Source organism: Rhea americana, unplaced genomic scaffold (genome assembly GCF_003343005.1).
Source record: "Rhea americana isolate MKP2758 unplaced genomic scaffold, rheAme1 scaffold_205, whole genome shotgun sequence".
Taxonomy (NCBI): Eukaryota; Metazoa; Chordata; class Aves; order Rheiformes; family Rheidae; genus Rhea; species Rhea americana.
This window is the reverse complement of record NW_028186206.1, coordinates 1,216,977-1,289,065: the sequence shown is the minus strand read 5'-3', so window position 1 is coordinate 1,289,065 and position 72,089 is coordinate 1,216,977. Positions and strand designations below refer to the sequence as shown.

General features: G+C 36.0%; 1 protein-coding gene across 5 annotated transcripts; it reads left to right on the top strand.

Annotated features, from left to right (window-relative positions):
* The first annotated feature begins 15,806 nt into the window (after positions 1–15,806).
* On the top strand, positions 15,807–62,323 carry TAPT1 (transmembrane anterior posterior transformation 1). 5 transcript variants are annotated; one of them, XM_085304256.1, is made up of 15 exons: positions 15,807–16,134; positions 20,617–20,747; positions 23,808–23,926; positions 28,742–28,765; positions 35,639–35,801; positions 39,098–39,233; positions 41,500–41,597; positions 41,873–41,942; positions 48,931–49,011; positions 50,040–50,149; positions 51,759–51,818; positions 53,257–53,325; positions 54,815–54,891; positions 58,593–58,753; positions 61,512–62,323. In XM_085304256.1, the coding sequence occupies exons 1-15, from the start codon at positions 15,807–15,809 to the stop codon at positions 61,739–61,741; spliced, it is 1,857 nt and encodes a 618-aa protein (XP_085160382.1). In that variant the 3' UTR covers positions 61,742–62,323. The 5 variants fall into 5 exon arrangements, with proteins under 5 accessions (XP_085160382.1, XP_085160383.1, XP_085160384.1 ...); XM_085304258.1 differs by lacking the exon at positions 15,807–16,134 and adding an exon at positions 16,163–16,210; XM_085304259.1 differs by lacking the exon at positions 15,807–16,134 and adding an exon at positions 18,347–18,428.
* The last annotated feature ends 9,766 nt before the right edge of the window (positions 62,324–72,089 follow it).

Here is a 72,089-nt window from a genome sequence, read left to right as displayed (position 1 = left end):
CCTCAGCTATTGATATTTAGCTAGCTATTAAGCTGTATCATCAATATCAAAGGTCTTTTAAAAACTGGTACAAGCTTCAGCACTCCAAACTAACAACAGAATGAAGGAGAAGTGCAGAGCTCCTTGGGGAACAGTACGGAGTGACTGGGAGACTTCAGGGCTGTGAGGGTATTTAAAGGCATTGACTCGGCTTTCTTACTTCATGGTTGGGCTTCTACTTGTAAAGTAGGTTTAGAAAGGAGATTTAGGATGTAGATGCTGTATGGATGTAGATGCTGCGTGTTTCACCTCTAACTCTCCCCTGTGTTTAGAGAGTGCAGGTTATATGGGCAGCATTTGTCAAAGTAAACCCTAAGAAAGCAAGAGCATTACATGGTTTACGGGAGCAAGAGAATTATTTCCTGTCTCTGCCAGCCTTCTTCAATGGCTGCTAGGCTGTTTTCTTTCTGAGCACCTGTAAATGGCAATGTATTTACTTCCACTTTTCCATTTGTTATGTCCAGTGCAATAATCAACAAATCTGCTAAATACCATACCTCTCCTATGCTGATCTCATACACTCCTGTGCTCAATAATTTCAAAATGTTTATTACTGCAGCCATTGTTATTGGCTTCTTTTAAGGCTCTCCTCACTGGACACTCTCCAATGTAGGCTCCATCTTCTCTGCCACTCACATGTCTTGTTGTCACCAGCTTCTGAAAACACCTTTTAATACCTTCCAGATTGCACCGATCCCATCTCTCCACCTGAAGAACTCCAAAAACCCAGATTCTTCTAACTTTTCTCCCAGATATCTATTCCCCAAATCTGATTGCCATACATAGCTTTTCCTAGCAAACTCCTTCTCACCTTCTTCACCATTAATGTTTAGGTCCACAGTCTGAAAAGGTCGTAAAGGCTCATCAGGCAGTATTACAGTTGCGAAATATCTTACACAGAATTAGTTATCTCATACAACATAATCATCTGTAGATCACACATAGATAGCTGTTTGAGCTGTTTTACCTCAGTGGCAACTAGCTTTTTTTTCCAGAAACATACTAGTTCATCTTGCTGAGTGTACAAGAAAACTGCCATTTTGCAAATATACCGTGTGTGCACAGTGGATCTGTTTTCAGACCCATCATGAAATGCATCATTGCATGCATTGAAATGTATCAGATGTATGCATCAGGATGTATGGGTAACACATGCATCATCCATGTACATACACCATGCACTTTATTCTGTACAAATGGAGAGTGCAACGTATCAAATCTACTGCATGTGCCCTGATTGACTATATGCCACAAACAAATTGAGTCCAACCAATCTGAGATGAATCAGTGTATTGACCTTTGGCTGCTCAGTCAGAAATCTCTTCTGCAGCAGCCATTCACCAAAATTTACGTTTTCAACTGGCTTTCACATATTCTGGTTTCCTCCTGTCCGGAGGAAAATTCCTACTCCATTTGTCTTTGGCTGCTCAGAACTCACCAATTCTGAAGGCTCTGGGGGCTTTTTTCAACTTCTTTTACCTTATCAGTACCTGCATGATGGATGTACTGACCATAAACTGAGGTGTATGACCTCATGTCATTATGCATATTGTTAGTAGGTATTAATATTATTTAATGGGTTGTATGAAAAACCTGGCACCTCTGAACCTAGAGTTCCCAAACCTTCCCTATGGTAGTATTATTCAAGGCAGCAAAAGTTGTAGCTATTGTAGCATTCATATAGACTTTGAAGTAGTTTCTGTAAAAGGGCCAGAAAAGCATGGAAGCAGAAATTCAAAGGAAAAGATTTTCCTTGTTTGCTAGAAATACTCACATACATACAGCTGTAACACTGGAAAACAAAATCCCCAATCCTCCTCATACTTAGTCTCTTCCTCCTTAAAATATAACTGAAATGATGCAGTTTACATAGAAAAAATGGCTCCAACCTAGTTTCTCTATGTCATTTCTTAACTCATAGTAATGGTGTACTACTTGAATAATGCTGAAAGTTAACAAAGAATTAAAATAGAAAATACTTAAAGCAATTTGGCAATGTGGGGTTGTTTCAAGTGGACTTTTCAAGCCTCTTTATGCATACTTTATAACTGGAGCTACACCCTCCAAATTCTTTTAAGCACAAATTCCTCCTCTTTACTACAGGTGCACTTCCCTGAGAAAGCATGAATTTGCCAGGCTTCATCACAGTTAAAGACAAATTTAGGCAGATTTAGATCCAATAGTCTTGAATGAACCTTTGAATCTTCCAGAGTTCTTCATTTTTCACTCAGGTCTTCCTGATATTTGTCTTCCACTTCCTTTCCTGATAATAAGTGGATCCCTCTTTGCGCACAGGTGCAAACCTCTATGTCCTTTATATTTAGGCTATAGGTAAATCTCACATTTTTTTTCTGCATAGTTTTGTTAAGATTCAGCACTTTCCATCTGTTCATATAGCTGAAGCTCTTACTGAGCTTTCAGGATTTGGTGTCTCAGAAACTGCAGCAAACACAGGACTGGAAGCAATCATCTCCTGCATTTTAGATTGCAGGTCCCTGCTCTTGCCAGCAACCCATCATAAAAGCACTTTCAACAACTTTAACAAGATTTATCCTATTACTAGCTAGGTTACCTTTGCTCTCTTAGATGGCTCACTGATCTGGTGGTTAGAAACTTTTCTCTATATTCATTCTTGGATCACTTATACCTTTTACTCTATTGGATGATATTTACATAACCAATTAGTTCTTCCACCCTCAGATCTTTTTGAACTATTGATCATCAAGGGGTCCTCCAGCTTTGAAAGCATGGTGTATTAGAAGTGAACACCTGCTCTGTCATCTACCTATTACTGTACAGCAAGCATGCCTTGATGTGCAAAACTTTGGCCAGAGGAGCATCACCAAAAACGGAGGCCTTCTGGGCTGGGCATACTTTATGCTAGTGATGCAATGCACAGTACTGCCTACCATCCTGTGTGTTTAGCAGCCACCATCTCTACTGTCTTTCATTCATTTTCAACAGACTCCTCAAAGCCAAGCTGCAGGGAGAGCTGTACAGGATATAATGCTCTACAAAACCTGCTTATTCCGCCTTGAATTTCACCCTTTCACTCAAAACTGAATGTCTAGCCCTTCATCTTACACGCAGGTCAGGCCTTTACTTCCCATGTTGAAAGAAATGTTGACTTGGTAATTTTCTATGGTGTTATGAAGAAGTCTTGGGAGATCTGCTTACCTAAAGGTAGGAATTGATGTAATGGACCCTGACAGAAGTTTCCTGCTCAGAAATATTCAGGGACAATGTCTTTTTAACCCTGTAATCATCCTATCCACCACTGCCAAACATAGGACTTCTTATGGATGACTGCATTAACAGATACATTGCGAAAATATTTTCTTTGTTCTTTCCCTGCCATTAATTCAGTATGTAGTGACTATGTAAGAATAGAGAGAATATTTCAATATAATGTCCTCAACAAATTCTACTGATCATATCCAAACAGCTTTTTAATCTCCTGGCTATAACAAGATTGTAGGTCATGTTTAGAGTCACAAGATGGCAGCATAGAATAAAAATTACTCAGAAGTTCTATTTGTTCCTAATGTGCATTCTAGTTGAATTTCAGCTTGATTCTATACTATAAATATTGAATTCAGCAATGCCCCAAAAGATTTAGTTTTGCTTTTAAATATGAAGTATTTTCTAGAAGCATGGTCCCCTTTTTATTTCAGTTTCCCACAGAATTCCAGGTCTTTCTTACAAAAAAATCTGTCACCTTTGGATTTGCTTCATAGTGAGTCTTTCAAAGAGAAATTGTACTTTTAAGCAGACAAGCATGAATAATTTATATTCTCATCAGAATGCATCAGCACACTGTATGATAATTCATCTGCTGGCAAGAGCTCTTAACTGACAGCTATATAGATCTGACAGAAGTCCACATTAAAAATACTAATTACAGTGAAGTGAAAGATGCATTTTTTTAAAGCAAAGACTTACACATAAATACAGGCCTGCACTCACCATAGTGTGGTGAACACAGGCCTGATCTGAAGGTCCTTGAGGTAAACAGAGAGCTAAGAATTGCCATAATTAAAAGGGAAATATGCCATAAATATTCTGAGGCTACCAGTGGCCCGCTCAGCCCCTGGTATATACTGGCCTTGTCTAAAGCTCTCCCATCACTTGTCCTGTCTGCTCACGGTTCCTCCACAATTTGCATTAGATATGTAGTAGACAGGATGACAGACTGCCCAGACAATGTTTTTCTCCTAATCCTAATATTCATCCAAGAATGCTTAGACATGACTTGTGGGAACCTCTGCAAGTGCTGTGCAGACTCAGTACCACTAGCTGCATCCAGGGGTGTTTGGGAGCCTTTAGATTTGTTTTACAATTGTTCTTTGTTAACCTAGCTGGGGGGAAACTTTCTAGAATACAAAAATATTTAATTGCTGAGTGTTTCAACTTTCATAATGCTTTATATTATTACTAAGGATGCCAACCTCTTAATGCCTTCCTAAATAACCATTTTGTTTTCATTACTACAGGTATACATTCAACAAGCTGTATTTCAAGTGTTTCTGTAATGCATACATACAGAATGTATACTCAAACTTAATGGAATTTCTTCATCACAAAAATGTCAATTTCCACACTTTTTTCTCTTTCAAAAAAGAATAAATTTAGAGCTTACAACCTAGGAGGCGAGTGAGAGACCCACAAGCAACTTCCACTTTCTGGCTGCTGATGCAAAGCAAGCAACCAAGGCCACATGGAAGGAGAACCAGAGTGAAGTTAGACACCCTCGTACTGTTTACTCCTGGCTACGACGGCAGTGCAGGGCCGAGACCAGTGTTTACTGACGAACAAGACACAGATGATTTCTTTCAGGCTGAAATCCTTAGGTGCCACTTTTGTCAAAGCTGCAACAGGGGGCAAAAGGCAGAGTGGGACTGAGGACTGTCAGCACTAGTCCTGCAACTGGCCTAGCTTATACACAGGAGCGCAAACGCGAAGAGGCAGCACCCCGGCCCCGCTCGTGTTTCGGTGGAGACCTCTTCTGGCATCTTCCCGCTAACCGCTCGTTGTGTGTTCATTAAAACTCCTGCAATACTGCAATGTGTAAGATCTATCCCTGGTTTAAGAGAGGTGAAACCGCTGCTTGATATATGGCGGCATTCTGCCCCCCAATTCTGCCCCCATCCTAATCGCCAGTAGATTTCTCAGGAGGAAAGAGTGAGAATTCCTGAAGCAGACCGGGCTGTGTGCTTATGCGCAGATTTTTCTAGCTTTCATCAGTTAAAGTTTGGTTTATGTCCTAAAGCATGAAAATTAATATTGTTACCACAGAACTGGATCTTTACAAATGCAATTCTGAGCATTATACTTTCACTTTCCATTTGAAGCTGTTGTGTAGTAGTTTCATGTCGTTAAAAGAGCTCTTCTTTATCCCTATATTGACTGAATTTGAGCTGTGGAGATAGTCCCTATACTCATCTTTTTTTTTTTTTTTTTTTTTTTTTTAATGTACCATAGATAAGCTAGATCTGGCATGCATGCTTACACGATCTCTTGCGGATAAAGTGGACTTCTGCTAGTTTATTTCTGATCATTTATGTAGAATTTATATAGATGAAGTTATATATCACCATTCTTTCATTAGAATAGCAATTAATTATTTTAAAATAAATATTAATTGAATATGATGCTAGGACAAACACAAAAATAAATTTTTAATTTGTGACCTATAGATTTTAAACTCAAACTTTTGCTGGTAAAAAGACTAATAATTGTGCTATAATTTTCAAGACTAGCTGAAAGGCATTGTGATTTGACAATTTAAATAATTCTACATTTACCTTTTACATCAGCAAACTTCATATTCATCTTTCAACGAGAAAGAAACCTTCCTTGTTTGTAAAAAGCACTTTGTCCTTTCCCTTTGTTCCTTGGATGAGCTAATAAAATATATATATATAAAAATAATATATATATATAATTTTATATATATATATGTAATAGTAATTGTTCTGTTACATCTCTCAGCTATATTCTTCATTCACTTGTTGCTCACTCAGTTTTTCATCATTATCACTTGACTTTTTTATTACTATAATCTCCAATTCAGATGGAGGAAATTCCTTGACCAAAATCTTGAGCTTTATTTGTGCGTAAGATACTATATATTTATGGAACATGTAAACGATCAAGCAAAGGAAATCAAGGCATAAATCAAAGCAATGGTATTTACATTCCTATTGCATTTCCTATTTGAAGATTTGAGATATTGCTGAATCAATCATCCCAATTCATTTTATACACAAGAAAAATGTGCTACTGAAATACTGACTCTACTTCCGGAAAAAAAAGAAACATGTTGATTCTCCATGCTTTAATCATAAGCCATCTTTTCTCCTAATATTGTAAATAATCATGTGTAGATCTTCTAATGCAGAGATGTCCCCTACCTTCCTCCTTTGGCAAAGACATTCTTTTCATTTGTTCCAAACTGATGAAATGGCTTTTTACTAAAATAGTCTACTTCTTGCTCTGTGCATTTAATTTCTAGTTGCATTCAATTGTCAACAAATTGATCTCTGGCAAACTAAGCTTTCCACTATGTAATGTAATTTCCTCATTGAATTAATTACTCCGCTGTATCAGTTAATATATTGCTTTTAAAGTAATTGGAAACTTACATATCTATGTTCTTTATGCAAATTAAAGTGAATAGCTTAATAAGTGGGAAAATTGCCTAAGTGCTAGAGCTGTTCCCAATCTGGAAATCCATTTCCTATGAGATAAATTCAGTAATTAATCCATTCCTGAATTTAAGTTATAATTTTCAAACCTGTGCCTCTAAAATGAGGCTCCTCAACCAAGATCTAAAATTCTAGATAGAAGTGGCTTCATTGCAGAACTGCTTGTTACTTGCAATTGCCTCTAACACAGTAGGATTTGCCAGTGCTCTCACTTTCTCAGTGCTGAATTATCTGCTCAGTTCACTTCCTTGACAGTCCACAGAAACCAGGCTTTGTTGCACAGAAAGAGCTGGCTCAGGATCAGTCCATCCACTCCTTAACTTCCTGAAACAGGAGGCTTCTAGAATCAAAAGGGTGGAACAGTCATTACAAACATGCCAGTCTGTTATTCTCTCTCCCTGGATGTTAGCTATTTTCCAGAGTCAAATACTCACCTGCTGGCTGTCCCTTCCAGGGCATTATGGGGCTGATCGTGTGGCTGATTCAGCAAGGCATTACGGCAGCTCGCACAAGATGGGCTAGAGGTCTAAAGCATCAACGTGCAAAGTTTTTAAAACTCAGCTACTGAGGACATGCACCAAACATGGCTAAGAAGAGGAGAACAAGATCTGCCCTGGAGGTGCGCTGTAGCAAGGAATAGTGAATTGACATCCTTCTCAATCATGACATTATTATTATCTCTTAAAAAAAAAAGTATTATTTTATTAGTCTTGCTTCTCCATATCATAGATTCCAATTTAAATGTGTTCTGCAGACACATCTGAATATATAATTTAACCATCCCACTGGAAGCGTGAAATATCACTATTAAATAAAGTCTGGATAGAGAACATAAAGTAAACTATGCTATATACAATTAAGATGACAGTTCTGCATTCATCCAAAGGGCAATACTCAATCATTCAGCTGTGTTTTTATTTTAATTGATAATTCCCCTGGTTTCACTTCAGTCTCACTTAAGGAAGTTTCACTTCAGTCTCACTTAAGGAAAGGAGATTGTTAGGGATTATGAAATATAGGAGTACTAAGAGGGAACTGAATGTGCCAGCTGGGAATATACAAAGGAGAGAATGAGTCATATAACTTCTGGGTAATGCCAGTCATTTGGAAAGGGGTCATCCTGACTGGGCAGGACTGCAGTTATTAAAATCATCAAAATTATCAAGCATTTATTCTTGGGTTGAATGAATAAATGATCTGCTAGCAGATCATAATTATCAAAAGGATCTGCTAGCAATGCTTTGTTAAATGTTCTATCAGCAATTATATTACAAGGATTTATAATAGAGACCTAAATAGTGCATCCTGGTTATACAAATAACTCCAGAGTCAGACACTGGATCAAGTTTTCATAACTAAGCATCTGACTAATACCCACAAAAATATCCGCATGCATGGGAGTTGTCTTTGTGCGTGGCAGTAGGGTCATCATTTATGTAGGGTTTTTTTTTTGTTTACAAGCAATTTCTATAGAATGCATGGGTACTTTTGTATGTGAGCACGCATTCCTATATATGGTTGTTCTCAATATACACATATACACCAGGGCATATCTGTGTGTATTTTGAAGGCCAAAATAAGCCACTAAATTTGAAAGCAATATATACTCTTATGGTTGAGTTAGAAATTAATCTAGTACTTTACAGTAAATCCCTGTGACAGAAATGCTGACAGTAATTTAAACGTAACAGTGTTAAGAGAGATTATTTACAGGTCTTTTTCTTAGTCAGCTGCCAGTGTTTGGAAATGTGCTTTCATAAGATTTTCCGGAAAGGAATATATTTTATACTGTTTCAGTTAAAATTGTTGGATTTTTTAACCAGTTGGTGGCTTCCCCAAAACTTACGTTCTGGATTCCAAATGCAAAGTGAGTGGATTGAAGACAGAATCTCAGCTTTTACGCATAGTTTTACTTTCTCCAAGAGTTTTGTCAGCTCTTAACATGGCTTTGGTGTGTATAATTTGTTGTAAATTACAGCAGCTCACAATAGGAATTTGAAAATGGAAATGAAAAACACGCTTAGGTAATGTTCTACTAGTTGATACAAAGGTAGGGCAGGTAGGGTTACTTTGTAAGAATATCAAACATTTTCAGGCTAAGTGCCCTTTTTCATGATCTGCCAGGGTTGAAAGAGCAACTGCAAACATATCGCAGTGCGTCTTGTTTCTCCTCAGCGTGCAGCAATCTGGCTGGAGGTCCAAATGGTGATTGGAATCGCACAGAGCATGCCAAATTGAAATTGGCTACTTTAAAATAAAAAGTTGAGCAAAAAAGGGACAGGAAATTTTGAGTTCAAGTTGACAATGTACTCTTACCACATCGCACTGCTATAGAGGGTCTTGGAGAGAAAAAAAGCATGACTTATGAAATCACTACATTGATGCTGTAACCGTGCTAGAGCAGATAAGACAATTTGTGAATACATCCAAAAACAAAGTCTGCACACTAACATATAAAAAGATTATGTTGACTGTGTTGGCCTTACTGGAATTAAAATCAGAGTTGCATTTAATCCAACACTGTTATCATATTTGACAATTGGATTGTAAGAGTTAGTAACGAGATCAGTAACTAAAGGACATACCAATCTCAAGGGAAGATAATTATTCAAAAGCATAACCTGAAAATGTCTGGCTGAGTTTAGTACATTTCTAATGTTAAAACCATACTTAGTACCTACAGTTGATTCTGATTTCAGTATTCTTTTATACATATATATACACACACACACACACACACACATATATACATTTACAAATGGATATTTATGTGTATGTGCATGTGTAAACAACAAACATCTGTGTGCACGGAGAGCAGTTCTGAATAAGGTTTGTCACCTTTACTGTACTATGCACAATGGTTTCGGCCATGTGTAGCCATTATAGCATCATTTAAATAGTAAATAATTATTCAATTAAGCAATAAAACATCTTTTTTCAAACTTAGAATGATTTAAAACTAGTCACAATCTTATGAAAACTGCATGAGGCCACTGAAGCTAATGACTTTGTTTTAACTTACAATCACAAATGATTTGGCCCAGAGCTATACAACTTTCAAGCAATTCCTTTTTTTCATGTAATATTTTCTCTATGTGTAATTTTTCATGTGCAACTATAATTGCAAGTTGGGCCATGGTTTTCAAATGAAAATCTAACACTGAGTCTTAAAACTTCTAAGTGATTTAGTAGCTCCTGCCAGTGGCTCAACATTTTTGAAGAACACATTGTTACTGCCCCAAACTGGGAAAGTACTTACCCTTACATTTAAATTAAAAACATCTCAGGTCTCTCCTGAGCAGAGATGCTTTCCAGAAGTGAGAGACTTAAGATCCTGTCTAAAAATATCAGAATCTAATTTTAGGCAAAAGCTTTGAAGCTCTTGATATATATATCTGCCTACTTTATCGTAATAGTGATGTTCTGGTTGGGTGGGCTGAGATTTTCAGTTTACTAAAATCAGTAGGACGGTTTCCAGCAACTTTCATTGCTAATGATTCTTGTAACAGATTCCTGTAACATCTCTATTTGGGCCTAGCATGATTGAAAACTCATACTGTAAATTCCCTAAATCTGTAGAATAGGGGAAAATGGTAGATTTAACCTTATCTGTGAGGTAACCTGCTCTTAAAGGTAAATTATCTTTCGACACTTAAAGAAAAAAAAGCCCACTTTTTGTCCAATACTGGGAATTTCATTCTTAGCTACAGGAAATATATGCTTACCTGCCAAGATTCATGCTCTTCTCTTTCCATCTCATGATTTTTGGAGCCCTCATGACCGCTCTTTCCATATGCATTTTCTCTGCAGATTTACTCCCACTTATTCCCCTTACACCTGACTTGTGGTTTACCTCTGCTGAGACAGTAGCTAAGGGTAGAATCAAAGACAGCTTCACCCTTATTTTTAACACTTAAAACCAACTTGTGTAGTCGCATGCAAAGAACCATCTTCAAATGTTATACAGTGCAGCTACACATATGTAACAAGCGATGAGGAAAAAAATATTATAAAGCCTTTCTCTCAACACTTTAGGATGCTGTGACAAAGTAATTGGGAATCTAAGAGACAGGCATTTCCCTGCTAATTTACTCTGAAATAAATCCTGAAGGGAAATGTCCCACTTATCATTGAGTTTAGTTATGTAGGGGTTGCAAAGATTATTTGCTGCTTCTCTCGTGTAATAGATGTCAGAGTTTCAAATATCTGCTCCAATATAGGCAGGAATTTGAGTCACGAGGTTTTGCTTGAGATACAAACCCCAAGGAAATCTTTGCACAAAGAAATGGAGAACTATCAGATCATGTGCAGGAAAAAATTGGCACTGAGAATTAGAAAGAAAGTACTGCCTTGAAAAAACTCTCAGGATATCTGATAATTACAAAAAATATTAAATCAGGTAACTCCTAGAAGCCTGAACACAAACTGCAAAGGATATTAAGAACTTTATTTTTAAGATACTGAGGACATGTTTCTAAAAGCCTGTAATACTAAACTAGTGTTCCATGCCTCTGCCTTTTGTTCCTCCTCAAACTTCTGAACTATGGTCCTGGGATAAGATGCCACATATAAATATCTCTAAAGAATGACTTCTTCCAAATTTGTCGAAGACGATAGATGTGGAAAATTATGCTATTATTGGACAGAACCATTGATTTTATCTATGGAGCAGCTGCTGTGCCGTATAGTACAGTATCCAAAGTAAGCAAATAATGGAAATATACCAGTGAAAAATCAAATCTGATTTCCAGGTATTGTAGTATAGCATAATGCTATTTGTATTTGGATTATTCAAGGACATGCTGATGTTGAGTAATGCCCATTAGTTTACCTAAGAATCAATATAATCTTTACTGAGCCTGCAACTCAGAAAAAAAATGCAGTATACTCTAAGGGAATCTATCTTTAATTTTATAACATAGATAAGAAAACAAAATTAACAAATGAAACACACAGACTGCTGGATATTCTCTATACACACAATTTCTAAAACAGAGTATTTTTCATATGTAAAGATTATCCCATACAAAAATTCACGTACTGATTAGATGTGAGACATAAAATGGAGGAAAGAACCTTTACATGATTTTTTCTTCTGTGGGCGTAAACAGATATTTTTAACTTCAACTACCAAACAGAACTGACTGAGACAGAATTAGACTATACTTCCAACCAATCCTTTTGTACCTTGCAAATATATGACAGCTGCGATTTGGAAAGATTTAGAACTAAGTTTCTTAATATCAGTTGTTGCTAAGAGATGCATTGCCTCTAGCAGGAGAACAAATATGCACCCACATATTAAGTGGATCGATGAGCTAAACATCACAAACCTAACATAAAATAATTTGTTTGTATTATAAAAGGGTCTGAAAAGATTTTATTGTGGAAAAAACAGTATTATTGCACTTTGAATTCGACATGAGTTTTGTTGACCTGCTTCTTCATGGAAGGTGCATGTGGTGATGACATTTTTAATAATGAAGAAAGACTGAAAATCACATTGAAAACTATAATAACTCAATATAAATTATTGTAAGAGACTCAAGAAATTAAACCATTAAACTACTGATATTTTTAGTATGTAGGCTTTTTTGAACAATATCGTGAAGTCTATAGAAGTTTAAGTGTCAGTGACAAAAAGCTTACAGTGAAAGATAGGTACCAGATGTTTTTGTACATAGTTATGAGTATCACATTGCTATTATCATCATTTTAACATCTGCCTATTCTTTCTGGCTAAATTAATGTAGTTTCAGATTTCATTTACCTTCGTTTTATGTAATACACTGAATTTCCATACTTTTCCCAAGACTTCTCTCATACTTCTTAATCTTTACATCTATCTCCATAATTTATTTTTCCTATTAGTTATCGTTTTGTTGATAAAGTTTGTTTCCATGTTTGTATTACTCTCTTAAAAAAGAGTTTTTGTTAGCACACTTCACTAATAGACCACCTGTTTTTATATTTTTTATGTGCATGTGAGTGTGTGTAAATTTTTTTAATAACAATGATAGATCTTAAGATATCTTTCTCTAAGATGTCTGAGTTGGTAGGGCTAAATGATGTAGATGCCAAGATCTGCAAAGAGAACAAAGATTGCCAGCAAAAAGAGCACTGCAGAGAATAATTATCCATTTTCTGAGTCTTCTTAATAGCCCTTAGCCCTTTAGATTTTTCTTTTCCACTACCAAAAAAAAAGGAAAAGTTTTAGGCCACATAAGAACAGATGTTAGAAACAGACTATCCTCACTAGGAGACAGAGTAGTTGCAGCAATGAATATAACCATGCTGTATATAATATAGAAGTTTTAATACTTGAAAGTGTCAGAAAAAAAATTTCCTGACATCAAATTAGCAAAAGTACCTCCATGATGATTATGTGTAAGACACATTATAAACATCAATGAATGAAAATGTGGAGATAGGTAGGTAATCACTAATATATGTATGGGCAATCTAAGGCAAAAAATGAAGCAACTTGCACAAATCTTCCCAAATTGGCAATGCTTTTATTTCCAAAAAAATGCAAGTAACTATTAATTTTTAGTCCTGCAGTCACTCCATTACTATCCTAATGCTCCTTGCTGTTGTATGAATGAAACTGCTTTTTCTCCTTGGAGGGAGTCATTTATTTTGATACAGTTCCCCTTTTCTTCCCTCACTTGCTAATTCTCTCCTGGAAAAGAAGAGAAACTCACTTGCAGAAATGTATACAGGACAGTGTCTTGCTCTATGAAAATCGCCTCAGGAAAAAGATTAGTGAATGGGTATGAAACTGCAAACTGGATTCTGTCTCTTTGCAGAGTCATTCAGTAGCATGCCTCTTAACAGATAAGCTATGGAAAGCAACAAAATGCAGCTTCTTATGCCCAAGCAGCACATGACCCTAGATAACTCCCAACAGCAGATATCATAATGAAACACTACTTCCTACATAAACACTGGTAGAATTTTTCACTAAACAACTTTTCTCTTCAGAGTGTCTTAGCTTTTTCTTCAACAATTCAAATATCTTGAAAATGAATTTTGCTGCACTTAACCCTTTTGAAATGTCCAACTAGCCAAAATATCACATGTAATAGTTGAAATACACACATCTTTCCACATGAAAAAGAACACATTAAAACTCTAGCTAGTAAATTGTTACATACTTGATATAAAGCACAGGGAAAACATACACCAGGCAGCTGTGGGTAGTAACATGACATTAGCTGCTCGGTGGGCTTTGCCACGCCAAAAACATGAGTGAACTGCCAGCAAAACCACATTGCAGTCATCCTGTTATCATGCCTTCAGCTGAGCTTCTTCAAGCAGAAAACTGGAAGAACTTGTACACTAAGCAAGGTTGTCTGGGGTCAGCCCCTGAATAGTAAATATGGGTGCTGTCACAACTGGTACAGGCATTTAATTAGATAGCTTCTCCATAGGCCTGAAGGAAAAAAAAATGCTTTTTACATGATTTTGATGCTGCAAATGTCTTCATCTGTGTAAGACTGATAGCAAATTTGTGACAATTGCTTGTCCTTAAAGATCATGCAGTGCATTTTATGGATGTATTATGGATGTCTATTATATACAGTTGGGAGCAGGGAAGCAGAATGTTTCTCAGGGTGACATGTAACTTTGCATGGACTGCAACAGCATTTTCATTGAGGGATTCTTCAGCTCTTTCTTGGGATTCTTTGTCCAGCATCCTATTTTTCACCAGCTCTTTGCACTTGATGTTAGGAGAACATCATTACCAATACTGGTAACAGGTACTGCAGTAGCTATCACTGTTAGCTTCCTGTGTGATATTCCTATTACACACTGTGAATGCCTGTAAAAAGCATTCCACTGCCAGAAAAAGCTATGGATTAATCCTACCTGTTTTTAGGCATTTAGAACCATTAATGGCAGTGGAAATGGGCACCTTAAATCTATCCAAGGTCTGAAAAGCTCTTTGAGGTGTGTCTATTTTCCACTAACTCAGAGGTTGATCTACTGAGGAAGACTATATGCACCAGTCTTACAAAGGAGGACTCTTGATTTCTTTTAGGTGAGTGCCTAAATGTTAAGCTGAACGAATGTGGCCTCTGAACGTGTGATAAGGATATGAGAAGTGAATGTGAAGGAGCTCTTTCCTTGAAATTCAGGATGGCATTTTGTTCTAACGCCCATGTGAATTCCCTCTGTCAACAACCACTTCACTGTTACCTTGAGCTCTGATTCTCATGTTCATCTGTTTTGTCTTCTAAAAAATCATAAGCACTTTGAGGCTGGAAATTTTTTTTCATTAACATGATCTCCGATTAGCCTTACTACTGCTAATAGCCTGCTGTAATTAATGATATTGCCAGCCTCAGCCCTCCACTAATTACCAGATTTTGGCTGGGTCAGATCATGCTCTCTGGGCTGCTGGGGGCTGGTGATGACTGTGGGTTCCCTGAACAGGCCCACATGCAGTCCCGCACCGGTGCGGCACCGCGAGCCTCGTGCTTCCAGGGGCTCAGGGAACACGGCTCCTCCTTGCACAAAGCCCTGCAGCAGGTTACTTCTGGAGTCCGCACATGCCAAGCGCTACATGAACTTGGGAGAGCAAATCTCTGGCCTCAGGAGCACACTTTGGCCCAACACACATTAGGCTTTAGTGAAATCCTGTTGGCTTTATAGTTAATAATTCATCTCTCTCCTCTCCAAATCACTTTTCTATTTGCATGGCATTGTGTAAATCAATCACGTTATTTGCAATGGGTTTGAACGATTGTCCCGCAGTGACCTGTGACAGTTATGCAGGGCTTTCTTCATGAAAAGGGCACAGGACCCACTAGATCTGCTTTATAATACAGGTATCTTTACGTGCACCTCCGCACGCACCGACGCCGAGAGGACTAGAGAGGCCGAGCCCTGCAGCCCAAGCGCCTCGCAGACGACCGCGGCGCTTCACCGCGCTAGCGGCAGCTCAGCACGCCCTGAGGGCGCCCGCGCCACGGCAAGATGGCGACGCGCGGGCTCTCCCCGCCCCCCGCGCGCGGCACTCGAGCGGCGGCCGCGGCGCGTCAGTGTCGCGCGGTGATGACTCAGCGCGAGGGGCGCGGCGCGGGGGCGGCGGGCGCGGAGCGGGCCGCGCGGCTGGCCGCGAACATGGCCGGCGTTCCCGACGCCGCCGCCGCCGCGCCGGGCAGCGGCGGGGACGGGCGGCGCGGCGGCTCCCAGGAGCAGCAGCAGCAGCAGCAGCAGGAGGGCGGCGGTAGCAGGGGCGAGCCGAAGACTCTGTGGGCGAGCAGCGAGTCCCGGCCGCCTCCGGCCGGCGCGGGGCAGCAGCCGTCGCCGCAGCAGCGAACCGAGACGCTGGGCTTCTACGAGAGCGACCGGGGCAGGAGGAAGAAGCGGAGCCTCTCGGGTGAGGGCGGCTCGCCGCTCGTACGGGCGCGTTTACAGAGGGGAATGACGGCAGTTAAGTTCCTGCGTGCTGCCAGGTGGCGTGTTAACTGTCAGGGTGTTTTTAAATAACAAGGCTCTCTGCAAGCGAGATTGAAAATCAGGTTTTTAGCCTTTTTTTTGGGGGGGGGGGGGGGGGGGGGCAAAGAATGCCGGTTTTCCGGGCGAAAAGCATAGGGGTTCGGACCTAAGCAGGTTGTGCGCTTCCGTAACTCCACTGCTGAGGGCGGATGCAGGCTCTTAACTTTCGCTGTTGCTGAAGTACGGGAAACACTTGTGGGTTAATATCGTTTGTTAAATAGCATAGTTACAAATACTATGGTTCTTGCCTCTGCTGCAGGAAGTGATAATACTGTTAGAGTCTCGCAGTGACATGCAGGCTCGYAGAAGTCTTCTTACCTAAGTATAATTCGCTAACTAAGGATTTTAGAGGAGCGGGAAAAAACAAGAGGAGAAGATGTAGTGGCCCTTTCTGTCAATTTGCAATTTTCTGTGGACTTACGCTTGAACTGATTATTCCTTGTGTCTACAGTGTATTTTTCTGAAAAAAAAAAAAAAAAAACTAGCCCTGCTTTATCATAAAAACAAAAACTGTAATTTAGTGTGGTCGTGGTGATTTAACTACGTTTGTAAGTAACTTTATTACTGTTCTTAGTGGAATGGTTTGCTGAAAATGTGAAAAGTGCCTGAAGAGATCTTCAGATTTCTAGGCTTTATTTCTGCCTCAGTGTTGGCTTGAATGTAGCACCACAGGTTGTATCAAAAAGGGAAAATAAGATTTAGCTTAATCTGGCACAACTGAAAGCTTTCCCTTTAAGCTTGACAGGTGCTATGTCAGTCTCAGGTTCTGATGGATGTGTTGTGTCACAGGACTTAGAGCATCATTGATTGAGCTTATTGATGAAACTGCTGTAATTCCCATGATTGTAATAAATCAGCTTGATTACAGTGTTATGAAGTGCTTTGTAGTTTTTTGTGTTTTTTTTTTTTAAGAAGTGCTCAGGATGCATGCTGATATCCTTGAGAGGTAGCTCAATAAATAATTTTCTTTAGAGAAAATTTGATAGGTGGAAAATGTTCCTGACTAACTTTCCAGCAGTTGATTTTTAATTTTAAGGAATAGTTTAAAATTATTGGCTATTTCTGWTTCCTTAGAAGAAGAAAACATAAAMCCCCCCACACTCTTAAAATAGCAACCCAAAATTTCTCATCTTTAACTGTAACAGTATGTGTTATACTACATTAAAGTGGTGGTGGATTTCGTTCCTTTTTTTCAAGATGGTATCAGCAAAACCTATACTGTTTAGGCAAATTGCCTGGAGGAGGAGATAACCATTGTGTATGTATCTGTGTGTTAATTAGAGTTGTACTATTGTTGTATTAACTTATTCGGTTGTTCGTGGAAGTGTGTGTTTAGAATTGGTCGAAGCAAAATGAATGCCTGGAATTGTAGCATTTAGGATCAGCATAATGATAAGGTAACAACAGAAAATTGAGGCACAGTGGATTTTACATTTGAGCAAGTGTTGCACTCCGTTTCTGGTTAATGGTTATCTGTATGTTGAAGTTTAACTTTAGGTAAATCATTATTGAGAGATAATTGAAGAAATTACTCTGGCCCCTTATATTTTGAAAAAAGTTGTGCTTTTTTTTTTTCTTTTTTTTTGTGCTGAGGTGAGGAGGTGGATGAGAATACTTTTGAGTGTGCTKTCTGAACAGTTTAATCTTAGGCTAAGGTCTAAGAATTTTCTAACTGCAAAGCAGAGGAAATTGAATTGAAATTACACTGTTTTATTAAATAATGCTTTGATAGCTGAATTAAGCAGCACTTTTCAGACAACTTATGTCTCTGTTCTCCCTTGGCCTCTCATCCTGTTCCTTTGCTTACAGTGGTGTGGAGTGTTTTTTTTTTTTTTTTTTTTTTTTTTTTTTTTTTTTTTTTTTTTTTTTTTTCGTGTGGTTTTTTTTTTTTTTTTTTTTTTTTCCCCTCACAAGATCATTACTTGATTTACTTCACAGACAGCTTTGCTGGCACGGCTCTAGGGTTGATGCTGAGTGGGAATAAGGACTCAAGCGGAAGGTGACTGAGAGACTATATATGCCGGCACTTCCCCTGTGCTGAAGAAATTATTTGCAGTTGCAGTCTGGCGCTCATGTRTTGACCAACCTCAGTCGTAAGAACTGACTATTTCAAGCTCTTAAGTCTGGAGTGTAAAAGAAAAGGTGGAGACCAGGTGAAAAAAGGCTGAAAGCCAGGTGAAGGAAACTTAAAGATCATTTATTTTTTGTCGAGAGTAGTCACTTTAATGAGTTTGTGTSAGGTAGGGTGGAGTGGGAACAAACAGCCCATTAGTTACTCCTTGGTGGTTGGCTGTGTGCACATATTTATCCTGCAGGAAACATGAGTTTTTCAATGAGGTACATTCTCTTTAAGTTAGAGAAGGTGGTTTACCAGCAGTGTAAGAATATACCCCTAGGCAGTTAGAGTAGCYGGTTTGTTGTTCCACACCTAAGTTTATCTCATGGTAGTGTGTTTTGATTTGTTTTGCTTTCTGTTAACAAGAAAGGATACAGGAAAAACAAATTCCATGTGAAAATGTTRGAAAGGAAGACTTCAGAAAATAAATTTGCAGGAGGTTTGAATAATAGTTTAGTGGTATGAGCTTCTGTCTTTATTTCACTGGAATGAACTTTGATTGAAACTTTAAATGTCAACATTGGTTACTTTTTTACTACTCAATAAACTACATGTCTCTTTTTAAGTACCTTTAAGACTTACTGTTCAGTGGTATGRAGTTCTGTCTTTAGTTCACTGGGATGAACTTAGATTGAAACTTTAAATGTCAATATTGCTACTTTTTTACTACTGATTGAACTACATGTCTCTCTGTTTTTTTAAAAGTACCTTTAAGTCTTGCAGTAGCCTTAGTCTAATAGAAGTGGATCAGTGATAATAAATTACAGTGATCACTACACAAGAAAAYTATTTTGGGAAAACTACCTAGTTCACAGTTTAAACTGAATCATGGTGGAACTTACTAATGATGCATAATTAACTAGTGATTAGTGAATTGTATGTGTGGTCAATATCAGCAGAAGAAGAGATAGGCCACGCTACTGGACACTCACAGAACRATAATGAACAATTACAAATTTCTAAACACCCTTCTGTAATCCCCCAAAATTTTAATCACACCCACACAGGTCTGTGTGCCTCTCACCGTAGGCAGTGTAGGTTATAAGCATACCCTTCCTCTTCTGCTTCTGTTTTTACTTCTTTTGAAGTTGGCTCCTTCATTGCTTCAAAACTCTTAGCAATTTCCTGGTTACTGTTTCATCCAGTTGATGGTCATTTTCCTTTCTAGTGTGATCAGGATCTGGGCCAGTAGTTTCAAAATGGCTTAGCTGGTTTGAGAGCACCCTTAATCACTGATAGAGGTACCAGTGTGGGCAAAAAGGAATTGAGCAACAGTCAACTGAAAGYTTGAGTTGACTTCAGCAAGAGTGAACATGTAGTAACTACGCTAACGAACTTATTGGCCACAATAAGCTACTTCTAGTTTTCTGAAGTGAGTCTACTTGGGATGTTAAAACTCAAAAAAGAGCTGARTATAACCTTTAGGTGGCAGTAGAGCAATGAAAGCTTCTGAAGAGCATTCATCTTACTTCTGGAAGGAATTTATATAACAAATTCCTTGAGCAGCAAGGTCAGATATGTTGAATAACTTACTAGCTTGGGGCTTGTTTTAAGTGTTCAGCAAATGCTAATCATTGTTTCAGTATGTGTGTAGATATCATAAGGAATACTCCTAATTGGAAATGGAGTGCTTTRAAAGTGTCAAATATTTCTGTAAGCTATGTAAATTGAAGATATTTTAAGTTTCTGCAATGCTTTATGAGGAAAATGCAGTTCTATACATGCTTGATAGTTTTTCAAGACTTGAAAGGCCTTGTTTTCATCAGTCAGAATGTTTCTACTRTTTATGTGTTGAGTGACTTAAAATTGTGTTTCCATGAACGTTATAATCTTGCAGAAAGCTTTTTTTTTAAATAAGTTGCTAATGTTGCAGAAAGAAAATAGATTTTTGAAAGTCCAAAATAAGAGCTCACTAACWCTCAATTTAAGGGTCAGAGCCACCCAGCATTCAGTATAGTTTTTTTGGCTGATGTCTTGGAGTAATACGTTGTTTGGTGAAAATGATTGGGTGGCAAAATTAGCTTATTTTGCTTGTTGGGAGGGCTATGGGAGTGGGGGAGAATACGACTTGATTTTCATATGGCTGCTTCTATACCAAGTTATTTGCCGTTCTAGTTAATAGCAAAAACCTTCTAGAGCAGAAGTGACAGAACTGAAACACGTGGCAGGTAACAAAAACATAGCAATCTTGTCTTTGTCTTTGGAATTAATGCCTGAAACATCCTCTCTTTGTGTTCCCACATGTAGATCTTTCATTGCTGAGGTTCATCAGTGCTGAGCTAACGAGAGGCTATTTCCTTGAACACAATGAAGCAAAATACACAGAGCGGAGGGAGAGAGTATACACGTGCATGCGAATACCAAGAGAACTGGAAAAGGTGAAGTATTCTTTATGTTTTGACTTGCAGATTAAATCTAGTATGTGAAGTTAAAGGAATATTTACTTTTCTAACATGGTTATTACAAAACTTATTCTGACCATCACCTACAGTAATTGTTTTTCAATGTTAGTAACTTAAACTTTTTTTTTTTGATTTTTACCTGGCAATGATAGAAATTTGTTGATATCAGCAGAGACAGACATTACTAACTTTCAGGTCCACAGGATTATAAATAAACTCAAGTAAGGATAACACTTCCACTATTGTTTGTAACTGACCTTGTAAGGAACGGTCAAAGGAAAACGTATTATAAAATACAGTTTTATATTTAAAATATATATATATATATATTTAAATCCCTTTCCAGTTTAAAAAGTTAAAACTAAAGATTTCAATTGTTTACAAATATGGTGATGGATGAATTTCTGTCTGGGGTTTCTGGCTTAATTTTTGTGGCTTCATTTCCTGCCCACAGTTTGCCCCACCTTCCTTTCCTTCCCCCTATCTGTTCCCTCTCTCCACCGCCATGTTGTGAGGCATTTCTACCACCTCCTTTATATTTTATTATAAATCGTTGCTTCACTGAGAGTGATGAGTAATGGAGTAAGTATTATGGCTATATATACATAGCGGCATAGTGCTACGCAGAAATATCTGAGATTAGAGAGTTAACCATGTTGGTGCATCTTCCTGTCCAACCATGATGAACAGACATAAGACCTTTTCTAGATTTTATTTTATGCTGATCAGCTTGAATGAAAGTGTGTTAAACTGGAAATTCTAAAAAAGAAAGTCTGTAATGGTTATCTTATCCTGCTCTCTTGTAATAATTGTGTGGGGGTTTTTTTGTTTGATTTTTTTAGATATATCTAAGTGAATGAAAAGGACACAAAGATAAAACTTCTAGTTCTCATTGAGGCAGGAAGGTTGAGTTTCTTACTGTTAATATATCTTTAAAGAAGTGTCACAAGTCGAAGTTCTGTTCTTCTATTATAACAAAAAAAAGTTTTATATATCGATCTCTGCCTTGTCTTTCAAGTTCACTACTTTTTGCAGTTGCACTTTTCTAACCTCTCCCCAAAGATGCATAAAGACTTTAGAGTAAAGCATATGGGTAACTTTTGATTTGATGCTGAACAACAAGGGGTTAAGATTGCCTTCCTTGTGAAAATGTCTCAGGACCTGATGGTTAAAAGGGTACTATTTATATTAGTGTTTTTGCGTTCTTMATCCCTTTTTGTATAGAGAAGTTAGATATGTTGCAATATAAACAATAACTSCACTGCAGCTTTTTCTATGTTTGCAGTGGAAGCTCTTTACACTAAATGAAAAGCTGTTTCCTATCCCTGCTGTCTTAGGGGAACTTTAGCCATTTGATTTTGAAAAAATAGTCTTYGAGCTCTTTTGCTAAAATATAGTTGTGATATAAAACATAAAGGCCATGTGGAAGCTTCTATTAGCTACTCATTGTAGCTTACAGAAATGAGTGAAAGATTCAACACTGCTAAATATTCTAATAGGCAGGTGTTAATGTGCAAGCCAAGTGCTATTGTACTTGGGGAAAATGAAGAYGTGAGCGTAAACTGCAGATATTAATATAAGCTTGTAGAATGTGGAAAAAATTACACACAGGCAAAGAATAAGTCTGCATCTGAATCAAAAAGAAAATGCAGAGTTATTTGCTATCCATCAAAGAGCACTRCTAGGGCTGAATGAGTGATTATCAGGAAGGACACTAATGCAGTGATATGGTATTGGAGTAGAGAACAGAACTGGTAGWAGTAGTGTTATAGAGAAAAGCAACAGCTCTGGCTGCAGTTTTCTTGTGCCTATAAGCCTGTTGTCTCATGTGTTTTCAGGTAGATATACTGGAATGTATTCTGTAGGATTACTTTTAAAGTTATAAGGATGCATGAGGGATAAAGAGTGAAAGGTAGGTGTTAGTGATTTATTAGCTCATTCAACTATGAATGTCATAGGACATTCAACTGATAGATGGGCAAGTGGGGGGAAAAAGATGTTTTGGAAGGCAAAGATATTGGTGGCAGATATTTATAGAAACAAAAGTAATTTACTTGTGTTTTGGTTACTTGAGTGTGGGGGGATTTCCCCTCCCCCTCCCCATACTGGTATCTTACACCAATATTTCATAYGACTTGAAAATGCAAATCTGTTGTGAATATATAAGCTGCCTTAGATATTGCTAGTTTTAACCACGTAGCCAATTAAGCTTGCACAATTACGTGGTTTTCCTTGCATTTAAAAAAAAAAAGAAAAAATAGCTTCTGTTTTGACAGAAAAACACAAAAGCTCAGAGTCCCATTCAGGTACATTTTTGATCCATTAAAAGAGCAGAAGAAGGAGGAATGTTTTTTGAAGAGAGTTAGGTGTAATTTCTGATTACAGAACTTAGATCTAGATTAATTATTGTAGAGTAGTTTGGCTTGTGGTTGTAATGAAATGGCTTTAACTGTTTTGGGAGCTTGCCTTTAGTTTAAATACTTTATCCTTATTTTTTACAGGCAATATTCTCTGTGTAATCTTACCCCTTAATATTTTAGATTCCTCTCTGTRTGAAATAAARGTGGATAGTTCCTGAAGGAAAACCATTACAGTTGTTAGGTGTCAGTGGAAAACTAAAAGCAATAAAAAAGCAAAAACTAAAACCAAAATAAACCTATTAGAAAGCATGCATGCCTAAGTTGGCTATGGACATATGCCAACAGCTTTAYACACTTTAGGTTAAAAACACTAACATAACTTTAGAGGAAAGTCACAGTTGATTGAGATGCAGGTGTATMCAAGGGCAGTTCATCTACTGAATAGACTTATGTTGGTGAGGCCTGGAAGTCTGCAAAAGCTTCTGMTGTTTGGACCTTGTAGTTCAGAATTCTTGCTGAATCGTCTTCCAAGTGCACCATGTCTGTTTACAATTCAGCTGATTAGACAAGTGAGAGTATTTTGCTTATTTGGTTAATTGAATTCTTATGTAAATTGTAAACTTTTTATGATAAGCTCTTTATAAAATACTAATATACTCTTATTTTTGTAATCTAGTTGATGTTTTTTGGAATCTTTTTATGCCTGGATGCTTTTCTGTATGTGTTCACCCTGCTTCCTTTGAGAGTTTTTCTGGCCATGTTCCGATTCATTACTCTACCTTGCTATGGATTACGGTAAGTTGATTTAAGAGGAAAGTGTTTAGATAATGTTTTTCTGTTTGTTGTCTGTGTGMTTAATTATATGGCTGTTTGAACTAATGACTCCTACCACAATAAAGCAGAAATTTTGATCTAAATYGGCCAGAGCAAAGGTGGTGGAGGTGGTACCCTTATGCTTTGCCCCTGGTTGCTAACTCTAATTATCATTTGTTTTCTTCACATGTGGCAGTTTGATAACAGTGGCCCTTGGGCACATTCAGGTTAGGACACAGATGTAAACTTATCCTGTAGTTTTATACTTTTAACTAACCTTTATTTGAACACTATTTTAGGTTTTTCTTAGGCTTTAGTTGATAACTTCTTTCAGTTCTTTTGAAAGACACTATAACACACAATGTTGAAACAAATTCACTTGTTTTCCTTTACCAAAAAGAGTTGTTTCTATTTCTGTAGAAATCTTTTCCCAAAGTATAACTATATAAAATGTATGTTTTTTTTTTCCTTTAAAGAATCTTAAGGAAAAAAAGTATGTTGGAATATACTAATTAAGATAATTTTAACAGATTTTCAGAAGTCTTAACTCCTTGCTTATTAGGTTGAATTGATACTAAGAAAGTTGCTAATTCGTAGTGTTCTTGTCTTGGCTTTGTGGCACAGGAATCAAAGAGTAAATTAATTCCTTGAAAGAAGCCAGCCCTTCAAATGAAACCTGATTGTGCATTTTTTTTTGTGTAACTTGAAAGAACTGCAGTCTTTGTATTGATGTAATTTTCCTTGAATAATTAAGGACTTAAGAATTTTCATTTTGGATTTCCATGGACTTCAAGTTAGTACGAGGTTGTGTATGTGTGGGTTTTTTTGGGTTGCTTGCATTTGCGTTAYGAGTATGGTCTCTCTTATGTGAATTTTTTAAATGTATAGTTTAGAATGTATCTTCTGATTAGAGGATATAYTAATCGTAAGAAATGCTATTTTTAAATACTGTGTTAAGTTGAAATGTTTGCATTTGGGTGCTGCTTAAAATAGACACTAGATGGCAGTCTCCAACATTTTATTCTGCTATTAATTTTGAGCTGAATTTACAAGGTTTTTGGTATGTAAAGAGACATTTCCTTACTGTGTCCTGTAGTACAGAACAATTTGATGGCTGTGCAGTTCTAACTTGACCAGCCACATTAGGTGCCTGCTTGCAAATATATGAATGCTATTGTTAGAATATTAAAAATCAGGTAAACTGGATTTTAAAATATCATTTGGGATTTGTTTTATTACTTTTTTTAATTTACATATAMACTGTACTCTTCCTCATTTATCGGATTTACAGACTCAGCTTTGCTTCTGAAAATTTTCTGCTCTTCTCATACTGGTTTCTCAGATTTTTAATCATGATTGTTGGTTAAGGGTACTATTGAAATAACTGAAGAGAACAACACTGAAGAGATTATACATATGTATAATGTTTATATCTAAGTAATTATGCACACATGCATACCCACCCACAATGTTACAGCCTAGTCTGCTTATGTGATGGTGTTCTGAATTTGTAAGGCAGGATAGACTTCTGTTTAATTTATTCAACTTGGCTGTACTAATTTTAAATATTGCAGGTAAGAGTCAAAGAAACTAAGACCTTCTTGAGTAAAGAAAGTTTTGTTTTGGTAACARCTCTTGAAATAATAGATTCTTGTGTTGTAGTTTTCTCAAATAGTTGCGAAGTCTCTCTCCTTAGCATCTCTTTACTTATTCACTACTTTGGGGTTTCATGTAATTTATTGTTTTAGAGCTGATAATTTAAAATGTTTCCAATTCATGTTTGTCATATGTAAAGAAACTTTTTTTAGATGTAATGATTCTTTCTTCAGTCTRTACTTTGCTTTTTCTTTTCTAGTTATGCTTATTTGTTTTGTTTTATCAAAAAAATAAGATTTGGGCTTTTTATTGTTCAGAAGAAGATATCACTATGTATTTGTAACTAAATACARTTCAACAGGTAAAACATCTGTAATTATAAAAGATACTGACAAATGCAGGTGGCTGATTATCTGTGAACTTACCCTTCCAAATGAGAGATATGACTGGCTGTTCTTCAAACCTGTCACATCATATTCCATTCTGTGTAGTAAATAAAAGTGCTCCTCCCTTCATCCTGCCTTTTTTCTCAACATCTCAGTGAAGTGATTGAGTAGGGTTCTATCTCCCTTCCACTTTACTCCTTGGTTCTTTTTTTTTCCTCATAACTTTTCTGCTCTCTTCAACCTAGAAGATTATATTACCCTTTATTTCTTAAAAAAAAAAAAAAAAAAAAAAAAAAAAAAAAAAAAAGCACATTCTATACAAAGCTGGACTAATCCCTGTTAATGGTATTGTGTGCAGCGCTTAAATGCAGGTGGGCAATGGATAACCTCCCCGACCTGTGTTTTAATATTTCGTCTCACAGAGCTCTCTGAGAGAGAACAAAGAGTAATATATCTTGATGTGTCTCCTTTTTCTGGATAGGCTATGCAAGTGCTTCAGTGATTTGACTGCCAGAATTCGTCATCACTTGATCTCTTGTTTTAGTTCTGTGTACTTGTTGGAGCTCTATTGGTATTAACGTAGCTATTTTACAGAGGCTTAAAACAACTGAACTTCAACGTGGAGATTCCAAGAGTTTGTCATGAAGCAAACTATACCTTGCTGGTCAAATTGTCATGGTCAGACTTGGCAGGACTTAGTGGCTGAATCATCTTACAGCAGTGATTTTGGCAGGTGAAACGTCATTTCTGCTGTGTCCTATAAATAGCAGGGTGCTCTCTTTAATTAAAAAAAAAAATTAAACGACAACAGGAAAGTAATATTCCAAAATAACAACAAAAAATTCAAACARCTCTGCTGTATCTGCCCCCAAGTAATGGAAAGAAGCGTCCTAAATTTGATTCTCTTCTGCAAATCTTATCAAATTAATCCTCATTATGTTAATATTCTTTAACAACTTGAAGCATGTACTTTGGAAAAAAAAAATCTAAGGTAGAGAGATGTGGACCTGCCGCAGTTCTCTTCTGATTTAATCCTTGCTGRTAGATTCCTAAAACTTACCCCTTAGCCATCCAGGGTCTTCCTTTTTTGCTTGAGACTGTTTTAGTAGGTCAGAGTGAGAGATTCCGGGGAGGTTCTCTGCTTTTTTGGAAAAACTTTAATAGAGCTAACCTCTTGTCTTTCTTGAAAGCTTCTTTTACACCAATAAAAGCTCTTGTAGGAGTGTAGAAGAGCTTCTGTATTTAAAAAYGAAACCAAACAAAGCAATTGCCATGATGTGAAGGCTAAAAATTGTTTGCTGAGACTGTAGAGTTCCAGTTAAATTTATAGAYATTTTACAGCTCATCCATAAAGTGACTAAAGACTGGTGTTTCTGAAAGTCATCTTTTTTTAAAAAAGATTCAGACTTTCCTAAGAAAACACAGAAGTAGATTATGAATCTTGTATGTGAAGAAASATTCTTAGAATGATTCACAAGACCCTTACCTTTCTTCTGTGTGGAAATTTTTGTGTACATGATATATATTATACGTACTTGTGTTTTGTGCTGTCTATTACTCTTTCTTCTCCCTGAAATAGATTCAGGTCCTGTCAGCAATGATTTAGTAAATTTTAGTTGTATTCTATGTACTTCCTAAATTTGCCATTGCCCTCCTGTGAAGCTACAGATTTACCTTTTTCAGTAGGAAATAAAATAGTATTACTTCAAGAAGGTGGCTGTAGAAGAAAAGCCTCGTAGGAAAAAAATATTGCCATTCTTATTATGGACATTATTTCTTTACTTATATTACCAGATTGATTTAATTTGAACCTCATGTTGCACACTTAGTCCCAAGGCTTATTTTTTGCTACGGGTTATTTCTAGCTGTTAACATATGCTTTCTATTGTCTGGTAAAGTTCAATGAGGAAAGCAATGCACTTATTCACCAAAATGTGTGGCATTCCAGCAAACAGAAAAAGGCAGGTGCATTCAGTATTTTCGGTAGTAATCTCAGAGCAGGTGCTCCTCTTTCCTCTCCATAACAGYGCGTAGCGTAGCAACATTACAATCTTCTCTTTCTTTCTTTCTTGTAAATCAGACCGAAGGGAAGAGCACTTTCACTTCCTTTATAGGATGGAATGTGGTGTCACAGGGATTCCTCCTTGGTGAGTAAATCCTGATTTTTTTTTTTTTTCTTCTAGGCTATCAGCCAAATTCACATCTGTACATAATCAGTAATCAAACTGATTACGAATGAATAGCATAGCTAGGTTAACCAACACACTTCAAAAGAAATCAACACTTAATATTCAGTACCTAGGATGTTYATAACACTTTACAAGACAACATGAGATTGGCATACTTTCTTATATAGCTTAGCTTCCCTGTGGAAATAGATTGTGTTTTTAAAAAACAAATAGATTTAAAATGTTTGCATAGAGTACAAGTGTACCAGTTCAGCCCAATTAAAAACAGGAAATCTTGGCAAAATCATACTCCTGCTGTAAATGGTTTATAGTGCCTCATTAGACTTTTTTTTTATACACTTATTATAAGTAATACTTTAGTCAAGTTCATAGCTATGTTTTGTATACATTTCATTTTTAAGCATTTTTGTAATGATTAATTTGAGAAATTTTGGGGAGCTTATTAAAAATTCTTTGCCAGGTATCTTTAAATTGATTCTCTGYATAGTAAGTACAGCACTTTAAACTATCCTGTATTCATTGCTGACTTCAGTTATAGTTGCTGCTTCTTTTATAAAAAATAATAATGAAAGCTAATTCTAGTTGTCACATATTTGAAACTTTTTTTTTTATTTGTTTTGAGACAGCTCTCATGGGGGCCTAACAGCAAGGTTGGTTTTTTGTTTCATTCTTAGCATGGTCTCGTGCTGTGTTGTGTGCATGTAGAGGTCATTTATTGCTTAAAAAAYGAAATGCCATTTAATATTGGCAAATTTAGCTCTCCGTTTCTTGCCTTTCAAGCAAACTTGCTTGGGTTTTGCTTTCCCTGACATCTCTACTTGATATACTAACTGGAAAATAATACCTCTTCTTACATGTTAAYCTGTTCATTCTTCTTAATGCCTCATATAACATTAGAACCTTGTGATACCACAGTTCAGTAATGAAGATGTATGTTGAAGGATTAAGACTCCGATCAAGACTAACTGTGTATGTTAAAAAAAACCTCAGTTTTTGATTTTTCATATAAATATTACTTAATGGAGAATAAAACATCTAAACCTAGCTGTTTAACTAGATGACTCCCTTTATCCATAATTGGACTTAAGTCTGTTAATAAGTATAATCCTCAGAGTTTGTAGTTGTCTAACTTCAAAAAACAGTGTTTGATATTGAATATAAAATAAGATTAGAAAATGTCTGTACTAAAATACTTGCTCAAATTTGTAACCTTGGTGCTAAAACACTTTAYGCTATTAGCTAGAGGAGCCTATTTAGAGAATTTCTTTTAAAGTAGTGTGAAGATGGTTAAGTTCATGTTTTTTATTAAAATATTTAACTTATTGCCAGAATTATAGTTTATTCAAATCTATAAACACCTATCATAAATTCTATGATGATATTTATGATCATATCCCTTACAAATGTTTAAACCTAACTTCTTCCAACCAGTAGATGGAGGTAGAACTCTCAGTAGTGTATGAAGTGCAGTGTAGAAACTTGAGTATGATATTGAACAGACATACCTTGAAAATGACAGCTAATTACTTCATTAAACTTTCACTGGTTAATGGAGGTTGCTCATGACAGACGTTTCTTGCACCATTTTTTTTTCACTGAGTAGCTACTGAATGTACATATTGAAATAAGCTCAGCTGATAATTTTCAAATAGTTGTGCTAAAAACTTAAATTCTGTTTGTTCATAAAATATATAGAACAAACTTGTGGGTAGCAGGAACACTTGATATTTTGATGGTAAGGCTATACTGAGGRTAACTGCAGAATGAAAAACTTTCCCTATTTTTTTCATATGGGAAATTAATTTTTTCTCACTTAATATATTTTATTTTTAGACAGAACTTGTTACAGATTGCAGGGTTTTACAGACAGAGGAAAAATTTAGACTTGTGCATTTGCAAAATATTTTAAGTTAAAAAGACCATAAACTGGGAAGTTTGGTAAAGAATGAGTATTAAATCTTGAGCTTGTGAACAACGTTCAAAAAAATCGCTTCTGCTAGAATAGACTGCTATTTTCTGAATTCCAGTTCTTGGCTGATGCCAGTCAGTGCAATGTACAAGTTTGCTATGCAGGTCCATGAAGTCAGCTGCCTCAGACACAGCGTCGTAGGCATCGGACTGCGCCATCCTTACTTTTAGCTGCCCAGGCTGACACAGGATGGTGTAACAGCGAGGTAAAGCAGGAAGGCTTGTACTTACACTAACGTTAGTAAAGAGTCCGTTATTCCTCAAGCGTGCAGTTGTATAATTGTATTATTTAGAGACCTAAGGACTTGTTTCAGTGGAGATTCAGTGGAATTTTGGCAGTTAGCACTCATCATGGTAAAAGTACCCAAAGGCTGAGTAATTTTAAACATCTTGTAAATATGTGCCGTGGAACAGARAAATCCCTGTATATGTTTTTCTGTGTTGTCTTAAATTACTAATTGGTATTAAACAATGTCAGGAAGTTTATTTGTAGGCTTCTTCATGGAGGAATGCTTGGATTTTCATTTTGAATTTATGGATATTGAAGGATTGTCTTATGTTTAAACAGCTCAGTGGATTTAGTGGAGGTAATAATTAAAAAAAATTAAAAAATAAAGCAAGATTTTTRTATAGTAGAAAATGTAGAGTGGATGAGTCTTTTCTTTCCTAGAAACAGATTTTTTTTGAAGAAAGAAGTTCAATTAAATTTGGTTCCTTGGTAGTCTAGTACAGCTAAACTTGAGAATTTGAGGCTTAGCATAATGATATCACTTGTAATCTCTTTTYYTTTYYTTTTTTTTKGGGGGKGGGGGTGGGAAGGGAGAGCATCTTAGACCTTATGACTTAGCGCAAAAATGTTAGAAGTAATAATGGGAGAAAATAAGTAGATAAAAAGTTAGAAATCTTGTATTTTAATAAAAAGCCTTTGAAGGACAATGCAAGTACACTGAATCCACTTGTTTTTGGCTTGTGATGTGTGGAAGTTATGATTGGAAAGATAATTAGCTCAATAAATAGCCAAATTGTGAAACAATTCACATAATTCATTTCTGTAATTCAGTCAGATATCAGAAGTACTGCATCTTGACCTGTGGGCCCGTGGGATATCTTTCAAGAGCTAAGTCACACTAGAACAAATGTGTTTGTTTAGTTCTCTTCTGCTACCTCACTGTATGTCTGGGATAACTTTGAAGGAAAAGACCCTCTGATTATTTATAGGAAGATTTTTTATTGCTTTATCTCTTATAACAAGAACATTTCAATATCAAATAAAATGTTTGTCATGATGTTCTTTATTCCTTGTTCTCCTTTTCCACTCACAGGGAAAAACATAAATAATTTTCATCGAGAACTTCCCTTCTCTATTCTGTCATCCTTCATGCACAGTTGTGTGTGTGTAATATATATACATAAAAATATTTTTTAAAAACAGCTTTTTTGAAATAATTTAAGCTCTTTTAGCTTCTCATAGCTGTTCAGTGTTTTTTTTGGACTTCTGCAGTAGTTCAGTATTGTCTTTTTTTTTTTTTAACCTCTTCATTCCCTTCTTTCAAGCAAGATTTTGAAAGTAACATCAAAACTTATGCTATCTATTTCTTGTCCATGTTTGGATCTTAGTTATCATAGCTTTGAACAATACTGGCCTTTTTTTTCGATTCTTAAGATTCTTTAGAACTCACTGATKATGAATACTGCATTACCAAATTGTGTGTGGTATTAATGAAATTACTTTGTGTTCAAGATTGTTTTGAAAGTATTTTCCAATGGTAGTACTGAGTGTGAACATAGTTCCTGAATTACCGATGGCAATACATGGAAATATGTATTGAGGAAAAATGGATACAGAAGATACTGCGCAAAATGAGATCACTAAGACTTTCTGATCATGAGACATCACATAGGGCTGTGTGTTTCTAAATGTATTAAATAGCTTCGTGGGAAGGATGGGACTGATTCCTGACAAATACAGGTTGAACCAGTGTAATTAATAGATAGATAGAGCCTATGTTTTAGTATAAGACAGCAGCATTCAGTTCTCACTGAACAGTGACTACATCAGTTCATAACTGCAGACTTTGCAGGTATTTCTGTGTGTTTGCCAAAAGATGACAAATCTGTTAGGCTTAATCCATTTACTTGATTTCCTTCTCTCTGTGGGAAACAGTTATCTCTATCTGGTATTATATTCAGAGCCACACCTCAAAATCCTTTTGTAAATTTTATTAACCAAAGCAGAAAAGGACTCTGCTGCAATGGAGTGGAACAAGAAATGCTTTAATAGATTTATGAAGCAGTCGTAGTTAGTGTCTCTTAGAAGCATGTTAGCTATAGACTCCGGATTACTTGTCTAGTCAATCTAAAGGTTTTTCTTAAGTGTGTTTAACAAAAGAACACCGAAATGGATTTTAAATGCCAAGAGGGTCATGTTCTTTTCCACTTTCAAGAAAGCAGTTTCCTGTATTCTGCCCTTGCAATAATTCTTGTGCTGATTATGGGATGGAGATACCAAGAGGCTCTTCTGTCATCAAACTGAGGAAATTGAAACTATAAGGACATTTTTGTGTGTTCTTTTACAAGTGTGTTTTGAAAGTTTTCACATTGTTACTGTTGGTTCTACTTCTCATGTGGATAACACTGCACAACTTTGAATAAAAAATTAATGTATTAATTAAAACTTTGAAAACAATCAGTGGAATGTTTACTTAAGTTTTTATAGTTCCTTCCTTATTACAGACTTGTAAAAAACTAAATCAAGTACCCTTTGAAAAAAATTTTTTAAATTCACTAACTTTTAATATTCACCAAATACATTATTTCAATGTACTCTGCTCTTCAAAAGTTTAGTTCTTGTGATCCAGTGTTGCTGGTGTAACCCTTCTGGGCAGCCTTTGAATTGAACCATAGTGAAAGTTATTTAGCTTTTTCTGTACCCAGCATATTTGCAAAATACCTTTGTCTTTGCAGCATATGGAAAGCTGTCTGTGACTTTGCATCTTTGTATGGTAGTATCCTCTGAAGTAAGGTTTCAGAATTGATACTGTGCTCGGAAGAGCAGTTCTGCGCTTAATCATTTGTAATATTTTTTTTTTGAGTTTGTCTTCAGCTGTGGTAGTGATACAATTTASTTTAATATCAACTTTTCCTGTGTTAGTTTTATGCAAGAGAAAGGAGCCATACTGCAGAAAATCAACAAAAGCAGACGAGTGGTAGGGTTAACAGCACAGAGTAACTCTGTCCCTGCTGCACTCTGGTCTTGAACAGCAGCAGCACTTGAGCCAGGTAGCTCAGATATAAAGCACTAAATCAAGAACAAGATGCTTGTATGTTGAATGATGGAGGTAGGAGTGTGAAAGGCCTATAGAGAGGAACTGCAGTTGCTTAATATTCCAAGTGRGGGGAGCCGATGGAAGAGAAGCACTTGCTATAAAAGAATTTTCTTTGTATGGGTTTTGTTTGTTTGTTTGTTTTTTTATCAAGAGCTGTACTTGTAGTTGAGCTTTTTCACATCTTTGGACATTATCATGTTAAAGGTTACAAACAAGATTTCAGCTTGTATTGATTTGTGGACCTCCCAGCATTTTTCCTATGAAAACCTTCCAGAAAGACTGCTGCAGAAACTTCATAAGCATGCTGCATTTAATAGTGCATTTCAGCAAGGTGCCATTCTATCATAAAAAATGGTACCTTGCCATACTTTGAGAACTAGCTGAGCGTTATTTGTTTCCCCCAGGCTCTTCTCAGTTTTCTTTCTTGCATAAATAGTGCTAGCCATGCTTCCTTTGCCATATATTAATGTGTGGCCACACTGAGTACTGGTAATGTTTTAACATATTAGTATATTTAAATAAGAATAACCAYTGAAATGTAGTTAGGTAGAGTAGTAAAGCTTTAAATGTAATTTTTGAGTAGATAGTATTTTTTCTTCTGCAAGAGAATATTTTTTAGATAAGAGGTGAATTTTGGAAGTGCTAGGAAGTRGAGACTTTCAGCTTTTCTTGTTTTGAAATCAAAGTGTTTTAGTTAAAACTCATGGGAARAATGGAAAGAAACTTCACTGAAACTTAATGTCAAGAACTGTCTGAAAAAATATTGTGACATGATTGGTTTATTGTTTTTTGATAGCTTTTGAAAAGTGAGATAGGGTGAGAAAGCCCCCCCTAAACAGTTTGATATGCTAAACTAGGTTAAATTTTATTATTCAGAGTAYAGTTGGTTCTAATTCAGAGATTATACAGAAAAGTGTGTATTAAATGGAGTTGTTACGCTATGGTCAAAATATATAACTGTAGATCTGGGAGTCCTAGAAACTTTCTTACTCTCATACTTCTGGAATGAATATAACACACTTTCCCGTTATAGAATTAAAATATCATGGTTTCCTAGGTACTGTAATGTGATGTATGATTCAATTGTGTGTTTTGAAATTTTCTTCTTTTGAATGGAAGGCACCAAAGAAATCCAAAGTACAACTTTCTTGCTAGTGCAAATGATGTTGTACTTAAATAGGATGTGAATCATGTAGCTGGGATTTTTGACTCRTGCCCACAAGGCCTCTGAAATGTCTTGACTCCTGGAGGGCATTCTGAACTTTTTCTCCAAACACATTCTTGGATTTTGGGAGCATTGTCTCATCTCTATTTAAGTATACAGAAATTTAAAGTTCATAATTTGTATTCTGCTAATTAGTTGCAACTTCTGTAAAATGCAACTTCACTGAAAGCCTTTCAGTGTATATTAAAAAAGTAATAGAATTTTTTTTTTATTTTGATATTTAATTTTTAAATAACTCTTTGATTTTAATTTGAAGACTTAAAATGCTTAGCATGCTACTAATACTAAATAACTAAGAGTGAGCATTGACAAATAAACGTTTACAGTTACATTTTGCCTGATGTGTTGGCTGATATTGTGACAGTTGAGGTAAAGCTATGTGCTTTCTGTAGTTTTAATTTATACAATGAAATTGTATAATGATTCARTTAGTCTTTTTGGTTACCCATGGGACTACAGATAGAAAACTTCTTCATTGTGTCAAGATCAACCTCCAGCTCTATAAWATTGTTTATGTTGAGGCTGCTGCAGGCTGAAAAGAGCTGTGGAATTGYGCTATTCATAAGCCATTCCTCAGTATCTGATCAGTTATACTGAATTTGAATATGCCTGCTTCATTTCTTTTCTTTTGGATAAGGCRAACACTTTTTTGTCTGAGAAAGTCAAATTGATAAGCAGAATTGGTTGGAAGACGGATGGTGATTTAAAAGCCAAAGGACGTTCATGCAGAAGGTTCCTTCCAAGGAGGAATTCTTACCCAACAAATACAAAATTTTAACTAAATGGATGTAGCTTTGGCAATTGAGAGAAGRTGGTCTCATTCACAAGTATGATCTATGAATTTGTCTCAAGAGTGTAGGATGTTTCATGTGTTTTGGGAAGTAGGGGCGGGGGGAAGAGTCAGTAATAAGCTGCATATTTATGTAAATTCATGTTGGCTTGATGACACTTCTATTTTATGAGTATATGACATTTAGTGGAACTTTCTRCACTTTATATTTCAGTGATAGACGTTTGCTGCAACCTGCTCAGGTATGTGACATTCTCAAAGGAGTTATACTGGTCATCTGCTACTTCATGATGCACTATGTTGACTACTCTATGATGTATCATCTGATAAGGGGACAGTCTGTCATAAAACTCTACATCATCTATAAYATGCTTGAGGTAAGAATGTTTGCATCGAAATGTCAGTATGCTCTTTTTCAGGATGTCTAAAATACTGTGATATTAGAATATTTATATTTAAAATTTGGCCTATCTCTTATTCTCACAATCCCCATACACACATCCTCGTTATATTAAATGTAAATGTAGAATAACAGACAAGTTAATGAAAAAATAATTTTTGTAGATTTCTGTTTGATATTATTTGTATTTGTATTTCCTATAATTCATKAATAAATTCAGTTGAATGAAAACTGAGAAATGAGAATGGAAGARGAAATATCTTAAACTGAAGTGTAAGAAATAGAATGTGTGTATTCAAAAACTCATTGAGACAAACAAACTGTTGATTTGAAACAGAAGATCTTGAGAGGGAACAGAGAAGGAAGATGGGTAGAAGGCATGGAATTTGCATTTTTTAAATACTTTATTATGAAATTATATCTTATCTATAAGAACAGACAAATTACTGCTTAACTTCTCTCAGTCCTGGCTGGMAGACAGAAGCCTGAGTACATAGGTAGTAAGTTAGATAAATGTAGGAAAACAAGAAAAGGAAATGTGTGGTTTGGGAGGTAAGACAAAGATAAATCCTTGGAAAAACTTAGCTACTTGTACTGTGTTATTAATGTAAAACATTAGATTTTAATTCCACTCGTATAATCAGTGATTCACAAAGTAAGTAATATCTTTGGTAGGCTTTTTATGGCTACAGTCTTATCTCAGATAAAGGACATGATAGTGATACARCCTGTTCAGAGGACTCACAGCTGTGTACGAGAGTTGTTCTACCAGTAATCCAGGATCTCTGAATAATGTGTTAATCTGTGTKTGAGCATCTGTTGTACCTTTGCTTGAAGACTACTAAAAACTAAGCTACACTTGTGTGTAATCTAAATATTTTGTCTAAAGACGCTTGTTTTTCCTCATGAGAAATGAGAATATTGAATAAGGAACAGGCTTCATACCCTAATGAAGCAAATGTCATACAAGCTACCTCCATTCTTTTAGTTGTAATAATTTTTATTTCTTTTGCATGTTTTTCACTAAATCTAAAATTAAAAATATTAAATTGGCACTGAGATGTTGTGTTAACTGTAGTTTTGTTGTAAACATTCTCCCACTCTCTCCCGCTCTCTCTGAAGTTCTTTGCTATTTTTAGCAAAACCAGACATGTTTCTCAACTAAAGTACTAGCTGCTCTTAACTTGGGAGCAGGAAAAAAGGAAATCTCTTACTGTTTGGAGTTACTATACTTATTAGAGTTACATTAGACTTCAGAGTTGAAAGCTGGAAACAGTACTTTATTTCCTTGGTCTATTATAAARCCCTGCTTACGAAACCAGAGAGCAGCATGGGCGGGGGGAGGTGGTTGTGTTTTTTGTCTGTGAATATTTTTTGTTTGTTTTTGGTTTGATTTTTTTGAGGCTGTCTTTGAAAGGATAAGTTGCAGCCACAATATTAGCAGCAAATGGCATGGTATCCCTCTGAAAAATTTGGTCGAAAGTCTACTTTCAACATTTTGAGTATTGCCTTGTGGAGACTACTTCAGTGGAATTTTGTTATAAATATTTACTACTAATGCAAGAAATAAGCTTTTATTAGAACATGTTAAATATGCATTTTCTTAAAATAATAAAATTTACACTTTCAAAAATTTGTCCAAATAGGAAGTTTTTTTTTTTTTTTTTTAATTTCATTAAATTACTGATTGAGATGTTTACAATGTCCTAATGTTTTCGGCTGTTGATAAGTCCAGAGAGAATTGTCCTGGACAGATTTAAAGGAATGCAAAATCTTCAAATTATGTGCTGAATGCTCCAGATAGCCAGGTTAAGGGGAGCACTCAGCACAATTGGCTTAAATGGCACTTCTCTTTTTTTAGATTCAGACCCACCGGCTCCTGCTCCTTGTGAAGCCCTAGCGTGCGTTATGCTGGTGACAACACTCACCATGGAATTCTGCTGGAGCCTGGAGCCGGCATATAGGGTTTAGGTAAGTCACTTTTGGAAAAGCAAGCAACAATATTGTGTAGTGGGTTTTAATATCTTTTATACTGTTGGATATAAAACAGGATTATTAAAATAAGAAGGAAAACAAAGCCACCATTTTTACCTAATAAAACCCTCACAATATTGTGGACAAAAACTTACCAGACTCTAAGCATTCTGTAGTGGGTGTTAACCACCAGGTAACCGTAGCTGGTGTATTATTAATCACAATGAGCAGGAACCAAAGAACGTAGACTACCTCAATGTACAAAATGTAAAAGCCGAAAACAATGCCATTGTAAATATCATTTGAACCAACTTTTTTGRCCTTCAGAGTTACAGTAATTAATCAGCTCATGGCTTAATTCATTTTAATGCATAGATTATGTTTAGAGTAGCAGATTGTAGTGCAGGTTGAGGCATTCAGTAAAATTATTTTTATTCAGTCTTTTCATATCTTAGGTAATCTCAGTGAATGTTGGCTTGAAAAGGTTAAAGCATATAATTTCTCTCTTCAGTATCCTTACATTTAAACTGTTAATTAGAAAAGCCAGGAAATTAAATCTACTTATGTTGTCCTTTGAACTCATTTTCTAGATAATGTGATATGGTTCAATTTTTGCAAGTGCATCTTATACTCAGTTCTATATCGCTACTTGTTGTTTTAACATGTCTAAAATTGTTTTTCTCCTGTAGAAAGACAGTAAGAGGAAACATCACTTATTTGTGTTTATTGAGTAGAGGTGACCAGTTTGTAATATGTAGTTATTTCAGTTTGGTTTTGTAAGCAGATAAAGGTAGCACTTACTYTGGCTGGACATGTGTTTTGTAAAGCAGAGTTAATTTTTGTACCTCCCACCTCCCAGTTGTCTTGTACAGGTTGAATTTAAAATTACTGAACTTGAATATTAGGAGGGGGGAAAAAATGTATCACAGCCTTTTCTCTTAATGATCTTCAGCTTTACCTGATTGCTAATTATGAAGTGTTGAGAACTGATGGAATTCCATTTGACCCTTCTTGCTGTGGTATTGAATTACCAACTTGATTTGCTGTCCTTGTTTTTTTCTGTCTCTAGCATTACCACTGCCTAGTTTTTTTCCTGCTTGCTGCATATATTCTCTGGATTGCACTTTGGATGTTTGTAGTTCTAAACTAGTTTTCCCTTCTTGAAACAAGAAGTGAAAAAGATGTGAAATTTGTTTATTTATTTATTTTTAGGTAGGGATGTATCATGGTGGAATATACAAATATCTTGAAGGGAAAAAAATCATTGCTTTTAGGAAGTAAAAAGATATTCTTGTTTAGGTGGCAGATCGTCTGTTTTCTTCATTTGGACAAGATATTTTGGATGCTCTGTATTGGACGGCTACAGAACCTAAGGAGAGAAAAAGAGCTCATATAGGTGTGATTCCTCACTTCTTCATGGCAGTGCTTTATGTCTGTATCCTTTTTGTCTTCAGCAAATTGCAAAACTTTCTAGATTAAAGAATTTACAGTAATTGTTTTGAATTATTTTCTTCAAATATACTTGGAAGTTTTATTATATTCTGGAATTAAGGTCTGTTTAATTTCAAAATTGCCACTGTTAYGTTAAAAAAAATTACGTGCTTTTAAAAAAAAACCTTCAAAGTAGTATTCTACTATAGTAGTAGACAACATTATTAATACTTGAAATGTAGAAAATAGAAGACAGTAGTTGGTATTTTGAGAAACTTAATTCTCTTTTGTGCTAAATATTTTTGGGTCACAGGACGTGTTCAGGACAGTATGTTTGTTACTTACTGGAATGTTTTAACCATGTATCTTTGAAAATATTTTCTTGAAAGCRTAGTAACTTTAATGCTTGCATGCTTTCTCTTTATTAGCTTCTAATTTGTCTGAAGTGATTATAGTAGGATGCAAGCAGAACAGCCTAATTCTYGGTGTGAGGACAAAGCTTTTGRGGAGGAGGGAATATTTGTAGGCCTTTTTATACAGTATGGGTACTTACATTCTTTCAGCAAGAAGGGAACTAATTGGCCTCATATTTAGCATAAATATAGGTTAGTCTTGTTCATCTTTAACTGCCAAAGTAGCAATAACCAATGGTTGTAGACTTAAGCATATGGAAATGAGTTGTGAGGTACTGGAATTTTAAAAGACTATCTTGCATCTGCTTTTAGCAGTGCTCAGGGTTGTCAGCACTTCTTTCCACTGACTCAGAACCCGTCTGTATTACGTGACACAAGATGACCATAGTTCAGTAAACAAACAAGGCGATGTGAATTAAACAAGCAAGTTCATTACTATTAATTACACATTGGATGAAGCAATGAAATAGTTCCAGGCTTTGATATCTTCAGATAGGCTTAACAGGAATTCATTTACTAGGTGCGCAGAACACGGTCTTATTTACTGTGATAATATAAATGGCAGCTTTCTTGATTCTCTGATAGCTGATATTTCAGTGATTGGGCTAACCATCTGTATWTGTTTGCAACAAACATGATAAAATATACTGAGTTTGATCCAGGAGCATTTAGAGTCAGGCCTTTTTAAAGAGCTGTTGTAATGGTGAGGTTAGCTAAAATTTTACCTGTAGAGATAATTTTCCTTAAGGAAAAGCAAGTGAGATTAATTTGGTATCACTRTGAGACTTGTTCCATTAAACATACTCTCTTGGGCTGTGTCTATGTTAGTAAGTGATATTAATAAAATAAAAWGAATTGGTAGAGAGAAACAGTTGATGCTGAAGCCTTAATGTCTGCACTATATATGTTTGTTCAGGAGGCGAAAGTTTCTTCAGTCTTATCCTAACCTGATTGGTCCCCTACACTATTAATGATTGGAGCACATATTTTGGTTTAGTTTTCTATGTAAGGAATATGGTTTGGGKKTTTTKTTTGTTTGTTTGTTTTTGTTTTTTGTACTCAGAACCACTTCATGATTTGAACCAAGGAATGGTAAATACAGGCAATCAAGAAATTAACTTCCAACAGATCATTTAATTCATTTAAGCAGATGGTTAAGAGTAGGTTATGTGAAGACCAAATACATGCTACTTAGAGATGCCCAGGCTTCAGCAGCTGGAGCGTGTGCTTAATGTAGTGAAGTGCATAAAGAGGCAAGCACATGCTARTAAGAAACTCTAACTATTCTGTAGTGAAGTAACCCTAAAGTGAACTTATAAAGATGGCCTGCTAAATAAATAAATAAATAAATAGTTTGGTAGATGTGGTAATATATCTAGAATTACTGTGCTTTCCTCTGTTTTCTGTGAAATCCCTATGCTATTCCTGTATCTCAGATCCTTTTTTTTTTTCTCCAGCGTATATTGCTATTTCTCCTTTCTGATGCCATCAAACTCTTTTAGAACATAAYTTTAATGTCCTAAAATAGTTACTAGTTTGTTATGTGTTACAAAGCACTGTGGGTACATTATACATGCTACAGAGCTGAAGGAAATGTAGCRTGCATGTATGAATGTTAGAACAGAAATACGTTTGTGTTGAGCTAGTTTTGTATTGTGCTGGATGAAGTCTCAAACTTACTGAAGTAATGCAGAAGATTTAAGTATTGTCTTGGCATAAATCTAGATTTAGATGGAGAAACTTTTTTCTTATTAGGAACTTTGGAAACAAAACAGGAAATCTGGGTTTTGATTCTGTTGATACTGTTGTGCAGAAAAATTCTTTCCAAATATACTTCCTTAATCTTGTTATCTGTAGTYCTGCATGCCATTCTTATAATGGTTCAAGCAACAACCCTTAACGTGGCCTTCAACTCCCACAATAAATCATTACTTACCATCATGATGTCCAATAATGTAAGTATGGTATGCGTTTGACAGCTCTGAGTACTATTCTACCATGTAAATAAATGCAAGAGTTTAAATACCTGTATGCCACGCTTCCGCATCACTTTGTTCTGTTCTRACATATTTGCATAGCGTGTGGAAAAGCTTTATTTTGTAGTCACCCTAATTTTTTCAGCATTCTTCATCTTAATGTATCATATTGCAGATTTTCATAATCTTTATCTAATTTGTTGATTCTGGTTTGTTACCAATAGGAACTAACTAACTGTTTTTAAAAATTGCAGTTTGTTGAAATAAAAGGAAGTGTTTTCAAGAAGTTTGAGAAGAACAATCTTTTTCAAATGTCAAATAGCGGTATGTATAGCTATGCTAATCGGAGGAAAATGAAATAAGCAACTGATTTCTTTTGCTTGTTAAAATAATTTTACCTTCATGTTAATGAGCATTCTGACTTGAATTCCAGATCTCCCCTAGTTGATTAGCATGAAAATGAAATTCCACTGCTAGGAAGAATATTTTTGGTTAAATAGCTAGTTTTTTGTTTTTAAGACTCTAAAACAACTTGTCAGTTCTGTGCTCAATTGATTAGGTAGTCACCTCAAATACAAGGTACAATAGAGTTTCAGAGTATAGACATTTCTGAAGAGTTTCATGTCTTCGTAATAYTGACTTGCGGTGTACTATGTTTACAGTGGTTCCAGAATACATACTGTTTGGCAGTTATGAGGCTGCCTCTTGGAATACTATGTTTTTTCCAAAAGAAATGTAACAAGTTAAACTGAAATAGCTGGCTTGTGAAGAAAAGCGTGATTAAAAAAAAACTACGTTTTTTAGGACATATCAGAAATGGTTTTAATTTGATGATAATAATAATAATAATAATAATTGATGATGATAATAGTAAGATAATAGCAGATGGTGCTTAGGAAATGAATGCTGTGCTTCTGGCACTTTGAACTGTGATGCTACTCTTCAGTATAAAATTTACAAACTTAGCTTGAGTGTCTCAGCTGGAAAAGATGTTTTAGGTGTCGCTTAATGGAGGTTCTTTATACTAGTGATATTAGCCATCTAAAATACTGCATTCTTGGTTTTAAAATAAAAACAGTAATAACGATAGCATCTTATGATTGTGTTGGAGTTTTTCATTTTTATTGTTTTTCTGATCTTTGAATGTATTTATTTCTGTTGCTTTTGACAATACAGCAAAAAAATTTATGCAGATATGCAAATGAAATAGAGTATCTTCTTTTTAAAAACTGAAAACTTAAATACTTAACAGGAAAAAATAGTGTAGCTTTTYTTAAGAAGATGGAAAATTTAGATATTTTTCAAGTTATGTCATTAGCAGGCTTGCCTCAGATTTTGAAATCTGACTCTTGATGTGTGGCATTTTTTTGTTTGTGTGTGGGGGTTTTGTTGTTGTTRTTTTTCTCTTTTGGATGAAAGGCTTATGTAGAAACATAAATATTTAATGTAATGGAAAAACTAGCACTTAAATCTTCCTCATAAGTTCTGAAAAGCTAAAAAATGAATCTTCTTCCCAGTATGATGAAGTTCAGTATAATGTTCATCATTTTCTAATGATACATATTTCTCATGCCACGGTTTAAACATTTAAAACTATAAACCGTAACTTTACAGCGAGAACATCTGAAAGTGATATTTATTGCTGAAATATTCACAGAAGACAATTAGACATTCTCTTAAGTTGTCTCACATCAGTGAGAGAACTCATAGAAAAYATCTCACAAGCATTTGCCCAGCCCTCCTATTGTAAAGACAAGTCCTATTTTTTTCATTGATTTAAATCTTGAAATAAATGAGAGACTGCTAGTAGAAATGGCTGTTAATTTCCTCCATAAAAAAATACCTGTGATAGTATGCTAGAAGAGATGTTTTATCAATATTTTATTGCTAAGCACATTTATTGAAGACCTATAATGGCAATATCAGATCTTTGTTTATCACTCAGTGGAAAAAGTGATGCCGTTCATTATGGCAGATGGATTTGGAAGTAGATGAGYACATACAAGATGTGATACAAGAGTGCATAGAGCAAGCTAATTTATTCCCTACAAATTGATAACTAATTTTCCCTGGAACACTCCTTAGAATACTCATAAATAGTGTTTTTTCTCTTAATAGATATAGGGTGGTAGACAGGTTTTTAGGAAGGCTTTTCATATCTTTTGAAATTGAACTGGTRGTATTGACCAGTTCTTAGTGAAGTTGTGAGGCAGTAAATCTGTTCATTTTTGTGGTAATTTTGTTATCCTTTAAATATTTTACTTTTTGCAACTGAAACAGTAGTGCATCTTGTATTGGCATACTGTGTGTGTTCTGATGTATTTTAAAATCTTCTTTGTCAGCTAATTCAAATAGAATTTAAGAACTTAAAGGATTTATTCAAGAAGGATCTAGGAATCATCTGTTTTTTWAAAAAAACAAGTTATAGCTTATGGTCATCTAGTTATTTAATAAATGCAAAAATTATTTTCAGTGCTGGAAGTTAACACAGGTCTTGTGACTTGGATAGTTGTTTGAAACAGTAGCTAAAGAATCTGTGATTTCAACCATATTCACTTCTGCAGCTCTGACTTGTCAGCTGAAACAGAACTGCTTCTRCATTGTTGCCCTGATTTATTAGGAAACTAATATGCACTAATAAATGTGCACTCAAGCAATCTAAGCACTATAGCTATAGGAGAAAACTATTATACAAGAGACTTTAATTCTCATTGTAGCAGAAAAAATACTTCACTGAATCAAAATAGTATAGTCTCTTTTTGAAATAGATATCTACAAGCTGTTTTTGTTTGTTTGTTTTTTTGTAGAGTTCAGGATTAGTGGATGAGGAGACCATGAGGAGACAAAGCAAAGAAAAGCTCTTTAATTGCTGTTGAAAGCCCAGCATGCTGCCTTCCTTTATTCTTTTAAATCTGTCTTATTTTAATTTCAAGCTGTGYTCCAAACTGATTTTTTAAAAAGCACAGTTGTATCTCTTATGATAAAGCACTTAAGTGACACATTACGTTATATCCCTCGGTTGACTAATTGGCTAGATTATTCCATGTTTTTAGATGTTGTATCTGAAAAGCTTAACATTATTTACAGTGTTTCTGGAACTTCAGTTTATTCCTTTTCTATAGTTAATAACTTCCTTCAGCTTCTTTGCTAGTTACTTMCCTTTTTTCATCATCTTAATTACATCTTTTTTCTTAATTCTGTTTACTTTTGGTCAGAATATTCAAGTCTTCATTTACCTTTAATCTGTGGGCTTCAGAATGTTTCTTGATGTAGCTATTTAATTTTCTAACCTAGTTTTTCAGTTTAGAGATAAGCATTTTGGAGGCAGGGAGAWAGGTTTAAAGATAGTCTGGCCAGTGCCTCTTTACTTCATTCCTTGTTCTGCCTTTGATGTAGCTTTTTGGTGTTCCAGTCACTTGTTATAAGGCAATTTTCATTGGCATCTGTTATGAACTGAAAGATCTTGTTTCACTTCTTACAGACCATAACTTGTCACCAGCTTTTGATTACATTAATCTTGTTGACCATATGTTTAGATCAAAATTTTTTACTTTCTGATGAAAATTTTTTACTTTCCAGCCTTGATGAATCAGGGATTTTGGAAAGAAATGATTGGGTGTTCCAAAGACTGTTTTCTATGCAAATGTGGAGAAGTGCCACTTCTGGATCTCTCTTCTTATTCTGGGATCTCCCTGCCATTCTGATTATCACTGGAAAGTACTTAAGTTCTTCAGAGTTCAGTTCCTTCATGACTAAGTTCCAGGCATCTCTGTTGCTATCAGTCTTTTAGACTACATTTTCTCTATTTTCTTGAAGGATTTATAGGAGGTCGGAATTCATTATTAGTGTGGGCACAGATTTCCATTCCAATTGAAATGGAAGCAGGAATGATGGAAGCAGAATGAAAATATTCAAAATCTGTTTTGGATATGTTGCCCAATCCTTCTGCTTTGGGTGTTACTTCACGGATTTAATGGCAAGAACTTACTACTTGCTGCTTTTCCTATTGCATTTACAGTAATACACACCTCATTGGCTTTGAAATAATGTGTGCTGAGTGTGTTTATATGACAGCCCTGATAGGCACATGTRACTTAGACTCATAGAGAGAGGAATATAGTGGTTAGACTGTGACACTTGATCACTGATCTCTGATACAGTAAGTCTTGGAAGGTGTGATTCKTCCTTTACCTTGTCAATACACTGAAGTATATGTTTTCAAGAAAACTGAAGAKATAAAATCATCTGTAGTCACTTGCACCACTGTTAGATGTCTGGACTCATAAGCAGATTCAGTAGCATAGTTGTCATATTTTGAAACAGTCTGAAGTGTGTTTTAATGGAAAGTATATTTCATGATGTATGGCACAGTCTCTGTGCTATTAAAAACAGAGTTCAAGCAAGGTATTAACACATAGCCTATGCGTGGTATGTGCTGACAAGAGATCAATCAGGGAAATGAATAAGCATATCTGAATTAGTGGTAGATAGCAGTTCTTCAAAACTCAGGAACAGAAACAGTGAGAAATTAAATTTCTTAATCATTTGCTTGTGAAGGTGGCTGAAGACCATGTAAAATGTCCTCAGCCAGTCGTTTTAGCTGTCATTTAAYCTTGTCTTGTAATGGAGAGGGGTATTAAAGCTACACTATATATTCTAACAGAAGATCAATTTGTAATGTGTTTATCACCACCACTTTATGGAATGTTAGAAACCGAGTGGAAATGTCTTACATTGGTACGTTATTAAAGATCCTCATGATGAAGAATGAGGACTGGAGATCGCTCTCCACCCCGCCTCCTCTAAAATCTTCTTCATGCTAAAGCAGAAAAGAGGTATCTCATTTTGCCGATACCTGTCGCCTTCATGATTGTACCAACAGCAGTAACTTGTCAGTGTTCCCCTAAATTCCCCCATACACTTCCAGGCTTCTTGAAGTAATTTGCTTTCCTTTTCCTTTTCTTTTTCTTTTTTTCTTCCCTGGCAGTTTTAAAGTCTGTAAGTAATAAATTTAGAGATACAGCCTCACTTGCTCCATAGTTCACATGACCTGAAAAGTTGCGCTATATAATAAAAGGAATTTCCTTTCTGTATTAAAATAGAATAAAATAAAGACCCACCAGCAAAGTGCCTAATGACACATTATTCATATATAGTTTGTGTTTGGAAATCTTAGTTCAGATTTAGGAGTGATCATCACTAGCYGTTCCAGATATCCTAGAATTTTCTACCTTTATCTTTGAGGCTGAAAATGAAATAAATTTATAAATTATTTGTGATTACTGTTGAAGCTGCTTTAAAATGCCCTTTCCCCCTTGCTTGCTTCTCTGATTACCCAGCTGATGAGCTAAGTCAAGAGCAGCCTCACTCATTCCTCTCTCTTTGAGTAGCCTTGAACTGCTGTGTCAGGAGATAAAAYAGAGAGGGCAGTGAGAGCAGGAAAAATAAGGAGAGGACAAAAACAGGTAAAAAAGCCTGTCATCCAGTCCTTGAAAGTGGTGGTAGTGTCAGGGGGGAAGTGCTTATTATTGCACTCTGAAGAGCAAGGGAAGCCCTCGAATTTGTCCCTTCTCTTGCCAAGCCTGAGGTCATGTGAGCCAATATATACTGCATAAAGGCCTGGAAGATTGGCTTAAGCCTAGTGCTTAGGACTGGATTAAGATCCTTCCTTTGCACTTTGGAATTTCTGCTTGTAGCGGTTTTCATGTGATCTGAAGTACTGAAGATGGGGTCTGTGTGTTGTCTTAAGCAATACTGATCAGTTACGTTCCRTAACTGTGGAAACATGCAATATGGGGAACAGGATAAAATTTTGTAGAGRTTGCAGGTGGACGGCTGAAAACTCAGGGACTACTTTTTTAGGTTGCTAATGATTGCAATGTAGAAATTTGCAATATAAAATATACAGTGTCTAGTTATAACTCATATCTAGATTTATCAGAAGATACTCTATTCTTTTAGTAACTTTGTTAGTATTTTATGAACTCGACAGCACAGAAGAGCTTTCGTTACTTAATTTTTGGTGTTATCTGCAGGAAACCAGGAAATTAGTCTCAGTGCTTCACATGCATGTGTGGGGTTTTTTTTCCTAGTGTTGATTTTTATTATACAGAAAGATGTTTTGTTTCTTCCCTAGCCTGTTCCACAAACATATGCTCTCTATTTGCCACTAGTTCTGTTTTGTCTGGCTCTCCCCCCCACCATACTAACATAAATGTACCTAAGAATATGCCTTTTTACCTCTGTGCGTGCATCTCGTTCTTTTATACTTGAATTTTGTGTGTTCTTCCTCCCCTTCTCCTGGGGAGGCTTTCTTTGTTACTGCTTCTTTCCTTCAGGGTTGCCAATATTTTGAAATTTCCTATTGAGGATTTAAAAATAAATAATAAAATGAGGAATATTGTTACACAAGAATGTTGTAACTGCTGCTGTCAACACCTGTCTTTTGGTCTCTAATCCATTAGAGATGAAAGCTTCTAACAATTACTAAGTATATGCCAAGATGTGTTTTGTCCAACTTGGTGCTCCTGTGTTCTTYTGAACGTTTTTTTTCTTCTGTCATGTTTTTCTTTAATTTTTGACTAAAATCAGTAGATAGAAYACTAGATAGTTTGAGCTGCTCATGAAGATCTTGAATTCTTTGGATTCAAAGATGATGTACCCACAGAACAATACTGTTACATTAACATGTGTCACAAATAATATCTTCACAGGTTTTTATTATAGCTGTCTTCTAAAAAGACTTGGTCAATCTTCCTAGCTGGTGGTGCTGTTATGTTTTGGGTTAAGTTTTATTATATCTTTCAGTAATACAATTTCAAGAAGTATTTTTAATATGTGAAGCACTTTGCTAATTCCTAGAGCACTCTGTATAAATTGTTGCTGTAAATAAGATACCAACGTGGAAGAAAAAGCTGTTTGGTCTGTGAGGGCAAGCCACAGGACTTTTATTATTTTCATAACTGAGCTGATGTATGCTGCTGTTCCCTTTTAAGGTTGCTCTGGGAAAGACCAATAAGAATCATCTAGTTGAGGTGTGATAGTTCACTTAAGGCCCCTTTTTGTACTACTGTTCTAGGATATAACAATTTTGATACCTGATATCTGTAGAAAGTGTGTTTGCTGTGCAAATTACTTGAAATGAGGCAGGTGTGTTGTCTTCAAAATCTGATCAAATAACCTGTGGAAAACATCGGTCTAAGATTTAATAAATGATACAGAATAAATATGCATACATATCTATATATGCAAACAAATGAATGAATGTTTAGACTTAACAGCTTTCTCTTTTCTTTTTTTTTTCCTCCACTAGATATAAAGGAGAGGTTCACAAATTATGTACTGCTACTAATAGTATGTCTAAGAAATATGGAGCAGTTCTCATGGAATCCAGGTAAGTAAAGCGATATAAAAAATAAAATTCACAGTTACAAATTCCTGTGGTGTAGGTAAAGTTTTAAGACAGCTATATTTCTTACTTACCTTGGCAATCTGAAAGACTGTTGATAAAGATGATTCTTAATTGAGGAATCTTGTTTTCTGAAATACTTCAGATTCTCATTTTTCAGACCTTAGCTTTCTTGTAATATGCTTCTATCAGAAGGGATGGAATCAGTGTGCTATTACACTACGAAGAATCATAGTTATGTTTCAAACATTGTCTTGAGTGACACCTAGACAAATTTATTTTGTGAGGCTATCGAGATGAAAAAGTGCAATATTCTAAAAAACTTGTTTGTAACTTAATATTAATAATACTTACTGTTTTGAATAAACATTGGGTCAATATTCAATTCTATTTTAATAAGGAGTATTAAAACTTTAGTTTAATAACGTTGAGCCCATATCTGTGTGATGTATTTTGACTGAATGTTACCAATCAACCTAAATCTTAAGTTAAGCATCCAAGAGRCTAACTGCAAGTGCTTTGTCTATTTTTCCTATTTACTGAGCACCTGCTGTCTAATACATGTAAAGATTTTCTTCCTGGTCAAGATAAATCTTTACAGAATCATAGAATGGGTAAGGTTGGAAGGGACCTCTGGAGATATCTAATAATCATACAGATCATCTCCCTGGTCAAGCAGGGTCACCTAGACCATGTTAGACAGGGTTGCATCCAGGCGGATTTTGAATATCTCCAGAGAAGGGGACTCCACAACCTCTGTGGGCAGCCTGTTCCAGTACAATTTAAGGGCTGTAGAATCTAATCCTAGCTGTGGCATAACTGCATAGTGCCAATCTTTCTAGAGCAATCATGAGATAAGAGAGAATTTGTACAGTAACTGCTGAGTGGTGGTGTAAATTTGCAGATACTCTTTTGGACTGAGAATTAYTGTCTGCTGAGCACAAGTCCTGTAACTCTCACTTTGAGTATTGGTGTCAAATTAAATGATCTGACTTGCTTTTTCCAACTTTCAGATCATCTTTGGGTGTTATTCCCAGATGTTTGCATGGTGATTGCTTCAGAAATTGCAGTGGATATTGTGAAACATGCCTTTATAACAAAATTCAATGACATCACAGCAGATGTAGGTATTCTGTTTGGAATGCTGAATGCTATTTTATTTTGCTAATTTTTTTTAATATTAAGATTGTTACATTTTTCTACCCTGGATTCAATCTTGTTACTTTTTTATGCAGGATTTTTTTCATTTGGGAAATCTTGGGGGTAATTTCCTGATACAGTATGCTTTTGAGGATGTCTTTAATGTGCAGCAACACCTTTGCTTCTRAATTAGTAGTTCCAGATTCATAAATTAGTTGAAATGAGCATGTAACAATTCACATAATAGTCACAATTCATATAACTGGCAGATCATTTTGTGAAGCAATTGCTATTTACATTTGCAGAATTTTACTTTTTTAATATTTTGCACAGAGCTTGTACCTTTTTTCTAAACAAAAACGATTGTGGCTTGAAATACAGACTTAAAAATTTGAGGTTGCTGAATCTTGCCTGTAGGTGAAAAGTAGAATCTAGAGAGAGAAATGTTTTCCTTTGTTATTGCTGCACTAAGATAAAGTAGGTTAGCTCTTTGTTTTCTGTTTGTGTAATTTCTTAGGATATATATCATGCAGTTCTTCTTTYAAGGTAGTTGATGAGGTCACTTACTGTGTAGTAACATAACATGATACATTGGCCRTTTGTCTTTAACACGGATATGTTAATTCAAATGCACTTCATAAATTTGTGAAGAGATGAATTAGTGTTTTTTCACTATTCAAACCACTCTTCAGTAAATGAGGTCAAAACTTGGAAGTGCTATCGTTTTCAGCATCTCTAAAGTAACTGTGTTGTGTGGTGAAGAAACAAGTTTAATAGATATATTTAATAAGCTCCCTTATGCCAGAGGCATTTATGCATGCCCTACTTTCATACAGAAAGTGCAGAAAAGAGAAATAATGAAGTCATGCTAGCCAAAAATATAGCATGCTTCAGTGTGCTGAAACAGCTGTGGGGGGTGACAGTTTTTGCAAGGTTTATTTAACAAGCTTTCTATTTTATTGTACAAAGTTTTAAAGATTTATAGCTGTTAGGCCTGATGTTTTTTTCAGAAGTTTTGAGCACCTGTAATGCAAGCTGCCTTGCTTTTTCTTAAAATAGATACTTTGCTGTCTTTATATGCAAAGTGATTTTAAAAAGAAAAGAGAAAGCAGCTTTCACCTTCCTGTTGCGGTACCCTATTTCAAGGGGTCCTTTGCTTAGTCTATTAGTAAATTTGTTCATGTGTTTAATTTGATCCCAGTGCTGTCTTTATGTAGTTTAAAACAAATGAATTGCATGAAAAAGGTGAACGTTACTTCTCTCACTTTGTAGTGTTACTGATTATGCTAAAATTGGTTAAAAAAAAAATAAAGTCTCATTCAAATTCTAAAACTTTACTGTGTTGCTTGTATATACATGTATTTGTGTATACACTAAAAATTACTCAAATTATCTTATCATARAAATACAGACTAATCTGTGGGTGAAGGATGCAGTTATACCTCCTGAAAACTAGGTCTGACTTTAAATTAATGCATTAAGCACTTGTAATACTCTTACTACAGAAATATTTCATTAATAAAACTCTATTGCTTCTATATAGTGTGATAACAAAAATTAATCATACATCTGATGTGCTGGATTTGTTCCAGGTCTACAGTGAGTACAGAGCCAGTCTTGCATTTGACCTTGTTAGCAGTCGACAGAAAAATGTAAGCCTGAAAATAAAGGCATTTTCTTTTATTAACTAACGTTGTGGGAAAATACCAGAACAAAAATGCTTAGAACTCTTTCACTCCTATAACATTGACATTGTGCCCTGTTCATGGTGTGTGGTTTTTTTTGTTTGTTTTTTGTTTTTTGTTTTTTTTGGCGGAGGGTGGTGTTTGTGTGTTTGTTTTAATGAGATAGTATGAGTACTTCCTTGTAATTATATTCTTCTCATTTTTATCCTATTGTTCAGGCCATTTGCTTTACTTGATTTATTTTTGAGAGAAGACTTTCAAATACATTGATAGTCAGGATGAATAACTTTGACATTTTTTGAAATGTGTGGGAATTAAGTAGGCTAAACAAGACTTTCTTGAGAWAACTTTAAATGACGTTTCTTCCCATTTTATTTTTAACTACAGTATATCAAAATACAATGTCTGTTAGAAATTTTTACAATTTCTTCACACATAGCATGCACAGATGTTTAGAGTATAAATGTTTTTACCATGCATGTTGTTTCTATGTTATTGTTACTTACAGAACACAGATCTGAAAAAACAGTTCTTTGTTTTTATTAGTACTTGTTTTTGGAAGACTATTTAGAATGCATCTTTYGTGGATGAGAGCTTTGCATTACCCTAATTATTAATGAACTTTATAACTTAATTTATGTAGCTTTCCTGGGCATATGCAATAGCTATTTCTAGAAATGCAGTAGCTGTACCTCATAAAAAGTTTGACCACAGTTACTTCAGTTACCACACAAATTAACTTTTTTAATAAAAAGAATCAGTTGGGTAGTTCTTAAAATTGTCTTACTTTTCTAATGACCCTCTGAGGAAAATGAGCCTTTACAATACTACCTAATTCCAGCATGGAGGAGATCTCAATACTGCATGAAAATTGTCATGCAGAGCAGCGTTGTTTTGAGTGCAAGTTTAAACACACTTCTTAAATGATTTTTAAGACAGATATCTTGAGGCTAATTATAGGTGCTTGTAGAATGATTTTTAAAATCACTACTGTGATGGATAATTGTATTTTTATCCGTGTTGGAGGTTTATCTGTTTAGTGTTTGAGGATCAAAGTCGAGATAATACAAAAACAGTTTTTAAATAAGCTAGTTATACTGTATAGATGAAATAGTGTGTTTGGATTCAGTGTCCTAATTGCTCTTGATTTAGAGCTTTGTATTATACTCTAATTGCTCTTGATTTAGAGCACTGTAGCTAATCTTACCAGTCATATTAGTATTATTTGTTTGTGTGAAAATAGTTATCTGCATTTACATTTCAAAAGTTGAATAAGTACACTTTATACTGCTGTAGTGTTTATTAGCAGAGATTTGRTATTTATCTAGAAGATGTGCCAAGCTAAAATAAGCTCATTCCTTTGTATAAATAGTTCAGTATTTTTYYYYTTTTTCCCCCTTTTTAGGCATATACAGATTATAGTGATTCAGTTTCCAGAAGAATGGGTTTTATTCCTCTTCCACTGGCTGTTTTAGTAAGTCAAATCTTCTTTCCTAYCACCATTTTCTGTCAGTATCTCAGTTTTTGAAAACACATGCTTGTGAGATAGCTAGCTCACTTTGTCGTAAGGAAGAAAAAATCACCTTTTTAAATAACTGAAGGGGTRCTACAAGATTGAGTTAGCGTTCAGTATAACCTACATCACATACTAATTGTGATTTCATGAATATGTTACTGTTCATCAGCCTGGCATAAAAGGCTGAATATAGATTAATATTACAGAATTTRTAAGCACTTGGATTGTTGCAGTGGAATTGCACTACATCTGTGCTTGTTAAACATTTATTCCTTTTGGCAAGTATCCTGTTCATTCACTCAGAATAGTCAAAGCAGCTGGCTGCCAGAAGGTTAGCAGTAGTGCACTGGTTTTTTTTTTGTTTTTTTTTTTTTTTTTTTTTTTAGATTCTTTATAAAAGTCCTTGTAGTTGTCCCTGCAATGTTATGTTCAATGGCTCAGTTTTCCTTTGTATGGGGAAACTGAACTTCTGAGCTATTGTAGCATAAATGATTCTGAAATACTTGCCCCTGTCTGTTACATGGACATGCTGTTAYAAAATGAATCACTTCATTATTGGAATGGTGTCTGTGTGCTCTCTGTTCTGAATTAACTATTGCAGAATGTTTTCTGTAAATCATTGCTATGATTTTTCTCTCTGTGCATATGTAGACAAGCAGTAGTTGCCACGATAGTGGGAATGTGTCCTTGCTTTGCCAGCAAAAATGTTAATTCACAATATTCCTGGAAGACTAGCCATGTAAATTGCGGTGTGAGGTTGGGGGGGAGGTTGTGTGTGTGTTGTTTTTTGTTTTTAATCCATTGTTTTCCTTTGAAGATGGGGAAAGATACTGTGGACAGGTTTTTTTATCTAGCTTTTATCCAGGATTAAAAAAAAAAGGCAGAACCAACCCAAAATGATCATTATGATTTCTTTAGACTTTTTTTTTTTAAAGTACTTCCAAGCAGAATTGGATTGAAATGCCTTTCTCAAGTTAATCGTGTTCTTAAATGTTATCTTGAATAATAATAGATTTAACACAAACTGAAATACTTTGYTAACCTGGAACTCTAACCACCACAAACGGCAATAAAACTGAGACAGCAGGTTGGGATTTATGCACTACATCTACAAAATGATGCTCTATTCGAATTATTTTAACCAGTGTTTCACACTTTAYTGTTTTATTTATTTTTCTTGGAGGTTTGTTGGTTTACGTTATTTCAAAGTCAAAATGTTGTTTTGGCAAAGTTAAAACTGGTATGCAAAGTTAATTAGTAACAGATGCTAATATAATATTTATTCAAACCAGAATCTTGAATAATCAGTGCTATCAATGGAAACAGTAAATTACAATTAATGTTTCTATTTTTGTCTTGAACTTACCCATGTGAAAAGTCCTTTATAATATTCTGTTAAAAGTTGCATGGTTTATGTTTAACTGTTTAACTTTTATCTTTAAAACAGCTAATTCGAGTTGTAACAAGCTCAATAAAAGTACAAGGAGTCTTAGCTTATGCTTGTGTTGTGCTGTTCTATTGTGGGTAAGTACTTACCATTATTTGATCAGATTTTGAGAACTTTWGTTGATACTGCTAGCTTTAAATAAATATTGTGGCCAAGAAAAGGCAAAAATCTGCCTTTTAAGGTACGTGGGCAAGATTGTATGGTGTCATCCTTGTACAGTTACGCACATCTGAATTTAAATAGAGCATTTTATATGCRTATTTTTAATATAGAAGATTTAGTAAAGATGTTTAGGGTAGATTTTGAGTTATTCTGTGCTGTAATAATTTGTGATGAGGGTAGTTATAGCCAAACAGTTGTTGTAAGGATGCTTAGAAGTCTGTGTAATATGGAATTTAAATTGCAGTGTAGAAATTTGTTGAGCAAAGGGCAAATTTGATTTATGTTCAGTTTTGGTAACATAGCAGRTATTAGCCTAACTGTGAATAGAAGGGCATTTCTTTGAGAAAGTTCCAGTCTTAGCATACGTTTATTTGATGTAGATCTGAATAGAATCTCTCTAAATTTATTTAATCTAGATCTGAATGGAATCTGTCTAAATTTACAGGAGACTTTATGCTGCTGCATGCCATGCTTCTGCTTTCAAGATAGTTGTGCGGTCTGGTTTTTGCATTCAAATTTTCATCTAGAACTATTCCTCTATGAAAGAAATGATTGCAAGTAAATGTAAAACGCACTCACTCATGAACGGACATTGAAATAGAGWTCAAACTGGACCCTCAGTCCCATGACTGTATCTGAGAATCTGAGTATTAGAGCCCTCAATAAATAACTTCAGTAATGCAAATAATTTGTAGAAAACTATTTGAAAGAAGTTATATTGACAGATGAGATGTGTGTATTTGCACGTTAAATCCGATCTACTTTGCCTGTCTTGAGGAACTGGCTGTATACTGTGTGGMGATTACCAGTTTCTGGGAAAGTTGCTTACTGAACTGCATTAGCATTTGTGGTCCCTCAGCACTGATTTATTCTAGAAGAATGAATGCCCATAAAACTGACTGTAAAGAATTAAGCGACTCAGATTGCTGTGGCACAAAGAACAAAGTGTATTCTGCAGTGATCCACATGGCAATTCACACTGTGTTTATACATACCTGCTCAAAATTGCAGAAACTGTCCCTCCTAATGCCCCATCAAGTTGTTTTTGTACTTGAAGACAGCAAGACTTTGGAATRAGACAGAAGTGGAAGACTTCTAGGTCTGGTGCAGAGGATTCTGCAGGCTCACTGGAAGAGAGGTCACTATTTTCAAAACAAAATTCCATTCAGAAGAGTGGGATCACTACCTATTTTTGTGACTAGATAAGTCATGCCAGCTTGCTCCCTTCTTTGTTCTGACCTTGATTTGAAGGAAAGGCAGGATTTGGGCTGATGTGTCCTGCGTACCTCTGAGTAGAGGCATTCTTCTTTAACGTAGGTAACTAGGACCTTAAGATGCTGTAAACAGACCAAACATTAAACTGTTTGTCACACTTCTCTACCATACTTTGAGGGTCTTTCCCAACCTAGCGTGTGCAGGGCCCATGTTCTCCTCAAAGCTGGCCCGAAGTAGTTGAAAGCATTAGCCCCTGATCATCACGTTCATGCTATGGTGTACCAGGTTCAGCACCTTCATATACTCAATGTTTTTCCCCAATATATGTAATATTCTCCTACATCTGCTACTTCAGTTCTGTGGCCAGTCCTGGATTTTCACAGTCTCTGTGGCTTGGAGAACAGGAAGAAGTAATGGTATTAGCGTGCAGGATAAATTGCTGCTCTTTGAAAGTGTTGTTGCTAGTTGCATCCATGGGGAAGCTGTAGTGTGCCACAGATTGGAATCAAGGACAAGTATGTTTCCTAGGAGAGGGGAGAATTGTTAGAAAAGGTGAAGAGGCAGCAATGAGGACCAGGTTCAGAGCTCTAGACCAAAAAGATGTCGTGGACTGGATTCAGGCCTGCAGTTTGAGAGTTTTACCTTTAGGTTGCAAGAATAAACACATCTGTGACTTATTCTCACTCCATGGARAAGTGAAAATACAGCTTCTACTGTGATTTCAGATTTTGAGTTAACTCAGCTCCTACATTTGTATTTGTATTCTGAACACAAATTTCAGTTGTGTCTTTTGTATTGATATTTAGCAAAAACAATGCTGTATATTACAATACTCAGGAGTCTTGCCCTGCATTTGGAACCTGAATTTTCTTTTTCTAGGATTTTGAGCAGTTTCAGATTTACGTGGTATCTGGAAACTTGAGCCTGGGGTGGGTCAAGGAAAATAAAAGGGGAGAATCACTAGAAACTTCTATATAATTTTCCATGAGATGTTAAAACTGTTTAAGCACATATGTTTAAGCACATATTGCTTAAACTTATTAAAAATGGAGGAGAGCTGCTCTCAACTCAGTAGCAAAATCTGTCCTCATAACCTAATAAGATTGTAGAGAACCATGGCTTTCAACTTGTATAAAATGGTATCTTTTTTATGGTTGCTTGGATACTGAAATGACAACTTCTTTTGAACACTGAAAATGGTCTGCTGTGCTTGTTCTTCCATTTCTCTCAATGCCTTATTTCTGAAAGTGAATGTGTTGCATAAAATTCCCTTAGAAATACTGGGTACTTCATTTTCCTATTTGACATGTTCTGAATACATTAATGCAGTGAGAGATAGCACAGTTGCTGCTGAAGAATGCTTGGGTCCCTTTATGATTAAGCAGTTAGACCCACTCCATGGATTTTAATCTGAAAATGTTCGTTTATCTCCAAGTCATCTTTTTAGCCTATTACAGCGATGTCTAAAATAAGCACTTTCAGGGAGTGGAGAATGAATTTAGACTGTATTTGAATCTCTTTTTTTGGTTGGTATCTGTAGAGAGGCCTTTTTTTTTTTTTTTTTTTTTTTTTTTTTCTTTTTTAATCCTGCAGAGGATAGGTAGCTATTTCAGTGCTGTACTGCAGTGAGCTTGCTGTGCTTTCATCTTCAGAGTGGACATTGGTCTGCTACAGGCCTAGCATGTAATGTAACATTAACGGAACTTTTATTTTACAAAACCCATTCAAKCTATAAATTTTAAAGCACTGAATGGTAGACAAACCTTCCTGTTCTTCAAATGAGAAGATGAGTCTAAGGGACTTAAGTGATTTGCTGAACGTAATGCTGCAAATTGATGACAACAGAATCTGCTATCAGCTGGACCATGCAGTGCTGCCTRTTAGTATTTGTTGAGTTTTATGAACTGTCTTTTGTAATATGCAGAAGGACTTATTATAACATTCCTGCAGTTTAATAAAGTTAGGTATTTGAGAGTTCTTGTGCTTTTAGTTCACTAGTGATCCTTGGCTGGGCAACACTGAAGGCCACAGTTTCAACAGTAGCACATTTAATAGTGGACTTGCTCCTTAAAKGGCATTTTCTAGTTCTGTGTTTAAATATTTGATGTATTAAATGGGTGCTGAACTGTCCTTTTAGTCATTTTGTTGAACAATGATAAACAGTATAAAACTTGACATTTTCCTCTAAATGCCTTCTGGGATAAAAGGATTTTCTATTTTTTTTTAAAGCATTAAGTCTGAAACAAATTGTTGAGAAAAGGAAGTTACGTTTTTGATCTTGCTATTGAAGGTTTTTAATTTATTAGATAATCCTTCCGAGACACTAGTAACTATATGCAATTATTTTTATTATGAGTTATTTGATATTGCAAATATATCAGTAAATCCTTTTGTTTTTCAGGTTAATATCTCTAAAAGTCCTTAATAGTATTGTTTTGCTGGGGAAATCATGTCAGTATGTAAAAGAGGCAAAAATGGAGGAGAAATTGTTAAATCCTGTCGTGACTGCCACCCCAGGGAAGCCAGTCAGTAAACCGCAAAGCAAATTTAAATCTACCCAAGGTAAATGTAACTGTTTGGTTTTGTTTTCAAATGTAATGAAACAAATTGCTTGCAGATTAAACTTAATATTAAATAAGGTGTATGACATTGTTTATGACAATGGGCCCTTGCTGATCRTTGATTGTACAATATAGCAGCTGTGAGCACAAGTCTTTAAATGTAATAGAGCTTCTAGCTGATGTCTCTCCTTTTGGGTATAGATTTTCATCTCTAAAAGGTTCCACTCTGATACATGAAGAAGATGGAAATATTGGAACAGTAGCATGTATGAAAATACCACTACACAAATAAGTAAAATATTTAAGTGTCACCACCTGGCAGGTTGAGGAAGTGTTCCATGCATTTTTTTTTTTAATGGAAATGAATATAAAATGTGGTACACAATAGGGTATAATTTAAAATGCTAATGAATGGAAAGAATTAAAAACTTTATGAAATCTGAATAGGAATTTCATATGATTTCTGAGAACACCCTTCTTTCAAGTCTGTTGTGCAGTGTGATTTTTCTTGTTTGGGTCCTCAGTGTTAGCTGTTAAAGTACTGTTACACTGCTTGTTAATAATGTAATGGGGCATTATATTATATTYCTGTGACACATTATAGAAGGAAAACAAACCTTCATTGTTGCAGTCAACTGAGTTGAGTTGTGTGTCTTCTCTGTGTAGAGTTCAATGTGAGAGCCCTAGAGAACATAACAATAAGGCTTTTATTGTTTTTGCTCCATTGCTTGCCAGAGACTTGAACAGCTTGAAATTTAAGGTGCTTATTAGTTGTCATAGTGTTGCGCCAGCAATAGTAGAGTTAAGAATCTGTCAGTGTTTTAGTCATAATTCCCTGTATCTGAACTCTGTCAAATCTCATCAGGCTGAAACTTAATGCATAATTTTTTGATAACTTAAATTCATAGAGTTGCTTTAGTTTCATGAAAGAATGTGATATGTATCGGTCTGAATGCCTTTTGCATTTCAATAGAGGACTCTAATAATGATAATGTTTTAGTTAAACATGTTAATGTGATACTTAGATATGGAACTTAATAGCCATACTTAGAAGACTGACTCTTGAAAAACCTACTACTCATAGTAAATAAATCCTGAAGACTGTTTTTAGCTGAAGCAGCAGCAAGCTTACYGGGTCAGTCAGCAGAGATTTTTATTCCCTCAAATGGAAAAAATTTAATTAGAAGGTAGCAATCAATAAGCTTTTGCTAACTTTATTTAGACTATTCTTAACTTTCATCAGTGTTAAAAATTGAGCTTTCATCAGTTTCTGCAATAATATATACCTTTTAATGGGTCTTTATTTACTAGAAACCTCAATTATGTAAAAGAATGATTTCTGCTTCCCCAGCTTCTGTGTCTCCATTACTGCTAGGCTCTGTAGTATTGATTAATCCCTGTGCCCCACTTACGAGGTTTATGTGGTGCAAACTCTGTGCCAATTTATTGCTACAATAAGTGTAAGGGAATTAATCTGTAGTCCACTCTCCAGAAGCTTATAATGTAAATTAATTTATTTTCTTGAGAATTTCCCCCTTTTCTGCAGAAACAGTTTAAAATTTTGGAGGATAAAGTTTCAAATTTCTTGAAGAATGGGAATTCTAATCATTGGTAATCATTTGAAGCTGACTAGTTACTTCTGTGGAAGTTGCTTGGTTAGAAAATACTTCTCTGTAATGAAGCTTTACAGTTAGCATTATTTCTCTCCRTTCTTGATGCAAATGCAGTACCTTTGACTTGTATAAAAGTTTAAAGAATAATCTGTTTGCCTAGAAGCAGAAGGTGGTATACTGTGAAGTGATACTATAAGGAAGAAAGTTTCTTTTTTTTTTTTTTATAGTAGTTTATATAGTGCTGATGTATCTCTGAAAATAGCTGTTTCAGTTGCTACTATTCTTGTCAAATAATGTTTTCTTGGATTTGTCTGCAGTACTCTCAACATTAGTCAGATTTTTTTCAGTTTCCTGATTTTAAGAGGTGCAAACAAGTAATAAAATGTGATCTCCTCACTTTCCTATGCATTTTAAGTATTTTAGTATTATACTAAAATATAGAAACAACATATGGATTTTATGCAAATATCTTAAGTTAAAGGGGCCAGTGTTGAATTCCGTTGAAGTAAGAGGCAAAAATCCTGCAATAAAAATAGACATCTTCAATGATCTGCTTTAGAATCTAGTGCTATAAGTGTAGCACAGTCCAAGTTSTTTATTAGCTCTCCTTAGAGCTGTCAGGTTTATTGCACATATGTAGAGGGTTAGACACATTTAGTTTTTTCTAGAGAAACTCCTTTTATTCATTCCAGTTGAAAACGTGTGCTTTACATAGTGACTGTAGAAAATCTTTCCATGTAAGCCACCAAAAGTAAGTACATAAGCCAGAAGAAGCAGAGTGCAACATCTGGCTGCTTGTTTTTTTGTATCCTTTTATATATCTTGCATAATCTGCTGCTTAGGCTCTTGCTTCTTCTCTGAACTTCCATAAAATTCATTTTTATTCTTTTACCAATTTAGAAAAGTAGAGTGGTTAATAAGAAAGTTCTCCTTGTAAACCTAAGAAGAGATAGTGAGTTGGTACTTTAWTAAAGTTACCTAACTTCCGTAGATTATTCTTCTGTTGCTTTTGCTGCTTTGATGCATCTCATTTTCTAGATAACTTTGGATGAATCTGGATGTTATCAGTTTGTGTCAGATGATGCATCAGTATGTCTGTGTCACATCTGTGATTATCTTTTAATTATCTATCTCCTTTTCCAACAGGAATTTTCACAGATGAAAACGGATCTACGTCAGTTACAAATCAGCCTGTGCATCAGAAAGAGAATATGCCATCTTTACTTGTAACCAGCAATTCTGATCAATTTCTAACAACTCCTGATGGAGAAGAAAAAGATATAAGCCAAGACAGTTCAGACTTAAAACACAGGTCTTCAAAGAAAGATTTGTTGGAGATAGACAGGTTTACTATCTGTGGAAACAGAATTGACTAATTTTTTTGGGTGGTTTTTTAATCAATGTGCTAAKGATACTGAGCTGTTGGGACAGCAGATGCTACCAGAATGGACAGTTGCCAAAAAAGGCACATAAATATTTATTTAAAAACTTAAATTATTAATGGCAAACAAATATTAATTTCTTTCTACAAGTAACTTGGCTTGGTGTCAGGTCAAGTAGGCAGTAAGCTCTAATTTGCCTCTTGGAAAAGGTGGTGGATTGTGAGTCTCTAGCCTGGTGGCAGAGCTGCAGTATCACTTTTCTGGAAAATAGACTGGGGAAAAAGTCCCGTTTTGCATTATAAAACCATGCTTCCAGAACATGCTACTTTTCCTGAAGGTTCATCCAATGTAAGGATATTCCTGGAAATGTATGACAACTTTACAGGAAGCTTGCCTTCCCAGTTATGTTGTTTTATTAAACATCTGCAAACAGAATTCAAAACTTGTACTTATCAATGAATACATAAGAAAGCACTCATACGTTAAACAGTAAGTCAAGACAGTTATTCTTGTCATCAGAAAAATCTTTTCAAGATGTATCTGAACTACTCAGAATAAAATTGTCTTTAAATGAAAGATCTACTGCATAGTATTTTATCTAAATAGTAAACACCAAGGAAAAAGATCGTAAATACAAAATACAGTGAAGGTTCGGCTTAACAGTGCAATTATGAAGCATAATCATTTCTTGTGTTCAGTTAGGTCCTACCAAGCAAACTATTTATAAAATTATTTTAAAACCTGAGAACTTCTTGTTGCTGTGGAAAAAGTAATAAAAGGGCACTTCTATATACTAAGGAAAGGCAGTGTTAATTGCAGCAAGCAGAGCTGGTGTTGCATTGGAACTTTGACATTAATGCAACAAACAAATCATTACACTGCATTTTGGGTTTAACTCTTTAAGAATGACATCTCTGTGTTAATCTGAGAAAATGTCTATGATAGCTTAAATGGGCAATCAAATCAGAATTACTCATTTTAATAAGTGGATTTTAGTCAAACTTAAGTAGATGGACTAGACTTATAAAGTGCTTTTAAGCATTACAATGCATCTTAAGTTCTCTTCACACCAGAAATAATGGGAGAATTCATGGAAGATGGCTTGGAATCCTTAAACCAAGAACGAAATAAATTTCAGCTCAAAACTTTAGRTTAGAGATTGACATCAGAAGGCATCTTTAGCTAATGATAAATTCTGCATATACTGTTAAAATGCAGCACTGATGTCTTCAGGTGCCTTTCAGATATCTAAGTAGGCATCAATTTCACTTTCCAAGGAAAACTTATACAGATGCTTCAGTACTGAAGAAATGATGACAAAAGTTAGTTTTCCACTAATTCATAATTCATCAGTGTGGAAAAGTAGAGATTATTTGGTTTGTAAATGTAAAATGTGAAATTTCATTGTAATCCCTGAAATTTGCAGGACTATATTAATATAGCAAATGGGGATAAATGCACAGAATTATATGTATCTGAGCAGATATAGTAATGAGATAGCTTTGCCATACAGATTAACATGGTCTACTTTGGTGAGACCTTCTTGCTGCAATCTTTCAGCCTTTCCTCTCCCATAAAGAGATGGAGTAATGGCCAAAATTCATGGATACTGTTCAGGGATGAAAGTAGAAGAAAGAGGATTTGCACTGGGGAAAAATCTGAAATCCTTTAATTTTTGATATATTTTATACCAATTGGAGAGGTGCACACGTTCAGATTCAAATTATCTGTTGATTTGGTGTGTCTTATTTTTGAATTATTTAGCAGTTGATAAAGGAAGCTTGGAATTGCTTTCTTTTTTTCTGTTGAATGACATTCTGTATCAATTTTATAAGTGCATCTGTGTGAAACTTAATAAATCAATTTTTTAATATTTGTTTAAAAAAGTAAAAGTACAGCGTCGGCATTTCTTTGTTAATATTCATAGTTGATAAATCTGCAATGTATTTATTGTATAAAATTCTAGTTTCCGTGTGGTAAAGACTCTGGCAATTGTGAGATAAGAAGGTGCATTAGAACTGATTTATTATTGGCTTTACTTCTGCTTTTTTTTTGTTTTTGATGGCAGTTGGCTGTAGCCCCTTGTAGGAAGAAAAAAGATGTTGGTGCTAATCTACTAATAATATATTGGTTAAAGGCAAAAAAACAATGCAAATGAAAAATTGTCTTAAGGATGTCCTAGTCTGTGTAGTTGGTTACTACAGTTGGACTTGTTACACCTTCACAGCAAAGCCAAACGCAATTCTAATGTGCTTGGGCAAATGCTTTACTTAYGCTTTAACTATTACTGTCACATGCTAACAGCTAACTGCTGTATGTCTGTGTCCTGGCCTAGATCTCTTGCACTGCTGCTTTTATTTGTTTTTAATTGTGCTAACTAGATTAGATTTGAAGTAGTTTATCTGTGCTCTTGGGTATGGCAGTTGCATTTCCATTGACTGTGTAGGCATAACCTTGATTTTCTTCACTCATAGACCAAAATAATTTAAAAGTGTTTGAGGCATGGCTGAGAGGGCCTTGCAAAAGACAAGTTCTCYTAAACTCTTTGGAAGTTCCGTAGAGGCTCTAATGGGTTTGAAATTTCATTGTTTTTCACTTGCTCCAAGCTCTCAAATTGTTCTCACCTTCTCATTCATGACTTAATAGAGACTCCTTGGACATCTAGCTCCACATCTTTAATGAAAGCTCATGCTCTTTCTCTGACCCTGAGCAGTCCTCTTGGATCTCCAGAGGTGGTTTGCTGGGCAGAAAAGCAAGGTAGCCAGGCCTAACTTGCAATCTGTATGTGTGTCTTGTTTTTTCTTTCTTTTCTTTTCTTTTTCTTTTTTTTTTTTTTTTTTGTAATTTTCTTGGAAAGTTCTGGTCTTAACAGTGAGATAACTATGGAGAGCATCAGAGGTTAAAGAGTGAATAAATGAAGTTCTTCAATTTATAAATCCTTTCAGAAATAAAATCTGGACAACAGTGRTGGAAGCAGTGATATTTCAACTGAAGTCACAGTTGCCAAACTAATTCCAAAAGCACACACTGATTTCAGTGTATGTTCRTAATGAGATGGATTATGGGAGCATTAGTAACAAACATGTTTTCCACAGGATTATTAATTATTCTTTGAAAGGTTTTGAGGCCTTTCAGATGTTCATCGGCAAAGCAGAACTTCCCCTCAAGCAAAGTAGTTTCACAATCACAAGGACGCTGTTAATCTAGATGGATCATAATTTAGAGTTTGAAGCTTTTGAGCTTTATTGTTTTTCTTGGTGATAAATTTTAAATGCTTATTTAGRAGTTAGATTTTGTAAGTCAGCATAGTTTTTAAGGTCAACGTTGTAAAAGGCAGTATGTGCCTGGTTGTGGCTGTTCAAATGCCAGCTGAGCTKTTGGGGTACAATTCTGGATCTTTTTGTTGGTGATAGGCAAGAGAATGAATGAAACTTCTTAATTATGCAAWTTTTTTTTGTCTTACAAGCCAGGCTAATCTGCTGTGAGGAAACTGGGAGTTATCAAATATATGTCTAATGTAACTAGGGCTTTGGAAGTGTTCTTCACAATTGCTAAACAGTATTTTCAAAACTTTCAGAGTAATTGCTCTATCTTATAATTTGGCTAAGTTTATTTTGCTGACTCCAAGGGAGCAAATGGTTGTGTGTGAGTACTAAGCAGCTAGCAAAGATGGCTGTAACAAACACTGTTGAAGGCTGTAYGGCAGAACCGTCTTTGTCCCAAGGAAGACTTTCTGCATATAGTGGTAGAATATATTTAGACTATGAAGGTTCTCAAAAAGACCTGATGTATCATTTTTAAATGTTTTTGACTTTGTAGTTCTAATGACAGGAAAAACCTAAAATGGTAATAGCTTTTTAAAATACTGAATACAGCCTGAATCTAGAAACTGTTGTGCTTCCAAGACRGAGAGGAGTTGTTGCTTTGTGAGTACAAAGGTCTGAGTTACACTAGCACTACCTCGGGTGCTAATTTTTTTAGAATGACTCTGCATTTTCTTCTGTCTATTTGCTAAATATATTCTGTTACTGAGCAGGCAAACAACAGTATTGTATTGCACTTACTATTTGTATGTTTATGTACAAAAACTTACTTTGGCAATCTCAGATTGGTGATACTAGAGCAGTGTTGCAAGATGCTTGTATTTTTCTTAGCGGTATTTGGTGATCAAGAAAGGTTCAGGTTTTTATGCTGGAGTTGATTCTTTCCACCCACACTTAGTTTGTTAAAGTGATGATGAAGTTTCTATTTATACATTGGCTGTGTCAGATATTAGAAAGAATGTGTTCCTGTGATGCCTAGTCCTCACAGGTGCTTGTATCTTTTCCTGCTGAAAAGGAGTAAGGATTAAAGCAGTTCAAGAATTGCTAAATCTTGTTTGATGCTGACAGCTTAAAATATGTAGTTCAGAAGTTGATCACATGGTCTTGGAAAATGGTGACTGCTTCACAAGTAAGTGTGGCAATTAAACTGTTAAAATACAACTCTGGGCAGCACATTCATAGTCTCAATACACAAAATCAGAACAGGAACATCAGTATGTGAGCTGAAGCTGGCAACTGGAATCCTRGTGGTGGGACTGCAGTTCAGAATCTGCCTGCAGGTCAGATTTGCACTTGACATTCTTGTTAAAAGCAGCATAGCAATACAGTCATCACCCAACTTTTTTCTATAGCTAAGGCAGCAGGAGCTGTGCTAAACTTGTCTCTACTGGAAGCAGTCCTTGGAGCGTCATGTGTGCATACATGTCTTACCTCAAAGCTACGGGGCCTTGTTTTTGGTTCAGTTAATGCTCCGTACCATTTGGATTTCTGCAAGGCATAGCTGTAATGAGAATGAATCTTACACGGAGACTTGGTATCAGCTACTGATCTGAGACGGTGTCCCTAAGATAGCAAAGAACTGACTTACTAGACTGATCATAAAATATCTTCCGAGTTGTCTTTAGGCCTGTGAACTGACTGGGACACTGGAGAGGGAGAGCTAATTCTGCTTGAGCTGTGTGGTAATGGTTCTTCTCTGGAATGGAAAATACTCTCTGGAATAAAACTTAGAGAATGGAAGGACTCCTGGTCTATAAAGAATGTTGATAATTTTCTTATTTTTATATTAATTGCCTTTTCTTATTCCAGACATAATTGCTGTTTTAGGGTTTGGCATAATCCCAGGTAGCTTTCAGTAGCCTGTAGTGAATTAGTTAAATGGATGTTCAATTATCAGCATTACGATTTTGTTCCCTGAATAATTTGAGGACACCTGGGAACCTTCAAAATATAATTTGTCAAAGACTATAAACACAACTCCCTAACTAATGAGAAGCTGTAGCCTGAAAGTCACCTGTTAGTTTTGTTTAGTATGTTGTAGAGCATTTAAAAGTATATCCTACTATCTTAAAGAGAAACTGTTCAGAGTAATGTTTTTCATAAATAAAATCATAGGCAAGCGATACAGGTTCCTTTCAGCCACCTTGGGATAATGCTAAGCAGGCAAACTTCTAAAGTCTGTGCTGTTTATATGGTCATTAATGATCAACAAAGAATATATATTTTATATGTATATGAAAAACAATTTTGGCAGATAAAAATATGCCAACTTTGACCATTTCACAGGGGGGAAGGCTTTTGAAAATAGCTTCTGTAAATGCTGAGCTTTATATGTGAAGTATAACAGGTGGGTACCATAACACCTGGGTGCATGTTTCCAGAGACGTGTTTGTACGTGTTGGTGGTAGGGGTGAGATGGGTTAGACGTTTTGATTGTGATTCCATGCTCATAGGCCATGTGTTTTGTCACCTCTCTATTTGAGAGAGATTAAGTTGTGATAGTCAGCTCATTAAAGCCCCAGCCCATTAAAATCAGCCAAATGGTGCCTGAACAAAATTTGGCTGTAACATTAGCTACTGAATGCTTTTGTTTGTCGAGGTGGACACCAGGTCTTCAAAGCTTATAGCTGTCTCTGAGATACATGCTCAGGACTTGGGGAAGGTGCTCCTTGGCGCAGCATTTTCTCTGATACCGTGCGAGAAGCCCTCATAGAATAAGATATAATAATATACATAAAAATAAACCCTCTTGTTCATCAATTGGTATCATCCTTGACCTGCTGAGCTACGGGAAACAGGGAGGCTTAATCTGGGCACTTCCTAAAAGCAGCCATTCCCTGTCTTTCGTTACCCTGCTCAGAATGAGCACATATGATTTCCCTCTGCTGATGGGCACCAAGAGGAGGCCATAGCCCAAGTAAGCTGTGGCAGGCTCTCCTAGGTGTAGACTGCATATAGAGAACAGAAGAGAAAATGGAGGCCTTCCTCAAAGTGCCCTTTGTGACCATAAGTAATGCACCTTTGTAACACAGTACAAAAGCTTTCTACTTGCTTGATTTTGTGTTGTAATAAATAAATGGTATAGTTGCACCCAGAGAATCATTTTAGAGGAAGTTCTCTTTGCATCTCAACGCCGAGAGCCTGGCGTGGAAGGAGAGGGCAGGTGCTACTGTGATGATGATGGTGTGATTTGACAGGCAGAGGAACAAAGCAGCTAGTCTCCTTCCCACTTGCAAAGTGGGATGGATTTGTGCGTGTGCACGCAAATGTAGCAGCCTGCTACACTGTGGCTCACAGGTATACAGATGTTTGAGCTCTGAACAGCTCCTTGAGTCCAAAGGAGGATATTTCTAAGAGTTATCCGATAAGCATAGCAAGCTCTAGCCCTTCTGCTACTGGGGCTTTTTAAGCTTCTAGTAGCCAGCTAATATATTGGCCATGCTTTTGAAGAATCATAGAAGATTATGTAGTGCACTAGACTACAGCAGCTGCCTGTATTTTGGGAAGGTAATGCCATAATTTGGATCTTTTTCTGTTTTTATTCTCCTGTCTTTTCCTCCTTGCTCTTTTGTGTTGGTGTTCATTACATAGCCCAGCACTGGGGGCTGGACTCCCTGCCAGCACAACAGTGGAGAGCGGCTGCGTCAAAGGCTGAGGCTTGTCGCTTCAAAGCTGTTTGGCTGGTTTCTGCAGGTTTTGTTCCAGTACTCCACCACTGCACTCGCTTGTTTTTCTTCAGAGCCTTACTTTAGAAAAAAAAAATCACCCAAATCACCCCTGTAAATCAAGCCTGTTTTACAGTATCAAAAGCAGGCAGAACTACTTGTTCTAGCTCAGGTCTTGCCCAGTGCAGCGGCAAATTCCTGTAGGTCCTGAGAGATATTTGCTGAACATCTTCCTAAATCTTAAATGGATATTCCACAATCTAGAACAGTAAATGCATATACTCTAAAGGCTATTTATTACCTTTAGAAAGTTTGATTGTCTGATTTAGATTTCACCTACTGAAATTTAACTCCCCTATTTTTTGTCCACCCTGTGTTTGTAATATGTTTCTTTTTTTGCCCCTCTCTCTTTATATCCTTGGCACCTGAGACTGTTTCATGTTTCCCTTCAGGCTCCTTTTCTAAASAAACTGAGTGAGTTGAGTTTCTGTGTATGTGGACGGCTCCAGGTTCTTCCTCAGGGGGAAACTGGGCACAGAACTCAGCTGAGGCCGCCTTACAGAGCTGAGCTGAACCAAAGGATTGCCTTAGTCAGCTTTTAGTTAAGATATCCTGGTTTGAGACTTAAACACCGTGTCACTTTTGACCCATATGAGTTTGAAGGCACTGTAATATCTAGATACTTTCAGCAGAATTACTTAGCTGTTCCCAGGCCTGGACTGGTGCTGTAGTTCAGTGCTATCAAAATGTAAACCTTTGTATTCGAACCACTTCAACTTAATTTTTTATTGTCTCTGTGGTTTGTCAAGTTTGTTTTGAACTCCTGTTCGCTAGTGTATTAATAGGTCTCTCTTACCCTTCTCTGGCACTGGCATTTAGCAGCGCACTGCTACGCCATTCAGATGACTGATTAAAAATACTGTATGGCAATAGACCACAAACAGATTTTTGCAGAATCTTATTTCTAGTATTTTGACAATGAGCTATTGATCAATACTCCCATGGTTTCCCTACAAGCTTCATGACTGTTTCGTTAGTTTGAGAATATCCTGTGAGACAGCTTCATGAAAATCAACATACGTGACATCTGGTGCTTCTTACCTTATGGTATATAGTAATGTTAGTGGGAAGTGCATTGATTTGAAACAACTTGACAAGTTTATGTTGGCTTTTATTCATCCTCGTGTTACCTTTTGACTACTTACAAAAAAATTTTGACTACTTGCCCAGAAAAATTTTGGAATGCTGTAGTTAGATCTGTTGTTTCCTTTTCCCCCTGTTTAAAGACTGCTCTTAAATCTTTTAGTAAATCTGCTTGTCTGCTCTGCTGGAAGCTCTGCAGAAGCCAATGACTCTACTAGCCACTTCTGAGGGAGTTTTAGTGCCCAGGATGATGTTCACTATATGCTAGTGAGTGAAGCTGTCTCTCAGAAGTACTGATCTGGCAGGATTCCCAGGGGTTCCCGAGGACCTGCCAGTGCATTTTAGTAGGGAGAATGGGGGGGGGGGCGTGTACTGCTGTACTTAGTCTTCATGTGATGTTTCCATGAAAAAAATAGATAGGAATCTAGGAAAAAACTCTCATATTATGTTGCACTTACTAATCTGTCTTACTAATGTGCCTTTGAGCAGCTGTAGGGATAAAAGTGCTAACCTGTCACAAGAATACCAAAGAACCTTGAGGAGGACAGGAGAAAAATGAGGAATTTTACAGAATGACAAATGACTTCTAGGCTGTTGCTGTGGATACTGTATTAAAAACAAACAAAACAAAAAGCCTCCGGACTGCTTTGTTCTGAATGCCGTTTGATCATCGCATATGACTGCCCCCAGTTCTTAGTGTAGGCACTGACCGGTTGCTTCTTGCTCTCCCTCTCTGTTGCTACTTATGTTTTTATAGACCTCAATCATGTTCTTCTTCAAAGACCTCTTTTCCAATGTAAGGAGCTTTCTTAAAGAAATTTGATTCCTTTGATTGCTTTGGCACCCTTCTCTGCATCTTTTCTAGTTTTATACTGCTATGGTGCCTTAATACTGTTTCAGTACTAACAATTTCTTTTTCCACATATACCAGCATCTCAGGGATCTTCCTGCTGTGTGCGTTTAGTTACGCTTGCCTTCTTGCAATCCACTGCTTTTACTTTGCTGTTATACCTCCCTTATATCCAAAACATTGTGAACATGATCATTTTATATGAGCTCTCACACAGCTTGTCCACTCATACTCTCAGATGGTCCCTCCCAGTTGTTCAGGATCAGCTCTGGAAAAGCAACATCTCCTTGTCTTCACTTCCTCATCAAATATCTAAACTTTCCTACTGCTACCAGCTAATATTTGGATCACTCTATTAGTTGCCCAGCAAAACTCCGGACACCTTGTTTTTGTGATCCTCTGGGACTTAGCAGACCTTCATTCCCACTAACTCCTATGTTCCTTTCAATCATTGCAAAGAGACTTCCCAGCATGTCTATTTTCTTCTGTGGATTGGGCTTTAGAAATAGTAGTTGCTCCAGTATTAAAGAGATTATCTTCTTCCCCTGTTATTTCTTCTTGAGCAGTCTGTATTCCTTTACACTGATATCGCTCATACCTCATCAATTCTCCATCAACCAGAACAGCATTTAATTGGTATATGTAGTAAGGCTTTCAAGGTCTTGCATTTTGTTTCCTGATACTAGTACACAGGCATCTACATGTTCAGCTGGGGGATTTCCCCCATCTTCCTTCCCGTTCTTCCTCCAGATTTACAACGGATGCTATTTCTCCTGGTCTTCAGACTTTAGTCCAAATCAAGCTGTTACTGCTTTCTAATGGGCTGTTACTCCCTCCCTCTCAAGTCTTATTTGAAGTCTTTCCTTCCTGGAAAGCTGGCAGGCAAAGAGGCTTTCCTCATGCAGACTATTCCAGCCTTTCCCTATAGCTCATGTGACATTGCCCCATGGCTGAGGATGGCAAAGCCATCTGCGACACACTATTTGTATGTTTATCTCCAGGATGCATTTGGCTTCACCTGATCCTTGAGCAGAAGGATTAGGATTCCCTAAACCTTTAGTGCAAGTCCTTCATCACTGCTTTCTTTCCACTTCAAGCCTTTCCTCAAAGTATCTTAGTTGAACACCCAAGTTCAACTTGGGTTGCTTGGCTAGGGAGCCGTGGCTGAATTTTTGTGCCCATCCAGTATCTTTCAGACTCAGGTGCTGATGGAGACTGTCACCTGTCTCCCTGGTGATAGTGTCCCAGACACGTGTCCCAGATGGGYGCCCTTCTGTCACACTTGGCTGAAAGCTGCCACGGGAGATCAGCTGCCACGGGAGAGGCAATAGGGCTGGTGACTGTGAAATTCAGTTTTTCAG